Genomic DNA, 72,089 nt, shown 5'->3' with positions numbered 1-72,089 from the left:
CCTACGAGGAAAGGGTACATTTGGATGAACAAAGTTAGAATTAATCAAAATTGGAACTTCCTTACCTTTGTTGGCCGAATTGGATGGTTTATGAGCATTTGGGGCCTGCGGCAAAGGTGTTTCCACCCTTGCTGTGGGAGTGCTTTGCTCCTCTTCTTCAATTATCAAGTCTTAAACCTCGTTGGAATGTGATTTGGAAGGTTGGGGATCAGATCCAACTTGTTTTCCACTTCGCAAACTCATGGCTTTGGCAGATTCGAATCCTCTCTTCGGGTTGACAACGGTTGAACTAGGCAACTTACCTTGCTCTCTGAATTATCCTACAAACTCCGCAATCTGCCCAATTTGCTTCTCCATATGGTCCACCCTTTTATCTTGGTTTTGCATTGCTTTGACTTGATTTTCTTGCCCCTGAGACAAAGTGGTGAGTAACTTAAGAAGTGTGTCATTATCTAAAGATGTACCTGAGGTGTTTTAGGCAGATTATTGTGGAGCTTGTGTGGGTGCGTATGGCTTTGTGTACAAGCCCGGAGGTTGTTTCCTAAAGCCTCCTTGTTGTTGGGGTTGTTGGGGCTCCCTTTACTTGAAGTTTGGATGGTCTCTCCAACCTGGATTGTACGTATTAGAATATAGATCGTTCATTGGCTGGTTTTGGCCTTGAAATCCAATTGCATTGGCGTTTTCCCATCCACCATTTTCAATCAATTGAGGGCACTTTTTAGAGGCATGTCCTTAGATAGAACACACGCCACACACCATTGGTCATTGGATCTTTATTGCTTCGGCCATCTGAGACACAATGAACGTAAGATTAGCTAATTGAGATTGAATATCGGATGTGGAACTTAGCTCATTCACTTGCTATCGTGGGGTGTCCATTTGCCTAATGCCTTCGTATTGTTGTGCATTCAATGCACGGTTTGCAATTAGTGTATTTGCTGCCATAGGTGTTTTGTCCACCAAAGCTTATCCCGCCGAGGCATCTAGCATTTGATGTTCAATTGGTAGAAGGCCTTCATAGAAGTATTGAAGTAGCAACTCTTCTTTCATTTGGTGATATAGACATGAAGCAACAAGAGTTTTAAAACGTTCATAATAAGTTGGAAAAGATTCACCTTGATTTTGTTGGATACCACTAATCCGTTTCCTCAAGAGAATGACTCTTGAAGTAGGGAAAAATTTTCTCCAAGAACACTCGTTTCATACTTTCCCAAGATGTAACTGTCCCAGGTACAAGTTCATACAACCAATCTTTAGCTTTGTCCATTAGAGATAATGGAAAAGCCTTCATCTTCAAGATGCTACCATCAACATTGACAGGGGTCATGCTCGAACAAACCACTTCAAATTCCTTCAAGTGCTTGTTGGGGTCCTCCATAGACAGCCCATGGAACTTCGGAATGTAATGCAACAAACTTGATTTCAATTCGAACTCGTCCGTCTTCCCTTGGGTAGCCATGGGGTATTGGATGCATAGGGGAACGACATTGTCCAATCTCGAAGTGGAAAGCTCTTTGATTGTTCGATTGTTCACTGCCATGTTGGGATCTTCCTCTACAACCTATGCTGTGGGCTCATCTTCTTCTTCAAGTGGATGTTCTTCAAACTCAGGTTTAGGAATATATGGGTTATGATCTTGCTGATTCCTATTCCTTCTCAAAGTCCTCTCAAAATCGTCGTCAAAGTCCAAGATATGTTCACGAACCGGATGAGAACTCAGAGTAAAAAACTAGTACCTAAAACAAGAAAACAAACAAGGTCAGTAACTAACATAAAAACACACGAAAATAAACAAAATAAATAACAAGGGATTAGCAAAGTTGCTAATCCTCGGCAACGGCGCCAAAAATTTGATGTGAATTATATAAACACACAAATTAAACCCTCTTGTCTCAATTGTAGTAAAGAATGTAAGTAGGGATCGTTCTGGACCGGGGATTAGGAGGGCTTGCTAATAACCTCTAGATTGACTTAAAAACATATAAACAAAGTTAAAAACACTAAACTAGACTCAAAGAACTCAAAACAAGCTAAAAACGCTCAAATCTGCCTAAAAACACAAACTGGGCAGATTTGGACTCTAAACACAATTTTTGACGAATTTTGGTTTTTCCTTGACTCAAAACACTTAAAAACACAATCTAAAACATATTCTAACTTGTTAGACACTCTAAAGTAAAGGGGGGGTTTGGTTTTGACGAATTTGGAAACAAAACAAGTAAATTAAAGAACTAATGAAATCTGCACGAATTTGGGTAAAACTATGGATGATAGGCTAGCTAGGAGGTTTTTCTCCACACATGACACACTTGCAAACAAAATGATTTCCAGTTGCTTTTCAATAAACCATGAATTCTCAACGCCCCAGATTAACCGTGAATTGCACTAATTAACCCTCAGATTTTCCTAATTTCATTGAATTGGATGATTGCATACAACAACCCAAAGCATTCCCCACAAGTTCCCTACATGAATTGCATAATAGAGATACAAGCAAGAATCATTAAGTTCTATGAAAATCATAAGCATTGACGAAGCACTTGTAACTATGAATTGCATGAAACTTATGCCAAAAATTTACTTAATGCGATTGTAACTAACAACCTTCACTACTTGTGAATATACGTTCATAACGATTAGGTGAAACTCCCTTATATCCTAGCATCATATTTATGCATGAAAATTAAGCATGCACTCTCAACCAACACACACAAATCAGTTTTAATTCAAACGGATAAGTAAATTGAATTCACAACTTATGAATCACAACTGAAAGTAATCAAATCATATTGCAAGCATGAACATGGTTTCGAATTCCCCCTAGCTAAGAGGGGTTTAGTTCCTCATACTCACAAAGCAAAGATAAACAAATTTAGACATTGAAAACACAAGAAAGAAAACACCTAGACACTCCAGCGATCCAAACTGAACAACAAACACGTCTATGAACTTCCCTCCTTCCTCTTTGTTGCGGCACAAGGTTTAGGGTCAGGTTTTGGGAGTTATGAATGGTGTAGAAGGATGGGATTAAGGCTAGGATAGGTGTATGGTGTGGCAAATGATGTTTTAGATCAGAAACAATGGAGAATGGTGATGGATGGCTGCGGTAGAGAGTGGTGATGAGTTTCTGGCGTGAATTGTGAATATGGGAGGTGGTGGTTCGGCAAAGAATGAAATATGAGTATATATAGGCACATAAAACCCTAGGGAAATCAGGTTAGGACTTGGACTTAGTAGAAAATAAGGATTAGGGCCCAAACAATTAAAATCCAAAGGGGAAAAGGCTTAAAAGGTGCGGCAGATATGTAGGAAAGGGATTGGGCTTCTAGAATGCCTTGCAAGGCAAGGAAAAGGGTTTCTAAAAGGGATAGGTGCGGTAAAGGCTCCTAGGTGCTCTAGAACCTTTGTTTTGTGTCTTCCAATGCTTAGGAACCTTCAAAGTTATTGGAACTTAAGGCCATTTAGGTTTACGAAAGATTAACCCAAAATAGGAAACTTTAGGCTTAACTTTCCTACTTCAAGTACGAAACCTTGTTTGAGTAGGAATCTTCATTCTTTTAGGAATCCCTCTTCAATTAGGAGTCTTACGTTGATTAGGAATCGTTCTTCGATTATAACTCCTTTGTTGATTAGGAATCCTTCTTCAATTAGGACTCCTCCGTTGATTAGGAATCCTCCTTCAATTAGGACTCCTCACATCTTCAAATCTTCAATTTCATCCATTCCTTTTGCTCCAAACACGTGCCATCCATTCCAAGCTCAATTTTGCTCCAAAAGGCTCCAAAATACACTTTTTTGCATACTTTGCCCTTAAAACCTGAAAACACATGAAAGTGGCTTAAAAGACTAACTTAACTAAGAAAACACAACGTAAATGCACAAGAACAAGCTAACTAAGTCGCATAAATATGCTCCTATCAATAAATTACATTTTACCCCCTCAGATTTGTTGAGTTTTAAAGACATACGTCTAAATGGATACCACATTGAAATGAAAAGTGTAGAAAAGGTGGAATATTTATGCATTACCTCCAATGATACCCAGAAGCGTATATTGGAGAAGTTGCTTGGTTTATCAAGTGGATTGTATTATACATACATAATGACAGTTGAGGCATATACTGTCATGAACCAGAAGTTCATTGATTCAAAGGTTTACATGCTTTGGCATGACCGTATGGGTCATCCAGGATCTACCATGATGCGTAGAATCATTACCAACTTTAATGGACATCCATTATTGAGCAGACACATTGATGTCTCAAATGATAACCCTTGCAAGGCTTGTTCCCAAACGAAGTTGGTAATTAGACAATCACAACTAAAGGTTGATAATGAATCCCCATCATTTTTGCAAAGAATTCAAGGGGATATTTATGGACCTATTCAACCACATTGTGGACCATTTAGATATTTTATGGTTTTGGTTGATGCATCTACCCGATGGTCACATGTTTGCCTATTGTCTACTCGAAATGTAGCTTTTGCGAGACTTCTTGCTCAGATAATTAAGTTGCAAGCACAGTTCCCAAATTATCCCATTAAGTCTATTCGACTTGATAAAGCTTGTGAATTTATGTCTCAAACCTTTAATGATTATTGCATGGCACTGGGCATTGATGTTGAACATCCTGTTCCTCATGTCCATACTCAAAATGGTTTAGCAGAGGCATTTATCAAGCGGCTTCAATTAATAACCCGCACTCTGCTCATGAAAATGAAATTGCCAGTCTCTGCATGGGGACATGTCATCTTACATGCAGCATCATTGGTTCGACTGAGACCTATAGCCAACCACTAATACTCATCAATACAACTCGTGTTTGACATCAGCCAAATATTTCACAATTACCAGTTTTTGGTTGCGCTGTTTATGTGCCTATTGCACCGCCACAACGAACTAAAATGGGACCTCAACGTAGACTGAGAATTTATATGGGTTTTGATTCACCATCTATCATTAGATATTTGGAACCTTTGACTGGTGATATGTTTACAGCTCGTTTTGCTGATTGTCATTTTGATGAGACAGTCTTCTTGTCGTTAGGGGGGAGAAAAGACCGTTCCAGAAGAACGGAAAGAGTTGACATGGGTTGTTCCCACCTTATCTCATTTTGATCCACGAAGCACTCAATGTGAAAATGAAGTGAAAAGGATCGTTCATCTTCAAGGTATTGCTAATCAAATGCCAGATGCATTTAATGATGTTTCGAAAGTGACAAAGTCACATATACCAGCTGCAAACGTACTTGCAAGAATTGATGTCCCTGTTGGACAAAATAAAGTGGCAGTGAATGATTCATCCAGTGCACGCCTGAAGCGTGGTAGACCCCCAGGTTCAAAAGATTCAGCCCCTCGAAAGAGAAAGATGAAGGCACAGTTGAACCCAAATGAAATCATTCAAGAAAAGAAAATGAATGATAAATCCACAATTCATGATTCTGTACTTCCACAAAAAGAAAATGTCCTTGATGAGACACATGTCCCTGAAGAGACAGAAGTACATTAAAGCAAAGAAATATCCATAAAGTATGCATGTACTAATGAATTGTGGGATCGAAATGAAATAATCATCGACGACATGTTTGCATTTGCAATAGCCACTGAAATTATATTAAGTGATGATATTGAGCCCTGCTCTGTTGATGAATGCAAACAGAGACAAGATTGGCCTAAGTGGAAAGATGCAATCCATGCATAATTAAATTCCTTGGAAAGATGAAGTGTTTTTGGACCAGTAGTCCAAACCCCGCCTGGTGTGAACCCCATAGGTTACAAATGGGTATTCACAAGGAAACGCAACGAGAAAAACGAGATTGCAAGATATAAGCCACGACTCGTTGCACAAGGTTTTTCACAAAGACCTGGAGTTGATTATGAAGAGACATACTCTCATGTAATGGACGCAATTCCGTTCCGTTACTTAATAAGTTTGGTGATTTCAGAAAAACTTGACATGCGACTTATGGATGTCATCACCGCGTATCTATATGGAGAATTAGATACTGACATATATATAAAAGTCCCAAAAAGACTTAAGTTGCCTGAAACAACTAACAAACCATAAGGTATGTTCTCAATCAAATTAAGGCGATCACTATATGGGCTGAAACAATCTGGGCGATCGTCTCAATGAGTATTTGATTAAAGAAGGATATGCCAACAATGTCATCTGCCCTTGTGTGTTCATTAAGAAATCAAATACTGGATTTACTATAGTGGCAGTATACGTCGATGATATGAATCTAGTTGGAACCCCTGAAGAACTCAATAAAATTGATGAATATCTGAAAAGCGAATTTGAAATGAAAGACCTTGGGAAAAAAAAATATTGTCTCGGCCTGCAGATCAAACATTGTGCTAATGGAATTTTGGTCCATCAATCAACTTACATTGAAAAAATACTAAAGCAATTTGGCATGGACAAGGCTTATCCAATTAGCACCCCAACGGTCGTTCGTTCTTTTGACATTAAGAAAGATCCATTCTGTCCAAAAGGAGATGATGAACTGGTCCTTGGTCCAGAAGTACCATATTTGAGCGCAATAGGTGCTTTATTGTATTTAGCACAATGTACTAGACCAGATATAGCTTTTTCAGTTAACTTGTTAGCCAGGTACAACTCTGCTCCAACAATTCGTCATTGGAAGTGAGTCAAAGATGTTCTACAATACCTTCGTGGGACAACAGATATGGGTCTCTTCTACTCAGACAAGCCCACAAATGAACAGATCCTTGTTGGATACGCAAATGCTGGTTTTTTCTCCGATCCCCATAAAGGCCGCTCACAAAATGGATATGTGTTCACTAATGGAGATACTGCAATTTCATGGTGATCAATGAAGCAAATGTTAGTTGCTACATCTTCCAATCACTCGGAAATAATTGCTATGCATGAAGCAAGTCGTGAATGTTCTTGGTTAAGATCAATGATCCATCACATCCGAAATTCATGTGGTCTACCTTCAAAGACAAACACTCCAACTGTCATCCATGAAGATAATGCAGCATGTGTCGCCCAGATGAAGGAATGATTCATCAAGGGTGATAAGACTAAACACATATCTCCCAGATTTTTCAATGCACATGAGCTTCAGAATGCTAAAGTTATTGAAGTCAGAAAAATCCGTTCTAATGAATATTTAGCAGACTTGTTCACCAAATCTCTACCAAAGTGCACATTTCAGAAGTTGGTGCAGGGAATCGGATTACGTCGGCTTACAAATTTGAAGAATACGGAATCAGGGGGAGATACAATTCAGGGGGAGCATCCATAATACATGCATATTGTACTCTTTTTCCTTCGATTAGGATTTTTCCCACTGGGTTTTTCCTATCAAAGTTTTAACGAGGCAACATAAGCATGCTCAACACCATTCGGGTAAAGTTGTACTCTTTTTCCTTCACTATGGTTTTTTTCCCACTGGGTTTTTCCAAACAAGGTTTTAATGAGGCAACTGATGTTGATATGTGGGCATCCAAGGGGAAGTGTTGTAAATAGTGAGTATGTTTGCCCACATGTGGATAGTAAAGACTCATATGCTAAATAGTAACCCTTTTGTAAGTTTCCATTGAAGTGGCTCTATAAATAGAGCAATTCGATTGTTTAAAGTGAGAGAATATCAAGAAGAGAAAAGGAAGAAATATAATACTCTCAGTATCCCTAGTTTTCTAATCCCTACAATACTTTTGTGGTGGTAGTAAAAAAACTAAACAGTGTGATATTTTGCACCACTTTGTCCTCGCTCTTAGCAAAGGTTATTTCTTTAACTTTTGCCTATTTATAACATGAAAGACGTTTTGAAGTTTAATTGCTACGGGCGAGAACATGCAACTGAGCCAACAGCTGAGGACAATTTCGTCTTAACCCCAAAAACTTTGACAAATAGTTCAACATACACCGTGCTTCCACCCCTTTGAGAAATTTTTCTAGATTCACAATGATATCACCCTTATCTCCCTTAGCCAAGTCTTGCACCGGAGAGGGGTTTGCTAGGAATACCCTTGGTTATCCGAGAGTCAATGTACTTCCCGGCTCACATGATTCAGCGGTTGAGCTTGGATTTCTTCGTTCCGACGGTGTTTGCGGCCTTGATCGTGGCGGGGTCGGTTTTGGTCTGGCGGTCCTTGGGCTTGTGGGAGGGTGAGAGAGGCAGAGAGGTTGATCATGAATTGGTGTAGAGAAACCCAATTATATGATGAATTTCAGTAGAAATACATGATTTCTTTTTTCTTTCTTTCTTTCTTTTTTTGGCTGTTTTGAATGTTTGAATTTTTCTTATATCTACGGGTTTTTGGGAAAGCTCAAAAGACCATTTCATACAATATTATTATCTAGTGTGAGCAGCTTCTAAATTCACATAAGAATTTAATTAGCACAATTAGTGAAAAAAACTAAAATTTGACCATGACTAACTGGAATTTAGACATCAAAGTATATTTATCTAAACAAATTTGTATTTGAAGCGGTGGGCGACAAAAAAAATTTATTATTCAAAATTTTGAAGAGGTGGGCGACAAAAAAAAATTTCTCCTTCAAATGTTAGCTTCCGTTGCTGTCTCTAGTTCTTGTCTTTTGCTCCAATGGCATTACATACCAAGTACTGCGGTTTAGGAACAATTGTTACTAGTTTAGTTTAAGATTGGAAACTAATGAATTCTTAAATTCACCAAGTTTTAGCCAAGAACATCCCGAATTCAAATCAAGATTTTTTGTGTGGATCTGAACGATGCCTTTATAGAATCACAAGGGACAAGAAAACAACGTAGACAAGAAATGAAAGAAAATCGGTGAAACTGTAATCAGAGAAATTAAAGAGAAAAATTCGTATTCTTGAACAATCAGTACCAGATCGCCATGTATCTACCTCCTCAATCCATAGCCTTTCATGAATTGGGAAATTTTTGAAAAACCCAAAAAAAAAAAAAAACAGGGATACCCATACAAGTATTAAAAAAATTACACAAAAAGGCTACAGAGAATTGAATATTTAAATATGGAGAGGAGCCATCGCAGAGCAATTTTGCAGATCCCTTTTTTCCCTCTTTCAGACCATAAAGAAGAAGACATAATTCAAAAGCTATCGCCGGCGGCGAATGAAAATGACGGAGTTTTTTTTTTTTTTTTTTTTATTGTTTATGGGCTCACCGTTTCGGAATATTTGGGAAGTCCAAGTTTTTGGTGTTATGACGAAATTGTCCTCAGCTGTTGGTTCAGTTGCATGTTCTCACCCGTAGCAGTTAAACTTCAAAACAGGAAAGCCACGTGTTTTGTTTTTATTGGCTCGGTACATATACAACGTGGAGTGCCGGGAATCTGCAAAAATTTCTCGCTTGCGAGTAGACCCATTGCGAGGAGAAATTGTTAAAAAATACCTTTGTGAACTGGACTGGACTACACCTTTTCATACTGGACTTGACTATACCTTTGCTACCATTGTGGGTGGACCCTTAACTGGTGGGACCCATTGCCAAGAGAAATTGGACTATACCTGTGCAAGGAGAATTTGAAGAAATGAACTATGGGATATCTTGACTCATCCCAGCCTCGACTTCGCCGTAGCACGATATTGTCCGTTTTAGGCCCCTGCCATGTCCTTATGGTTTTGTTTCTAGGAACTCAGACGAGAACTTCCTAGTGGGTCACCCATCATAGGAATGCTCTCGTCCGAATTCGCTTAACTTCGGAGTTCGAATCCCTAAAAGACCTCGTGCTATATAGAGGTGGGCATGTACATATAAGATACATCACCCTCTCTCCGATGGTCAATGTGGAATATTACATATCTCGCATGGACAAGAACATATTAACACCAAATTAAATAATAAATAATTAGATAAGAACCCCTACCCTTTTTTTTTCTCCTCCTCTTCATGTATGTGGGATGCCTGCCCAGACAAAGAGGAAACAGTATTTAACAAATTTAAAAATAAAAAAAAATTAGATCAGAAAATATAAAATACCAAATTGAACAAATTCATTTCAATATTTAGCACTAAACATCCAATTTCTTTCCTTTTTGCCTATCTACGACATTCATATTGTGTTATTTCCATCTATTGTTAAATTTTTCAACAGCTTTTGTTGCACATCAATAGTCTCTTCTTTTTTTTTCTTTTTTTTCTTTTTTTTTTTTAAATTAGCTTATATTTTGAATTTTTGAAAACTTGTTTTGGGCAATGGGTTTTGGTCTTGTTATTCAGAAGTTCAAATCCTTCTGTCCCAATATTTTGGAAGTAAATATCTGTGTAGATTATGGTGTACAAAACTTTTGTATATAACAATCTACTTAGGCCATCTCCAACCGAAGGGATTTAGGGGGCCGAAAATAGTCCGAAAACTGTCTCCAACCGAGGGCTAGGCCAGAAGTCTTGTGGGCCCATGAAATCTGAAAGGGCCAAAGGGCTGGCCGCATGCAGCCAGCCAGCCAGCTAGCCCGAGCTGGCTTCTATTTTTGTTTAAAACTGTCGGATATAACCGATATGATTAAGAGCAATAATGTCGGTTATAACCGACACGAATAGTAGGTAAAATTTTGAATTTTTTTTTTACAGTTTTATTTACAAAATATTTCCTATAACTTCTATTTTTTTCTATAACTTCCTATAACTTCTATTTTACAAAATTTGTTTCATATTTTTTTTTAATTTTATTTTTTTCCTATAACTTCTATTTTACAAAATTTGTTTCATATTTTTTTTTAAATTCCATTTTTTCCTATAACTTCTATTTCACAAAAATTGTTTCATATTTTTTTAATTCTATTTTTTTCCTATAACTTTTATTTTACCAAATTTGTTTCATATTTATTTTTATATTCTATTTTTTTTTCTTATAACTTATATTTTACAAAATTTGTTTCATATTTTTTTTTAAATTCTATTTTTTTTTCTATAACTTCCTAAGCCATTATACAACATTAAATTAAATTAAGTAACATGAAACAACATTAAACAATATGAAACAACATTAAATACCATTAACCAACATAAAAATTATACAACATAAAAAAAACATTTAACAACATGAAACTTAAACAACATTTTTAAAAACATTTAACAATATAAAACTTAAACGCATACTCCATGCTTCTTTTGGCCCAAAGATGTGCAACAAGGTCCTGTTGTATGTACTTGTTTGTGGCGCGAAAACGTATAATTCTATAGTGCCTCATGTACTCATTTATAGAGATACTACCAGTTCTTGGATTGAAAGGCAAATTAGGCCCATCATACATTTTTGCACCAGCCCTTCTTGACCTATTTAGATCTTCTTGGTCGTCATCGAACTCTCCATCAATATACCCATCTCGCTCATCCTCCACTATCATATGCAAGACATCATGATGGAGTCCAAATTTTCTCAACTCAACCCTCTTGCTGGTTCGCTGATGATCTTCCATCGTGCTTGTAGAATACCGAAAGCTTTCTCAACATCTTTCCGGTATGCCTCTTGGTATAAGGTAAACAACTTTTCCGCGTCATTCCTAGGGTTTGGAAGTGCTTGGATAAGTGTCGCCCACTTTAGGTAGATGTTATCTGCCAAGTAATACCCTATATTGTATTAACGACCGTTGATGTAGTAGTCAAGTTGAGGTGTTTTACCTTTCGTCAGGCGATTAAAGAGGGGTGAACGCCTAAGAACTATGATGTCATTTTGGGATTCAGGGACTCCAAAGAAAGCATGCCAAATCCATGTGGCATATGAGGCAACCACCTTTAACACAACATTTGGGTTTCTTGACCTTCCGTTAAAGCCTCATTGCCATATGGTGGGACAGTTCTTCCAATCCTAATGCATGCAGTCTAATGACCCTATCATGCTCGGAAACCCACGGTCTTCAGCTTTGCGAAGGAGCCGATTCAGATCTTCTTGATTTGGCTCGCGGAGGTACTCATCTTTGTAAACCTAAACAATTGTGTCACAGAATTGTTCAAGAGTATCAAGGCATATAAACTCAGACATACCATGGGTTTCATCCATCGAATTAGCTGAGGAGCCATAGGCCATCATTTGGAGTACAACAGTAACCTTCTGATGAGGTGAGAAACCAGGGTGGCCTGCTCTGTCCAGCTTCTGTCAAAATTATAGATTGACCTGCTTAACATCACGAAGTAAACGCTCGAAGACATAACGCCTCATCCGGAAGCAACGTCTGAAATCTTTTTATGTGTACACCGAGTTGGGGTTGAAGTAGTTGTTCATCAGATTGGCATGTATCATCACTTTGTTTCATGATTTGTAAGAGCGACCAGCTACAGAGCCACCCCATTGAGGTTGTTCCTCAGTTGGCTGACACACCATGGTCGTAGCCATGGTTATTGCTCTATTTTGTTTGTTGTGCCTTACTTGAACTTCTTCATCAGACTCCTCATCTTCTCGTTTCATTTGCGCCCATTTTTCTTCCAATTTGGAATTGGATGAGGACCCCTAGTTGGAATTCGAATAGGATCCAAAGTTGGAATTCATTGCAAACTTGAATTGAAATAGATTGGATTCAAAGTTGTGTGAGTTATAGCCCAATATCCACCCTATTTATAGCAAAAAAAAATAAAAAATTCAAATCCAACGGCTAGCTGACGTCGGCATGATGTCAGCTACCAACGTCATGCTAACGTCACTTAGCCGTTAAATTTGAATTTAAGTTGTAGTTTTTAAATAATATATTATGTTTGGCCCTTTAGCCCTCGGTTGGAGACAATTTTTTGTGACAGAGCTAAAACGAGCTCTATGGCCCTTTCGTCGTCGGTTGGAAATGGAGGCAACTATGGCCCTGTATTGTTCATTAAAATATCAATATCCTAGACATCCAGATGGCTAAAACGAGCCATCTGGCCAGCTCTCGGTTGGAGATGGCCTTAACATTTTTTATTAACGGAAAGATTGGTTCCTTGATTATAGGAATATGTTCTACTTTATATTAGGATCATATCATGGAGATTATGTAGATTGATTTCATGTATGAATTACCTTGTATAGATAGAAAGTGAACTGTTGTAATCCTATATATTAGGCACCATCTTGTATACTGATTATTATGAATGAATAACCAAATTCACAGAACGCTCAATTTCAAGAGTTTTCAATTTAAATTATACTAATATTTCACAATACAATTATTTATATTATTAAAGTATAACCTTCCACATTCTACACAGGTAGTTTATGTCGCTTTGGATCAATAGTAATACCTACATACAAAACAAAAGATTATGAAATAAACCAACGAACGAGATTGAGGGAAAATAATCCAATCCAATAGTTGTTATGAAATGAAATCTTATCTTGTCTGATTTCATAGAAACAAACAAACGGATGAGATTGAGATAAGATAAACCAACAACGGTGCATAAGTGATGCAATCTAACTTTGTCAGAATTTGAATTTTTTTAGGTTGAAAAGTTCATAAATAAAAATTTAAGATAACACGTCCAAAAATCAAGTTAAGAAAAGTTAAGACAAAAATAAATTTACCGCATAATCAAAATTACTATAATAAATATATAACCCCATATAGATCCCGAAAGGTATATAACCCCTTATTGGGATAGATTCTTTTTTAGAGTCCAAAGATTCCTTGGAGCTTTAAATTGGGCTATATCTACCACTTTTCTAGTCTCATATAGTGCCCCTCATTAGAAATGCTCTCACTAACTCATAACCCAGTAAGTGTCTATAAGACAAGTGGTTAAATTTTACAGAATACTGGTGCAACTAAATATTTAAATTAATAAAGTTCAATCTAAGATTTTAGTTAATCTGGAGTAAAACCAAAGTTTCCCTTATTTTATTGTTTAGATTTTGGGCTTGGACCATTAGGATTAGGGGTTATGCTTCTATAAATATAGTTTATAGTTTAGTATGAGAAAAAAGTTGCACAATGTAGTCCTTTAGTTTGTAGCCGTCTCGGCATTCTTGTTTATTTATATGTTGTTGATTGTCACGCCCCAACCCAAGGATTAACGTAAACCATGGTTCAGAACGTGAATCACACCTTAATTATAAGTTTAACTAATATAATTAAGAATGTGACATGAAATAAAAGCATGTATAACTCGCTTGGAATAAAATTAACTGAATAACAGATTCATTATTGAAAGTTTCAGCCAAAATTACAACTTATGAACTACTGAAAGTTCACACAAAAGTAGTTCCTTATTCAAACAAGAGAGCAAAAGCCAACAAGCTCATCTTTTTATTTCTTCTACATAATTACACAACAGACAGCAAGTAGACTTTTAGGTTTCTGGTTCTGTACCTGCAAAATTTCGTTAGGGTGAGCTTAAAACGCTCAGTAGGGACATATACCTTCATTACTAAAATAATAAAGTATAATTAAGATAGCAGAATTAAAACCAAAATCAGAATGGTGCATAAGTATGCAATGCAAATGCCTTAATTATACCCGTTAATCCACATAACTAAACACCCATACCTTGTACGTCCCATTCCGTACTTATACCACTTGATCCCGAGTGTTTAAATATATGAACTAACCCCCATCCCTAAACATCCCTGAACTCCCTTTTTTGTTAGTCATCTTGCCTAAACTCTTCGTCTCCAGTCCCGAATTACCCTTAAAGAATCTGTGCACTGTGGGCTCGCCTGAGACCTGGTACCTACTAAGAGTTTGGCTCAACTACACAAAACTAATAGTCACCACCTTAGATTCCCGAAGTTCTTTCCAACAATCCCACTTTACTCCTACATCATGGACCCAAATTTCATTTCGAACATTCATTATACTCAAATATCCAATAGAAACATGTATATCAAACTTGTATATATACTTAAGTAAGAAATATTTAAATTCATATATATATATATATATATATAGAAGGTTTCCCAGAACCCCCTACCTTGAATTCGATTAATTTTGCTTCTCTGAAGAACCTAATCGGAACGCAAAAATACAACCAAAAACATAAACACAAGTAACACATATTAGAAACCAAACTAAGTGTTCAACCACAAAATTGATATTATCTAAAGAAAGTACATAACTTCTGGAATCTTAAGACTCAAATACTGTCACTCAAATCAAGTAAAAAGGACTAGAAAGGAATCTGGGAAAGAAATTAGGTGTGCTAAAAACAGAACTATGCATCTTCACAGAATCTGCAGAAAAACAGCACTATTGAACCAAGTTTAGACTCATTTTCGAACCTTCAAAACTAAACCAAATCGTGTAATATTACATGGGTTTTGAAGTTCGTGTTATGTACTTTAAAAGCATATAAAGTTTGTAGAAAACGGAGCTCTAAATTGGAAGTTATGCTAAAAGAAAAATGGAGTCTTGAAACTGGAAACCCAGTTTTCTGCTGTTGTTTGGCAGCTCGCGACCCAAATTTAAATAAGGTTTTGATCAACCAAAACTCAATGGAACTGAGTGAAAACAATTGGGTTACAATCATGGACATATATATTTTCAACACAATAAAAGTTTTCTCCAAATGAGCACATAAAGACTTATGAATTAAGAGCAAAATAAGACCACTAGAAACTTGAGTTTTCTCTGAAATTTTCTGCAACTTACATAACAGTACACTTCCAATTCATAAAACCCAAAATATTTCCAAGTAATCCAGAAATCATGTATACAACACCCAAATATAACATGACTCAACATTAACAAGAAATTGACTTTTTGAACCAAACCCTTGATCAAGAAATTTGATCTACACACCCAATCCGAATTACCCAACTCTAATTCAAGTTCAGATTAGTTCATTGTACAGTAGAAAACCCTAATTAAAACTAAGAATTCCAAATATATCTCATGGCAGTTTCAATTCAACTAAGGAAATTAAATTCGAAAAATCTAAATAATCAAGGAACAAGAAGTTTACCCTTCAAATCTCTGAATCCTTCCTTCACAATCACGTTTTCTAACTCTCAATTTCTCTACCCCTTTTCGATTTCTGATGCTTTCCCACTTCTCTGCAACCCCTTTTATAGTTTCTCTAATCCTACTAACTCCTATCAGAGTCCTGATAAAAACCTAGCTTCCTAGGTCGTCCACCTCCTGCTTATGGACCTCTGTGTCTCTTCTCCGTTCACCCTCCGCTGAACACACTCCTTGGTGAAATAGGAGATGAACAACTCTCTATGACACACTCCTTTGATCAATCAAAGGTCGACCTATCACAAGGTGTCCTAATTTCTATCCGATTTTTTTTTGGGTATGAAGAAAGAAGATTTTTTTTTTCCTAAAGGTATGGAAGGCCACCTCCTCCCTGCTTCCTTGTTTCCATCGTACAGAAAGGAAGAGTATGGAAGGATGGTATTTTCCTTTCTTTTGTAGAATAATATTTTTTATTATTATAATTTTATTTTTTTTTAATTTTTTTTAACAATAATAGGAAATCTCATAAATAAAAAAGTATATTATTAAAAGCTATTAAACAAATAAACACTAAGTAGACTAAAATTTTGTATAAAAACAATTATAATCACACTGCACTCTTAATTAAACGAGGGATATTACATTGATGCACAAAACCGGAGGGGTCTTGGAACAATGTAAATCTGACCGTGAATCTGCAAGAAAGTAAATAACACAAGATGTATCGTAGTTCACCCCAATGTTTGGGCTACGTCTACACTGATATTGTATTTCTTTGTTTGTGAGAGGATTGTAAGGGTGAGAGCTTGTGAGGGTGAGGAGGCTCCCCCCTGATTGTGAGGGTGAGGAGGCCCTTTTTACATATTTGCCCCCTTCATTTATTACATAATTACATTTGAGTCCCTTGAGTATTTATACGAGGTTTAAATACGAAGACCCTAAGTATGGTACAAACAGTAGTCCCTCAAGTCTTCAGTCAGGAGAGTCTTTTGGCTGGAGACTTGAAATTCAGTCTATGTGTGGGCCGAAGTAACTAGATGTCGTCTAGGACTAATACTCGATATAAGGCGGTGCTCAATCTGAAATGATGCTCACCTAGAAGTAGCATATGTTGCGAGGCTGCTCGGCTTGTGGCTTATGTTGCCTTGGTTGACTCGGCTTGTGGCGTTGAAGGTGAGGGAGTCCCTTTTATAAAATAAGGGCTCGCTCCTCAGTACATAAATGATGGGCTAAAGTTGATGCTCGCGGCGAGGCGGTTACTCAGTAGGCAACGATGCTCTCTAATGATGGTGAGGAAGTCCCTTTTATAGAATAAATGCTCGCTCCTCAGTACATGAATAATGGGTTAGAAGTGCTGCTCGCGGCGAGGCGGTTGCTTAGCTGGCGATGATGCTCTCTAATGAAGGTGAGGGAGTCCCTTTTATAAAATAAGGGCTCACTCCTCAGTACATGAATAATGGGTGCTTTTTAATGAAAGTGATGGAGTCCCTTTTATAGAATAAGGGCTCGCTCCTCAATACATAAATAATGGGTTAAGTCCCCCAAGTATTTTTCATGAGGCCCAATTGTGGAAGCCCAATATATGGTACATAGTGTAGTTCCCCAAGTCTTCAGTCAATAGAGGCTGTTGGTTGGAGACTTCAAATTCAATCCATGTATGGGCTGAAGTGACGGTTGTTCGGAGGCGATATTTGTATACCCTGCACTGAAGCTTTGTAGGTGAAGCTTTTGCAAGTGAAGCTTTGAAGCTGAAACTTTTGTAAATGAAGCTTTTGAAGCTGGAGCTCTCGAAGCTGGAGCTCTCAAAATTGGAGCTCTGTAAATGAAGCTTTCAAAGTTGATTGACATAAGTGATGCTCATGGATGTTGACATGAGTGATGCTCATGAATGTTGACATGAATGATGGTCATGAATGTTTATGTATGATTGACATGAGTGATGCTCATGAATGTTTATGTATGATTGACATAAGTGATACTCATGTATAATTTTGGAGTACTGGACGTACTTTTGATCACCTAGTTAGTGATAATAGCGGCAGGCTGCCGAATAATTTTTTGTAGTACTAGACGTACTTTTGATCACCTGGTTAGTGATAATAGAGGGCCTGGCTTTTTTGGGCATAAGGGCCTTCGCCCTTCACATAACATTCTAGCCGATTATTTTGGGCTTGCTGTTTTTTTTTTTTTTGTATTGTTTTTATTACCCTCTGATAGGGTTTATACAGATATCTTTGAAAGGTAAGAAAAATAAATCACATCATTCAAAAATAAATCCATCTCTCTGCTTAATGGGTCACGCCCATAATGCCATCACCACTGCAATTATGTCTGTTTTTTTTTATCTTCTTTTGCTTTCTGCTTTTGCTTTTGTTTTTCTGCTTTACTTTTGTTTTTTCTGCTTTTCTCACTGCGTCTCTAATTTCTTGAGTATGGGGTCCTCATTCTCGAGCACATTCTCACCATTTTCGTTGTCGGCGGTGTTATCCTGCTCATTCAGTTTTTCTTTTTCTTTTGGAAAATGGCAGACAATCATTATATCATTAATAAAAATAAAATAAAATAAGGGCAAGCCCAAAATAATGGGATGGAATGTTATGTGGAGGGCGAAGGCCCATATGCCCAAAAGAGCTAGGCCCTCTATTATCACCAACCAGGTGATCAAAAGTACGTCCAGTACTAAAAAAAATTATTCGACAGCGTGCCGCTATTACCACCAATCAGGTGATCAAAAGTACGCCCAGTATTCCAAAATTATTCGGCAGCCTGCCGATATTACCACAAACCAGTTGATCAAAAGTACGCCCAGTACTCCAAAATTATTCGGCAGCCTGCCGCTATTATCACCAACCAGGTGATCAAAAGTACATACAGTACTACAAAAAATTATTCGGCAGCCTGCCGCTATTACCACCAACCAGGTGATCAAAAGTACGCCCAGTACTCCAAAATTATTCGGCAGCTTGCCGCTATTATCACCAACTAGGTAATCAAAAGTACGTCCAGTACTCCAAAATTATACATGAGCATCACTCATGTCAATCATACATAAACATTCATGACCATCATTAAGTCAACATTCATGAGCATCACTCATGTCAACATCCATGAGCATCACTCATGTCAATCAACATAAACATTCATAAGCACCACTCATGTCAATCAGCTTCGAAAGCTTCATTTACCGAGCTCCAGCTTCAAAAACTTCATTTACAAAAGCTCCAGCTTCAAAAGCTTCATTTACAAAAACTCCAGCTTCAAAGCTTCACTTGCAAAAGCTTCACCTACAAAGCTTCAGTGCAGGGTATACAAATACCGCCTCCGAACAACCGCCACTTCGGCCCATACATGGATTGAATTTGAAGTCTCCAGCCAACAACCTCTATTAACTGAAGACTTGGGGGACTAGACTATGTACCATATATTGGGCTTCCGAAACTGGGCCTCATGAAAAATACTTGGTGGACTTAGCCCATTATTTATAGTGTACCATATATAGAGCACCCATTATTCATGTATTGAGGAGCGAACCCTTATTTTATAAAAAAGACTCTTTCACCATCATTAGAGAGCATCGCCGCCTGCTAAGCAACCGCCGCCGCGAGCATCACTCTAACCCATCACTTATGTATTGAGGAGCGAGCCCTTATTCTATTAAAGGGACTCCCTCACCATCATTAGAGAGCATCGCCGCCTGCTGAGCAATCGCCTCGCCGCGAGCATCACTCTAACCCATCACTTATGTATTAAAGAGCGAGCCCTTATTTTATAAAAGGGACTCCCTCGCCATCATTAGAGAGCATCGCCGCCTGCTGAGCAACCGCCTCGCCGCGAGCATCACTCTAACTCATCACTTATGTATTGAGGAGCGAGCCCTTATTCTATAAAAGGGACTCCCTTACCATCATTAGAGAGCATCGTCGCCTGCTGAGCAACTGCCTCACCGCAAGCCTCAACTCTAGCCCATCACTTATGTATTGAGGAGCAAGCCTTTATTTTATAAAAGGGACTCCCTCACCATCATTAGAGAGCATCGCCACCTACTGAGCAACCGCCTCGCCGCGAGCTGCAACTCTAGCCCATCATTTATGGATTGAGGAGCGAGCCCCTATTCTATAAAATGGACCCCCTCACCTTCAACGCCACAAGCCGAGCCAACCAAGGCAACATAAACCACAAGCCGAGCAGCCTCGCAACATGTGCTACTTCTAGTTGAGCATCATTTCACATTAAGCACCGCCTCATATCGAGTATTCAATTCTAGACGACATCTAGTTACTTCGGCCCACACATTGACTGAATTTCAAGTCTCCAGCCAAAAGACTCTCTTGACTGAAGACTTGGGGGACTACTGTTTGTACCATACTTAGGGCCTCCGTATTTAAACCTCGTATAAATACTCGGATGACTCAAATGTAATTATGTAATAAATGAAGGGGCAAATATGTAAAAAGGGGAGGAGCCCTTAGTCTATAAAAGGGCCTCCTCACCCTCACCATTAGGGGGGAGCCTCCTCACCCTCACAATCCTCTCACAAACAGAGAAATACAATATCAGTGTGGAAGTAGCCCAAACATTGGGGTGAACCACGATACATCTTGTGTTCTTTACTTTCTTGCAGACTCATGGTCGGGATTTACGTTGTTCCAAGACCCTTCCGGTTTTGTGCATCAACATATGTCATCATATATACTAGTATGTATTTATAAATGGAAGATAAAATATGTTCGAATATTTTCATAGATGATCGGTAGATTAAGTTTTATTTATTTTCATGTATAACTCTATCACATGTTAAATATATTTTACCAACTTATAGTGTAGGTATCATCTATGATATCATATAATTTTCATTTAACTATTTTTCATGAAAGTTGTTCGATTTTTATATTTAAATATTCAAATTAAAAATTTGGACTTGGATCAAAGTGTAAAATATAATTTTGTCAACTTAGTCTAATCCATCGGAGTTCAAAATTATTTTTTGGCTAAATAGCCAAAATGGTCCCTGAGATTTGCATAACTCATCACTTTGGTCCCTAACATTTCAAATCGATAAAAGTGGTCCCTGAGATGTCCACCATCCATCATTGTGGTCCTTCTATTAAAAACTCCATTAGTGTCCTAAAGCTCTTGGCCGGAAGTTTGAGCAATTTTCAAAGCTTCGTAACTCAATCGTTTCTTAACCAAATTCGACCCATAATATATCAAAATAAAGATAGGAAAGTGTAGAATAAGATTATACCTATTTGGAAACCCAATGGCTGCCGGAGATAGCCTGAAAATAGCCTTAAAGTTGACTAGTCCGAGGGAAAACTGGAAAACTCGCCGGAAACTGGGTAAACTTTAAACATTCATAACTTTTTCAATAATCAACAAAATCAAGTGATTCAGAAAATAAAATCATACTTCTTGACGAGATGAAGAGAATGGCATCTTCTTAGATGGCTAAATTGTCGTGGTTTTGGCTGGAAAATGGCTCGAAAGTGGCTAACTCGAGACCAAGACACCCACGTATGAGCTGTTTTTTGGCCAAAAACGGCGATTTAGCCATAAAAAAGGTACCATTCTCTTCGCCTCATCGAGAAATATGATTTTTGTTTTTGAATCACTTGATTTCGTTGAGTATTGAAGAAGTTATGAACGTTTAAAGTTCACTCAGTTTCCGGCGAGTTTTCAAGTTTTCCTTCGGACCAGTCAACTTTGAGGCTATTTTCTGGCCATTTCCGACAACCATTGGGCTTCCAAATAGGTATAATCATATTCTACACTTTCTTATCTTCATTTTGATATATTATGGGTCGAATTTGGTTAAGAAACGATTGAGTTACGAAGCTTTGAAAATTGCCCAAACTTCCGGCCAAGAGCTCTGGGACACTTAACGATGTTTTTAACGGAAGGACCAAAATGATGGATGGTGGACAATCTCAGGGACCACTTTTATCGATTTGAAATGTTAGGAACCAAAGTGATGAGTTATGCAAATCTCAATGACCATTTTGGCTATTTAGCCTTATTTTTATGAAACAATTAAGTAAGCAACATATTACAACTGTTATAGTACAATTTCATTTATTTAATTGTCTATACCATTAGAAATGCTCCTAATAAGTAAATTTGTATGTCTATATAGCACTGTAAAATTTCTACATTCTTTAGTGCTTTCCACTCCTAAAGCAGGATTTGGATCCATCCCAATCCAAATTATGGGAATTCTAAGGATCCTCACATTCTAGCCGTTTATCGTATATCATGTAATCATAAATTATTTTGAATTTTTTATTTAAATTAAACAAATAGTATCTAACAGAAACTAATCATATGATGTACGATGAACAACCATGATGTAAAAATTCATATTATTCCCACAAAAATGATCCAAAGAGGATCTTCATACCTAAAGCAAAGCCTTTTTTTTTTCTTTTTCTTTTTTTTTCCTTTATGAGGGATACCTAAAGCAAAGCTTATGTCTCAGTCAATTTGTGTCTGACTCCAGTCAAAGAGTAGAATCTGACTTAAACCACCGGCACTTGACCTTTTGTCCCCCAAAATTCAAGAGAGATCGTAAATTTGAAATGTGAAAACTTGCGAAGCATCCGACCAAAACAAAAAAACTTGCCGATCGATCAATTGTTATTAAATTCGAGTCAAAGGTAAAATAATTAAAGTCGTTTTTAAGTATTTAATCATATACATAACTTCCAAGTACTCTATTGTGTTGCAGCTGTTCTCCGCATTGAGTCTGATATGACCTTGATAATTTAAATGTCCTAATCCAATTAATGGATTAATTATGATTAACATATAATAATATTTCATGATGTGGATCGATTAAATACCCTCATTACATGATCCACGTGTTGTCAACTTCCGTGATGTTTTCTCCTCTCTTCGGGCCCACCAGAATCCTCTCCGTATCTTTTTGGTAAGGATTTTAGAAATCCATGAATCATGTCCGTTCATCGTACATTATGCGATTAGTTTTTGTCAATTATTGTTTATGTTTATTTTTAAATAAAAATATTTAAAATAATTTCTGATCGCACGATATACAATAAATAAACACGATTCATGAATCCCCGAAATCCTCACAAAGAAGATCAGGCGAGGATCTGAACTCTCTTCAGGCAAAGGCTATGAAGGTTAAAGTTCGTTTGGTTTGGGTGATTGCAAGGGATTTCGAAAAAATTCATTTCAACAGTGATTCACTTTAGTTTGTAAAAGCGTTGTGGAATCCTTCGATCAACTTTTTAATTGGGCAAGTTGCGAAGGATATCAAAGTGCTAATTCTGGACAGTCACTAAGGTTACTTTTACCCGTATTCGTCGTCAAGGGCAGCGGCTCGCTCACTTCGTTCTTATTGTTAGTCATTTCTGTGAGTTGTTAGAGTCTCCTCCATGTATTATTCTTGATTTTCTTGTTGAGGATTGTTTGTTGTCCTGATCGACTCTCATCTCCCTGTAATGACTTTTCAGAATGAATGAAATTTCTATTGTTTTCCTAAAAAAAATAACTTGGTAAAACGTCATGATAGTTTGACTTTTTATACTAAAAATTTCAAGAGCTATATTTAAATAGAATGACGTTTTCAACCTCTTGTTTGCTGCGACTCAATATGAGTTGTAAATTGACCAAAAAATAAATAATTGAGTTGTAAACCCTTCCATATAAAACCGAAAAATTGAGTTTGATATCGATTTTTGTAGTTTTTAAAAAAATTGAGTTTTACGAATGTAATTTCAATTCTTGAGTTCAACTTAATAAATTCATGAATGAGATTCCTGCACAAACATGAGAGTGCTAGCGTTAGGATTGTAAATTAACAGTTCGAGCTCGCACTGGGTTCGGCTCGTCGAACCTCAGCTCGTGAAAGAATCAAGCCAAGCCTAATTTGATTGGTATTGGTAAAGCTCATAAGCAGCTCAAAATGTTTACAGACAACTCAAAATAGGCTTGACCTCATGTCGGTATTTCAAGCTTGACAATTAATCATATTTGTAATATATAATATATATGTATGTACATTCTCAACTCTAATTAAATTTATTGTAAGAATAATACGTATTGGGAGACTCAAATCCAACTAACTGAATCTAGTTTCTTCTTTCTGTGTTATAAGTGGGAATAGAACTTCAAGTTGCCACTGAAAGAACCCTAAACCACAACAACAAAATAAGGGTTTAGCTAAAGGTATCAAATTGTTCATTGTTCCTGGCGCTAGAATATAATTTTTAGGAGTAAGATAGAGTTATAAATTTTATGCTCTTATTTGTATACTAATGTATATTAAACACTGTATCGTTAGTACATTTTACTGGACACTATAGTGAAATACTTTTTTATTATTGAACACTATATTATAATTAGTTATTACTACGAAACACTATATTAAAACTATTTGATATAATAGAGAGCTCTTAAAAATGTTTGATATAATAGTGAACGCTTGAGCATAAATCTTATCACGACATTGCAAAGTTTTTACACAATCGAACCAACTTACTATAAGAAATCCTTCGAAATAGCTTGAGTTCGGTATTGGGCTCGAATAGTTTAAGCTCGCTCGAGCTTGGCCTGTGTAAGAACCATGCAAACCGAACTCAAGCTCGGAAAAGATTAAACATGCCAAAAATTGAGCACAATGATATTCGGTTCAGCTCGACTTGTTTACAGCTCTAGCTAGCAACCTTTTCACTTCTACTCATGCCACATGTATTCCACAAGAAAAGTAGTGGGATTTTTATAGAATTAAAATTTTAGTTTTTAGTGCTAGTGGAGTACGCGTGACATTTGAAGTAAGAAGGTTGAAATGAGAAGGTAAGTGAGAAGGTTGCTAACATTTCTCGTACAATAAAATGAACAATCATTTGAGAGTGAAATAAGAAAATAATCAATCATGAAAAAAAAGAAGAAAAATCATCTATCAAACTCACACCACTATAACAATAGTGTTATAAGAATGGGTAAATTACATTTTACCCCCTCAGGTTTGGGGTCGATTTTCATTTTTTTTCAATGTCATATATCCGTTAGAAAATCCGTTAAGTGATGATGTGGCAAATATGAGATCCACATTTGCTAACTTGGCTGCCAAATTTGTGCCACGTGGCCAAAAAAAATTCTATGCATTTAAAAACAATAATTTAATCACGATATTAAATACTAAAATAGTTAATTAAAGAAAAGTTAAAAAAAAACAAAACCCTAAAACCCATGTCTTCCCCAACCGCATTCACCCAAATTCCACTTCGCCGCCTTTGTCCATTGCCAAATTCCTCTCCTCTTTAATCTCATCATCCCCATCATCAAAATCCAAAATAAATTGGCTCTGATTATCAAACAATTCAATAGGAACATCGAGGAAAAAATGGTCGCACCGTTGTTACCTACCATACTTGCAATGCGACCATGACCCACATCCACGCGATTGTTCTGCCAAGATCAGTTCTTGATCTGTTGAAGACTTCAAGCCAAGAAACCCGCCCATGGAGTCCAAAACTCATGTACCAATTACCATACCAAACTTTTGGTATGAAAAAATCTATTACCATTATCGTGCCAAACTTTTGGTATACCGAATTTCGGCATGCCAAATAGTTCAGTTGGCATGGTATGATAATGGTAATTACCACTTTGTTTTGGGCCATTCTTTTGGGCCAAACTTGATTTTTTTTCCAACCTAATTCAAGGCCCAAATGTGTTTTGGCCACTCTCTTTGGCTTTCTAAAACTTTTTTATTTAATTATGAGAATTTTATAGAGATTCATTTAAGAAACAAGAAGTAAATAGATGGAAGAATTGCTGAAAGAACCCAATATCCCTAAAAAAAATAGTACAAAGATTCCTAAATCCAACTCTACGTTTTTTAAAATTGTACAAAAATTAACTTGATAGACGAAGTCAGGGAGAACGACATCCCAATTTGATGAAGGAGAAGATGAGATGGACTGCGAAGAGATAGAGAGAGAGAGAGAGTCGCCGAAACGGGAGCAATAGAGATGAAGCCAATGAGTGAAAAGATGAAGAGTCACATCGCAAGAAGGCTTAGATTTTTTTTTTATTGGGAATGTAGAAGTTAGAGGGTGAGATGATTGGATAAATGACTAGGAAAAAAATATAAAGTGCATATATAATGATAATAATACCTTTTTTTTTGGTAAAAGATAATAATACCTAATTAATTATATATATATATATATAAATATAATATTAAGGGGCTTTTAGATTTAAATGCCTCGTTGTTCTATTTGTTAGATTAAACATATGTTCCTTTTAGAATTTTTATTATACATTTTCCTAAATTTTAGGCGCCAAATATATTATAAGTAGCATTTTTTTAATGCAAAATTACACAATTTGTCATATATATAATGCACCAATTAGCTAATAATTATCCAAATCTCCTAGAATCTAGTAGACGTATGTTTTAAAATTCTAAAACATATCAAATTTGATTTATTTATGCTTCTAACGTGATATATATTTATGTTCTTCTTTCACGACCATTCTACAATCTTTTCGTGCCATTTCTTTTCTATCAGTCGATACTCTTCCGTCATTTTTTGTGAGTCATGTTCATTCCCTTTCTATTTTCATTTTAGGCAAACCTCTTGATTTGAGTATTCGTACCATGGTACATTTGGAAAATAGATTCTAGTGGTAGATGATATGGGGTATGTTTTCATTTAGTATTGGTATGTTTCTAACCGATATGTTGATACGTTTTAAATTGGCATGGGTACATTTCATATCAGCATTAGTACATTTCAATTTGGAATGGGTACCTTTTTAGACGATATATTGGTACGTTTCAATTTGGCATCGGTACATTTCTAGACGATATGTTGGTATGTTTCAAGTTGGCATGGGTTCATATCCTATCAGCATTGGTACTTTTCAATTTGGCATCGGTACATTTCAAGTCATATTAGTACATTTCAACATGGCATGTGTACAATTCAAATTAGAAATTAATATATTTAAATTTGGTTTCAATCAATGTTCTAAAACTCGGGCTCGGCGGCCGCCTAGACGGCGCCTAGGCGCTCGACGGCTACCCACCGCCCCGATTATACCAAAATCGTTCAATCAGTTGGCCAGACTATTAAGTGGCGCTTAGAAGGCCGCCTAGCCCTCTCAGGCGCCCTCGACGGTCTCTGGACGGTTCTGCAACTTAAGAATTATCGCTGGAAAGGCTGTGCATCTCCACCGTCATGCTGCGATGTTGTCGTGTTCTTGCGTCTTGTTCCCTCTATGCGTGTGTAGAATAGGAGTCGCATAGAGCATTTGATGAGAAAGAGCTCTGTAAAATTGCAATCTGTAGAGAAGAAGAATGAGGTGCAGAGCTTTGTAAAATTGCAATTAGCATATGAGAAGAATGAGACGGCGCAGAGGTTATGTTGTTGGCTAGGGTTAGAGATAGGATTTCAAGTGCTGACATTCCTTTTAAAATTAGAGAATAAAATATATTTATTTATTTAATATGAAAACAAGGCCCAATCCTTTTTTAAATGAAAAATAAGGCCCAATGATTAAAACATATAAGATTTAGAAAAAGCATTACAAAACCAAGGGAGAAAGAACCCATAATTTTAGATATATACTCATATTTTATAATATAATATATATATATATATATATATATATAACTATAATAAATTAACCTATATGTTATTTTATTTTGTAATTTATGTATCTCAATACAATTTTATATTTTTTTAAATATAAAGAGACACTTATTTATACGATTTTACTTCCGCCTAGTCCGCCTAGGTGTTAGGCCCCAGTCCACCGCCCGATTAACGCCTAGCGTTTTTTAGAACCTTGGTTTCAATTTAAAATTCACATTCATATATCTCATGCCGAATGACATTAATCTCATTCCAACTAATCCCTTTTGTCAATAACTTTTATGCAAATTATATTGTGCTACAATATTTTAAAAGCACTTGTTTTCTGTTGCATACTACACAACCATGCAATCAAACTAGAACTCAACAAGATAAAATGTAGCGTCCATGGTGTTTTCATCATATTGGATTGGCTATCTCCATTTTTTCTGCTGCTGTAAGTTTTTTCCGTGATCCATGAAGTGTTATTATAGAAAAATAAATGTTAAAAATTCAAAAATTAAGAGATAATATTGATGATTTAATAGTTAATATCTATTAATTATCCAACAAAAGGGTTTAGATTCTAACACGCCAAAAAACCTCTATTAACTAAAGGGGTGTGATATCCACACACCTCTTTTTACTTCTCCCACACATTTTTAGTTTTCGGCCATCGGATCGGATGAATTGAAGAAGATCAACGGATGTAAATTAATAAGGGATGTGTGAGAAGTAAAAAAGTGTGTGGATAGCACACCCCTTAACTAAAAAGATTATGTGGGAAATCAACATATAACATTTTTCATTTAGAAAAAAAAAACTAATTAAAATAAATTTAAAAATGCTTAGGTGACCACTAGTCAAAGTGTGTTAATCAAAATTTTAAAAAACACAAATGTTTAATAAATTTTTTTTGTAGAAATGGAGTGGGGCATTCTAATTTTCTCTAATATTAATAGTAATGGTACGGTACGGTACAATATACCACTGGTAATAGTTTTGAATGCCATAACCATACCAAAAATATATGGTACGGTACAAATATTGTACCATTACCAATGGTACAAATTTTTTGACATAACTTTGATATGGTACGGTTGATAATTCGGTTAATATGGTAATTTGGCAAAACATTCCACCCTTACCCATCGTTAGTCATACAAACAAAAGCTGTCGGTGGTAGACATGGGATCGTGTACTAAAAAACGAAAATAAGGAGTTTTCAAAAAAACAAAATAAAACAAAATAAAAATAAAAATAAGGACAAACAAAAGGTTCTTGGTCTTATTTTATTTTTGTTTTTATTTACCAATAAAAGCTCTTGTTCTTTATTCAGTGAATCAAAAGATTCAAAACGATGATATTGGATTGAAACACTAACTTTACATTGGCTTTAGTCGAATCCTTAAACTTTGTCGGTTTTAACAAGAAGTAAATGTTTAACTTATTTTAAGCACAAAAAAGTACTCCAATTAAGTCGTACCACGCGTCATTTTTACTAACAAATAATTTTAATGTTTTTGTTGGCAATTAAAGATGAAAAATAGAATATAATTACAAAGATATTAAAATTCTTGTTTCTTGTGTAAAAAAATGACATGTTTCATTTGAATAAGTGAAAAAGTCTAAAATACAAAATGCAAAGGTTGCTGTATTTCTCTTTAGCTTAACTAGAAAGTTTGAAACAACTGTGAGTTATACTAATTGGTTATGACAATATATTAGATTAGTTAAGAACTGAACAAAATTAAATTGCACTTTTTAGGAAAATGCATGTTTTTATATTCGGGCCACAAGTATGCTGTTAATTTAGAGATTTACAGTGTTTTTGGAACCTGGGGTCCAATCTAAAACCAAACCATCTGCTTTCACATCGAGTAATAATAACGTGAATGATTTAGAAAACCTTGGAAACTGCAAGATTAAAGGAAGGAAAACTAGAAAGAACTAATCATTTCAATGATATATATATATACACATATATATATATATATGGGATGTACGTGACAATTTTTCACACACGTTTTTGGTGGGGCATACTTTATAATGGATTTCAAAGATTCGAACATTTTATCTTTTAAATCTTCTCTCAAATATATCATATCTATTAAAAACATCTAAATCTAAAATATATACCGATGGATTAAAGGTTTATGATTTCTTTATAGAAATGATTTAAGAATGATGTTATAAAAAATAAACATTTCAGACCATTTAAATACATTAAGGAATAGATTCCACAAAAATATGTCAAAATTTGTGTTAAAAAAATGGTATCGCGGATTCATTCATATATGTGTATATATGTGTGCGCACGTGTGTGTATATATAAACATACGTACAATTTTTGTCTCAGTTTACTTCACCGGTCAAACATGCAACACTTCCAGTGCACGCGGAGACCGTATTGATGTACATATCAATTCATGACAAATGTTCAGACAAGATATACTCATTCGCAGCGTTGATTATTTAAACCTAGGATTATGTCAACGTACTTTATTAATAAACAATTTCAGAATAAATTAAGGGTAGAAGTATTGCTCTCGACTCTAGCTTGGCTAATATAGAGGTAATTGGATGCTTAGCATGATCCAGCTGTTTCACTCTAAACAAAGACCTATCGACTGATGTATGCATGGTCTCATTTAGATATATATGCCCTTGAGCTGTTACCAATTAAAACCCACTTCTTGTTAGGACTGATTTCTGTATTAGTCACTAACTAAAAGACGTTAGAAATAAGACACTAAGTGGACCCTAGCTAGCTTCTACCAGATCATTCGTGTGGTATAATATATATATATATATATATATATATATATATATATATATATATATATATATATATATATATATATGGCCAAATGGGTGCGGAAGAAGGGTAACATATGAAGCCGGAAATATCCGATATAAGTATGTGGGAATTCAAAGAACTTGATTAAGATCAATATAAAATTTCTAGGATTAATAACAAGAGCATATATAAACAAAACTAAATTTAAAATAGATTTAGTATTCATAATGAAAATAATGAATTAAACTTAGTGATGGAGCTGATATTCAAGAGAAAATATACTTATTGAAACTCAGATAAAACTTACAAATACTTTGTCTATTGACAATTTAGAAGTTGAACATGGAGCTCGCAGGCATCCTGATCAAAACTTAAAATGAAATTACAAATACTGGAGGTGGAAGATGAAAGAAAGGAGTCTTTGTTTCCGAAAAAACCAGCCTGCCTTCATCAGTCCTCAAGCCTTCAATTATAGGGAGAGGTGAGACGACTCAGATCCGGGAATCCCGCTTCTGCATGTGCTACTGCTGTAAAGGAGCCGAAAGCAGAAGATGCTGTCGGTGACTGTGGCTTTCACGAGGGTGAAAACTGTGGAGGAAGTGATGGATGAATAGTAAAAGTGATTTTACTATTCATGAATAGTGCCATGACTGCTACTGCTGTTTTTACTTGCGGCTGGCTTTGTCTTCATGTGCAGTTATTACAGAATACTCTACTGAATCTAAATACAATGTATGCTACTGAGATAACATTTGTACGAATTTAGGAATTCCTATACATGCTATTACAAGTTTAAAATTCGTATGGGTCTTGAGAATCAGGTGGGAAGATATTTCCCGGTGAGGCTACTGCTTGTTGTGATGAAGCATCCGAAGAGTTGTCGGAGTCCGAACTATCTTCATTTTCTTCTTGTAGTTCCTTCATGAGAATTTTGGCTAGAGCCTTGAGCTTTGATGATTTCTTTTTCTTCGAACTGCTCGAAGATTTGGACGACTTAGTTTGACCCTTGAGAGAGGAAGAAGGACTAATGTCCGATAATGAATCGATTTCTTCCTTGGTAGGTTCAAGTCGGGCTGTTGCTGGAGGAGCTGCTACTGCAGGTACTGGATCAGAACCCATAGGGAAGTCCTTGAGCACGACTTCAATGATCTTCTGGTAGTTGAACTTATCCCACCATTTGATCATTCTCTGTCGGAAGACTTGATTGGATTCAATCTCGTAATTCCAGCGGAGAATCCAAGGGATCTTGTATTTTGCCATGAACAGGGCGAACAAAGGGATTCCTTCATCAAAACGCGTTCTATCGAACTTCTTCTGGAAAGTGCCTGATAAGACTTGCTTGAATTCGTCAGGCATGAGGTCAGAGATAAGGCCATGTTCTGACCACCATCTGGGAAACCATGCAGGAAAATTCAATCTGAAACTTCGATCAAAGGTTATAAACCATGAATGACTAAAATCTTCGGATTGGTGTAGAAAGATGTTAGTCCAGGCTTGAATGTAATCAAAATAGGTATAATGGTTTGAGTGACTGGGAAAGCTACTGCTTTTAAAAGGTTTAGGCTGAAAAAGAGGCACTTGCCATTCTGATTCTAATAAGAATTTATTGATGGTAAGGGAATGATACAGGATTCTGTTTTGATTGCCAGGGGTTTTATCAAAGATGGGTTTTATGGTGATGGAGGAAGTCTCATTGAGAATGGTAGTATAATACTTGAGGGTTTTGTGAAATTCACTTGGCTGAAAGTGGGAATTGGCTGGAAACATCTTCTTGGCTATTACCTCAGGGGTTTTCAGATGTTTGTAGTTGAAAGGGATACTGAAGAGATACTCTTTAGAGGGTTTAATGATGTAGGGAGATGTTTTAGTATAACTTACTGAGGGAGATGGCGATTGCCTGTAAGTGGAGGAGAAAGGATCATACTGGTTTACTAACGCTGTTTGGTAATTTGGTCGGATACTTCCTAGAGTTGAACCTAATGGAGTAAATCTATTGGTAATGGCTAAGGCCGAGGAACCGGGAATAGGTTCCTGTTTTGGTGGTGGTAATGAGGCGGGAAGCCTCCTTTGTTGGCTACTGCCTTGTGGAGAAGCTGTGTTTTTATTAGACATTCTTCCCCTGCAAAAATTCTCTGGTTAGGAAATCTGGAATGCAGTTATGGCTGCCTTTAATGTATTCAATTTCAAAATCAAAGATTGATAATATGGCTTGCCATCGTGCAAAAATCTGTTTTGATGCAATGTTTTGAACATCTTTTTGTAAAACATGTTTTGCAGATTTGCAATCAACTCTAACGAGAAATTTTTGATTTAATAAATCATCTTGAAATTTACTAATGCATAAAACTATAGATAGTATTTCTTTTTTAATAGTACTATAATTAGTTTGAGCAGGATTCCATACACCTGAATGGAAGCGAACAATTTGTTCAGGTGATCCGGAGGAAGTTTGCTGTTTGAGGATACCTCTATAACCAACGTCAGAGGCGTCAGTTTCAACAATCTTAAAAGAGTTGGGAGTTGGAATGCCAAGACAGGGTAAAGTCTTAACATGATTTTTGATCTGTTTGATAATAGAAGTATGAATGGTAGACCAGGCAGGAGGATTCTCCTTAAGGCGATCAAACAAGGGTTTACATTGTTGACGCAAATGAGGATAAAATTCTGAAACATAATTCAAAGATCCTAAGAATCTTTGAAGTTGGGTTTTTTCAGTAATCTGGTCAGGAAACTTATCTGCAAATTGGATGACACGGTCAATTGGTTGGATGGTAGATCTATGGATATAATAACCTAAAAATCTAACCCTAAGTTGAAACAACTTAATCTTAGTGGCTGACACAACCAATCCATTTGATCTAATGATCCTAGCAAACAAGCGTAAATGTTTCCAATGTTCATCTATAGATTTAGAGAAAACAAGAACATCATCAATATAAACAATTGTAAAATGACTATACTGATTAAAAATCTCATTCATAATATTCTGGAATTCAGATGGTGCATTTTTCAAACCAAAAGGCATAACATTCCATTCATAATGGCCGAAAGGCGTTACAAAAGCAGTTTTATATTTGTCAGATTCATGAATTTGAATTTGCCAAAAACCTGATTTCATATCAAACTTTGAGAAAATAGTTGCTTTACTAAGCCTTTTTATTAAATCTCTTTTGTTGGGAATTGGATATCTAATCCATTCCAAAACTTCATTTAAAGGTTTGTAGTTAATAACTAATCGGGGAGATCCCCTTTCAAGTTCTGCACTTTTCTGAACATAAAATGCAGGACACGACCAAGGTGATTTACTTTTCCGGATAATTCCTTTATTAAGAAGGTCTTGTATTTCTGCTTTACAGAAATCCATTACTTCTTGACTCATTTGAATGGGTCTGGCCTTAGTAGGGATTTTTGACTCATTAAATTCCTTGATATAAGGTAATTTAACGATATGTTGTTTACGGTGCCAAAAGGCATTGGGAATATCAGAACATACTTCTTTAACAAGTTGTTCTTCAAATTTAAGGATTTTTTGAGATATAATCTCTTGTTTGAGTTGTTCTTCAGTTCTCTTGTGATGAATATCATCTTTCAAGAATTGAAGGTGTTTAGTCTTATTAGAAATTATATTTAAGGATCGCGAAGTGCTATCCTTCTGAAGATGCCTAAGTTTTTTGAGGTCTGTTTCCAGGCAGAACTCAAAAGTGACTTTCTGTCCTAAGACTTTGGAGGTAATCCTATTATGATGTGTCTTAAAAGGATAAAGGAGTGCTATAAAGGGTAGTCCTAGTATGACAGGGTCAGATAAGTTTTTAATTAGAACAAAAGGTGTTTTGAAACAAACTTTATTTTGGCAAACATGCGCCTTAGGAAGTTCATATTTGATTTCCATTGGAGATTCATTAGCAGCACTAAGGATTTCCTTAGACTTGTGGAAATACCTAGTGGGAATCAGACCTTCTTGAATACAATTCAAGTCTGCTCCGGAATCAATCAATGCAATTGTTTCGAAACGAAAGTCTTCAATTATTATTGTCACTTTAGAATACCATTTTTGGATTCTGATTTTGTGAAGAAGATTCAGAACTAAATGTTCTGAGTGTGTATCATCTTCAGACTCATGGTGACTACTGGAAGAGGAGGAACTGAATAGTTCTTCTCTTGGAGGAGTATTGACTCTATTGAGTTGTGTACGAATTTCATGATTATCCGTTTTTAGAAGTTTAATTTCTTCTTTTATCTGATTAATTTCTTTTTGAAGGTCACTGACCGTAATTTCTTTCTTAGTCTTACTAAACTTTGCTAGTGTAGAACTAAGAGAGATTTGGGGTTTTTGTATTTGAGGTTGGCTGGTGCCTACTTCTTCTTGGGAGACTAAGTTTTTAAGTTTTTTGAGGTAGAACCTTTTGAGTTCAGTATCCTCAACATTGCTTATTAGCTCTAAGAGTAATTCTTCTTGTTTTTCTTGTTTAGTTAGTACTGATATATTTTTACAACAAGCATCAAGACATCCGATCTTGACGTTTGGAGTAGAGTGCTTACTAGAAGCAGATTGATAAGAGGACGATGAGGTAGAACCCCGATCATCTTCTGAAGAATGACTACTGTCAGTATTTTGGAGTTCTAGGGCTTGGATAAGTTGAAGCTTTTCTTCCTCAGAAATCTTCAACTGACTTATGGTTTTCTTAACTTTACACTTATTAGCATAGTGCCCTTCTTTGCCACATTTGTAGCATTTTCCCTTATGACTATTGTCTTTAGAATGGAATTTTCCAGAGGATTTTCTCTTTCCTTTCCATCTTTTCTGTTTGGGGTTTTCATAAAACGGGTTTGGTTTGGCATACTTGCCTTTACGGTAATTGGAGTAATTGGTCCGTGGTTTGGAGATCTTAGACCTATTGAAGGTAGTTGATCTCTTTTTAAGATTAGAGGGAGCAATAGGTGGTAAACCATATTGCTCACAGAAGGTTCCTAATTCATACTTGGCTATTGCCTTATCAGATTGTGCTTGTCTAGATATTTTCATATCTATGCACATTTTCATTCCTTCTTTTTGGATAGTACTTATGATATGTCCATAAGTAAGATCATTATATGGTATAATACCATCTTCGTTAATTAAGGTATTCCTTATTTTGTGGGCAAAAAGGTTTGGTAATCCATTTATAAATTTCTCTTTCCAAAATGATTGATTACTATCATCTCTAAGCATAACTCTTGACATAAAAACATCTTTATACCATCTAAAATCACTCAGGGTTGGGCACCTTAAGTTGCTTAGTTGGTCATGGATTCTAGATGTGATGTTGGAAGGGATTCCTATGAAATGTTGTATGATTGTATAAAGTAAGGTATTGACTGCATCTGGGACACCTCGTCCTAGATGTTCATCGAAGATAGGTATTCCTTCTTCATCCTGTTTCACAGCATTTCTTATTAGATTTCTAGAGTCTTCAGTAAGATGTTTTTCCCACCAGGAATGAAGCATTCCTGTGAATCCAGAGACAAGGATATCAACTATTTGGATTTGACTAAGGTCATGATTGGTGATATAGCTATTTGCTACCATGGAGATGTGCTGGAGTTTGTTTAATAACTCTTGTTCTGATAAACCATCTATATTCCATTCATAGAGTTTATCAGATGAGACGGTGAATTGGGATTGGAAATTCCTTTCTTCAAATTGAAGATCAGGAGGTGTTGGTCTGGGATACCAGTTTTTGGTTAAAGATGTAGGATTAGTCCTTTTGACATTAAGACGTTTTAATTCAAGACTCTGAAAGGCTTGCTCCATTTGATGGATGAAATCAATACTTTCATCTTCTGAATCCGGAATTGAGGAAGGTGTTTCAGAATCATGTGGATTATTAATCACACGAACTGATTTATCCTTTTCCAGCTTATTAAGCATCTGTTCTATCTTAATGGATGTTGAGGTTTTTAAAGAGGGTGACTCTCTAAAGCTAGTTAAAGGTATTTCTTTACTAGGAGTTTTAATGGACAAGTTGTCCACCTTGGTTTCAATCTTATCCAACTGTTTTCCTATAACATGTAGGCTTTGGTTGGTAAAATTGTTTTGTTCAATAACAGGTTTGACACCTGCATCTTCCTTTGGAAGTTTGAACGGTGAGGCTGAGACCTGCGTATTCGCAGTACTAATAAGAATAGTTTCTTGTGGAGGGTGACTAGAGGAAACAATTGACTTGTCTTCCTTAAGCCAATTTTCTTTGGTGATTACCTTTAATTGGTGTTCAGACTCATAGTGTTTTTCTACAAAATCGAAGAAAAATATTTCAAGTCTGTTGGTTTGCATGAAATCTTTCCATGCCTTATGAATTTCTAATTTTTCTTCAGTAGTATATTTACTTCTGAAGATGTTTCGTCTAGGGACATTTTCTAAGGCTTCGATGTCTCTACAGAGTTTCTTTCGATCATACTTAAAAGGTTCTTGTCTGGTTAAAACCAATAGTTGGTGATGAACTGGTTCTGCATCAAAATCAGAAGCAGTTGGGGATGTTTGTTCTTCCTTAGGAGGAATGGATGGGGTATGATAGGTAGGTTGGACTACTTGAGCGTTTGTCTCAAGTGATTGGAGTTTAAAATTTAAAAGGTCATTTATTAATTCTTGTTGGGTGACAGATGAGCTTGTGTCTACTGATTTTAATTTCCTATTGGCTAGGGAATTGATTAATTCTTGGTCTCGACCTTGCCTATCAGTTGGCATAGATCCAGAGAAAGAATTCCTATTGGAAGTAAAGGATTTAAATGATCTATTAGAATCATAGGACTTTCTAGCAGGACGATCAAAATTAATTTTAACCGTACCGTCAAAGTATTGCTCTACATTGTCTAAATTAACTAGACTATTTTGGATGGCTACTGGCCGACTCTCGTATTACAAAACAGTTAGAACCAACCAACCAACTTTGAACGAAAGAGGTTCTAAAAAACGAATGAGAAAAGAGGCAACTAAAGTGCGCTATTCCATCAGATACGTTAAGCAAATAAAAACACATAGTCCTCGATTGCTTAGCCAGACTCTAACTATAAGAAATAAATTATTACAAGTATATTCTGGGTTTATTTCTAAAAACAATGCGTTATAAATACTATTGATATCTAGTAATATATTTTGACCAAGTATTGAAAATGTAGATACTTTATAGGGACACTTTGGATGCGGTCCATATCTATCAATATTCTTTGATTAAAACCTTGTTAGTTTTTAGTTTTTGATTGAGGTCCCTGATATTAATGTAATAATGTAAGTTACTATATTTTTTTAATTAAAAATTAAAAATTGAAAATTTTAATTGTTTATATTAATGAGATTTTAAATAAAACCCATAATTTATGGGATTAAAAATAATAAAATATAAATTATTCTCTCTATTATATTGTGTGTGTGTGTATACATATATGTATGGGTACATTAACCAAAATTAACAAAAAAAGTTATTGTACCAAAACATGGATACATTCTCAAATCAACGAAAAAGAATGTACCCATATAAGTTTAAACATGGATTAAAAAATTTGAATGAATTTTATATTAAAAAAGGGTACATTTTACATATAACAAATTGATATATTTGAGAATGGGTACATTTAAGATTAAAAAAATTGAAAAATTATATGAATGGGTACATTTAAGATTAAAAAATTGAGAATCTTTATATATATAAAAAAAACTAATAGGTACAAACTTAATTTAATTTAATTTTTTATTATTTTGGAAATGTTTGAATTGAAAATTAATTAGAAGTTTAATAGAGGTGTGAGTATTAAACCCTAAATTAATTACTAATTTTTATATTAAAAAAATTATATAATAAACATGTAAATTCATTATCACATTAATGCTAGGGACTTGAATCAAAATTTGAGAACTAATAAGGTGTTAGTCAATGAACAATAAAAACTAGGGACCAGATACTAATTTTTCCTACTTTATATTTTGGTACTCCTCATATGTAGACATGATTCATGGTTGATTTTAAATGGAAAAATAGTATTTTGTTCATTAGATTTTCTACTGTAATTTGGAGTATCTCATACTTCAAGTTTTAGCCGTTAATTTTTGTTTAAAATATAAAAATTAAAATAAATCAGCGTATAGTAGCACTAAACAATTTTTGTTTAATTAAAAAAGGATTAAAATGAAAGCACACAACAAATATTTTGCATCGATCTAGGCTACTCCTGATTTGTGGAATTAGATTATTTAATTCCATACCCTTCAATGAAATCACTTTTCGAAACCCATGAAACACCACATTTATCATTTTTAATGTTAACTATAGTTTAAAGATCACGTGCATACGCACGAAACAGAATTTTTTTTTTTCCTGGTCCAAAACATTCTTTTTTTTTATTAACCAATATGGAATTTTACTTTCTTGACAACAAAAGATTTACATTCTTCCAAGGATCCTGGAATATGATATTATAGTTTGTATTTATTATAAAAAATAGAGACAAGGAGAGGAGAGTCAGGCTGGAGAGAGGAATGAGGGTAAATCAAAATGTATTATATCACCTTTAATTATAAAATTTATATTTAAATTGATTTAGAGTACTAAGGACAGTATAGTTATTTTATTGTCTTTAGTTGACAAAGAGAGTTTTCTTAAAAGTGAGGATCGAACCTGCAACCAAGAAAGGAAAAACAAGTGGGACCTCGTCACATGTACGCCGGTGTGGTGTGAGCCAAAAGCTCTTTGATGCCTAAGTTAGACCTAACTGTAGAAAAATGAATCTTAAGGTATGAGTATCTTGACTAAGGAATATTTATCTTTCACTATGTATGAGCATGCCTTTATATAAAGCCAAACATGAACTTAAATGTGATTCATTAGGTCATGTGTGGCGTTTCTTAAGTGGTTGGTTTGAACTCACATTATCCTGCTCATTTAGCCAACAATGGTTGACTATCAGAGACATGATAAATGGCACCCAATCAAGAATCTCGTTTAGGGATGACACCTTACAACATCGGTGATCATAACCTATGCATGGGCCATGATTGTAGGGACCATTATGTCTGGGTTTATTCATAAAGAATTGGTTCTCCATAAATTAGAATGTTACATCTTTTTGGAGTATGCTCGAAAATAAATTGTCATGGCAACACGTAATTTGTTATTCATGGCAATCCAATGTTGAGTCATTGATGACAGGGGCAAGTGAGTGTAGACATCGAAATTGCGGTGAAATAAATGTTCACCAACGCATTAAAATTTTGACGTGTCAAGGCATACATGGCATATGCCACGTGTCATACAAATTGTACACATGGTGTGTGACTCAACAAAATAAAAAGAAATACCCTTGGAGGATTGCACAAGTTTTTCTTCTCATTTTGGGCAATGACAAGGCAAGCACACTTCAATCCATTGAAGATCAAAACAAGGTTTTCTTCTCATTTTGGGCAATGACAAAGCATGCACATATCAAGTTTAAAATGATATTAAGTGGAAAATTAGACCATAAAATTACCACTTCAAGTTTAAAATTGTATTAAGTGGGAAATTAGGCAATGGTGCTTGGAAAAGAAAAAAATATTTTGTGGTGGTGATTCATTCTCAAAGCCTATAAATAGGCTTCTACATCAAGGTATCATAAACCAATTCACAAATACATTTCTCTACTCCCAAAATGGAAGAGAATACTCCCCACACATCCAAAATCCTTGAAGCTTTGAAACTCTAAAGCTTTCAAGCATCCAACCTCCCAAATTCAAGCAAATCTCGAATGATCAAGAAAGCCCTCTTCGTTCTTCGTCAAATCCTCCTTCAAGATCAAGCCCCAACGACCCTTGAAGAACTTCTACCAATTCAAGATCAAGCATCGACGGCCCTTGAAGAAAGTGTTCACCAAATCCACATAACTGTTCATCCTAAGATCAAGCCCCAATAACCCTTTGGATCAACAACATCACCAAATCCACATAACTGTTCATCCTAAGATCAAGCCCCAACGGCCCTTTGGATCAACATCAACAAATCCACACAACTGTTCATCCTAAGATCAAGCCCCAACGGCCCTTTGGATCAACAACATCAATAAATCCACACAACTGTTCATCCTAAGATCAAGCCCCGACGACCTTTGGATTAACAATCATCCACCTTCAAGATCAAGCCCCAAAGGCCCTTGAAGAACTTCCACCAATTCAAGATCAAGCCCCGACGGCCCTTGAAGAAAGTGTTCATTGTTCATCATCCGTTCATCCCGAAGAATCAAGAAAGCCTTCTTCGTTCTTCGTTCTTCGTTCATCATTCTTCCAAGATCAAGCCCCAACGGCCCTCGGATCAACAATCATCCACCTTCAAGATCAAGCCCCAAAGGCCCTTGAAGAACTTCCACCAATTCAAGATCAAGCCCCGACGGCCCTTGAAGAAAGTGTCCATCGTTCATCATCCGTTCATCCAAGATCAAGCCCCGACGGCCCTTGGATCAACAACATCAACAAATCCACACATCCAACCGTTCTTCAAGATCAAGCCCAAAAGCCCTTGAAGATCCGTTCATCACCGTTATTCAAGATCAAGCCCCAAAGGCCCTTGAAGAACTTCCACCAATTCAAGATCAAGCCCCGACGGCCCTTGAAGAAAGCACCATCGTTCATCATCTGTTTATCCAAGATCAAGCCCCGACAGCCCTTGGATCAATAACATCAACAAATCCACACATCTAACCGTTCTTCAAGATCAAGCCCAAAAGCCCTTGAAGATCCGTTCATCACCGCTATTCAAGATCAAACCTTAACGGCACTTGAAGAAACACTCATCCTCAAGATCAAGCCCCAACAGCTCCTTGAAGAATCCACCTTCAAAGATCAAGCCCACTGCCCCTTGAAGAAACTTCCAACAGTTCATTCAAGATCAAGCCTCGACGGCCCTTGGATCAACGAAACATCCACAAATCAACACCTTACGGAGATCGAATCAGAGGATCAAATTTGAGAGAGATTGTAACCCAAAATCATCAAACACAAATATTATTTTGTGCACGTTGTTCTTGTCTCTTTCATTTCAGGAATTTTCCGTGTTCACAATGAGAACAATTATCACTCGGGCAAGTGACTTAATAGGGAATTAGGAAGGTTTGTTATTGATTAGGATGAATATGAGGAATATCTTAAGTTGTAGGGATGAAATTTAAGAAGTTCCAATCCTACAAATCTTACATCCTAAATTATGTTCCTAGCCATAGGGTGATCGAGTGGATTGTTGAATATTTGCAAATGCCTGTTTATATCATATTCAATAGTAAGTCTTAGACTAAGCATGTAGTGACATGGAATAGACATAAAGGTGCTCATTTATAAGATTGAGTTCACCGAACATTGACCAACCATAGAAGTGTACGAATGGAAGATTACCTATTTGTCAATCATATCATACTTCTGAGTTATAGATGCAACTAGTTCTCAGACCTAAGGCATCACTGATTATCTCATGTTAATGAATATGATCTTTGGTCTCACCTCAAAGCTCTCAAATAATAATAGAGCCTTGAGGTTCGGATCATGTGTTAATATGGAGATAAGTGAAATGCACAATAAGGAATTTGTCACCTTTTAGTTAATGATGAAGCTAGATATGAATTTGATTATCTTTTCTTAAGATTTAAAATGAATAGAGGAAATGATGGGTGAGATTCACTCTTATGTCAGTTAAATTTTTGGATTTTCAAATTGTTATTTGGACGACGTCAGACTTCAGTGATTTGTTTGAAATATGAACCATAGTTCTCAGACCTGAGGCATCACTAGTTATCTCATGTTAATGAATATGATCTTTGATCTCACCTAAAAGCTCTCAAATAATAACAGAACCTTAAAGTGTGAGGTTCGAGATCATGTGTTAATATGGAGATAAGCGAAATACACAATTAGGAGTTTGTCACCTTTTAGTTAATGATGAAGCTAGATATGAATTTGATTATCTTTTCTTAAGATTTAAAATGAATAGAGGAAATGATGGTGAGATTCAATCTTATGTCAGTTAAATTTTTGGATTTTCAAATTGTTCTTTGGACGACGTCAGACTTCAGTGATTTGTTTGAAATCTGATGGTTCATAGGATCACAAACGTAATTCATGGGACTATATATGGATCACAAACGTAACTAATGGGACTATATAGGTTAGTATGTGTGTATTCAACTCAAAATCATGGGAGACTAATAGTAGGTGCGCTATTTTATTCAAATAACATTATTTTTTTTAGGTAAATTATTTTGCATGAATTTTATATATATCAGGCATTTTTTGATATATATGTGTGTGTGTGAAAAAAATTACCTACATTAACATGTAAAATATAATTTTATTGACTCAATTAAGCATGTATAATAACATATATATATTAGACATGTTTTATGTTATAATATATTAGGCAATGAATTTATAACATTAATGTGGATGCAAATTTCTGCCTTCTTCTTCTTAGACAAAATTGCACATACAAAACAATTAACACCTTAGGTCAAGGCCAAGAGCCTCACACGCCCACGATGAATGGGAGATCTTTGGCCGAAGAACCTCTGATGCCAAAGTTAGAATTTAGAGAGACAAATATTTGGAGAGTTTTTTGGAGTTTTGCAAGAGTGTGGAACTTAGTTTTTTAGAAGAAATAGGGTCATATATATAGGGAATGGGGTGTGGCCAGCCTTTAAGTGTGTTTTGGGGTGTTATTTGGTGATTCAATTAGCAATTAATATATTAATTAGGTATAAATATATTAATTGGCTAATTATCATAATAAAAGAAATATTTTGGGAGGTTTTTGGAGGTTATGGAATGAGGGTGGATGAGACAAATTTGAACTTGTTACCTATTTTGGGTACTCCTGATTTGGTTGATAGATGATTCTCCACTGTTCGTGTGTAGGAGACCCGGTATGCCTTGAGGGTAAATTTGTCATCTTCACCCAAAAATCCACGTGTCACTTTGTGATTATTTTTGGCTCCACAATTAATGTTTTTTTTTGTCAAATCATTAATTCTCTTTTACAATCCGCATGGCATTAATTATGTACATCAAACATTCAAATAGGGTTATATGTTAAAATGGTCCATGTATTTTAGTCATTTGGTCAATTTAGTCTCTGTGCTTTCAATTTGGCCAATTTGGTCCTTGTGTTTATCTTCGTTAGCCAATTAAGGACATTTCCATCTAATTTTTGTAATTTTTTTTATAATTTATAATAAACTTATTTATAAACTTATAATTTATTTGATTTAAATATTTAAAATGAAATAAAATTAAAAATTAAAAAAAAATTATTCTCCTCCCAACTCTTTAACCTCCTCCCTAACATTACCCCCTCTCTTTTCTATATGTCACAACCTAAATCATTTTTCAGATTGGAAGTTTTATTTCTTATATGTGTTATTTCTCATTGATTTGCAATTTTATGTAAAGAGAAAGGGTAATTATTTCTCATATGAATTTTTCTTATGAATTTTTTAAAAGAGATTGAATGAAATGTCCTTAATTGGCTAACAAAGAAAAACACAATGACTAAATTAGCCAAGTCGAAAACACAAGGACTAAATTGGCCATATGAGTATGACTATAACACAAGGACCATTTTGATATTTAAGCCAAAAAAAATTCCAATAGGGGTATTTTAGGCATCTGATAAGTTTTAAATGTGTGAAGCCAAACATAATTAATGAATTTGCTGATGTGGAATTTAGTCGAAGGGTTTTATTCAAGTAAAAAACTTAGGGTAAATTACATAGTAGCCCCTTAGGTTTGAGGTCTATTACAATCCCATACAACGTCTTTAAAACATTTCACTTTCATACATCATGTACCATTTTATTTCAAAATAATACATCCGTTAGATTTTCCGTCCATTAATCTGTTAAATGCTGACGTGGCTGCCACATTTGTGCTGATGTGGCTGCCAAATGTGTGCCACGTGGCAAAAATAATAATTTTTTATTTTTTTAAAAAAAAACCTAAATCTTCTAAATTTAAAAAAAATAATAAAATAAAAACCCAAAAGCTGAACAAAACCCCACCCCCGTGAACCCCCCTCAGCCTTCTTCTTCCCCGTTCCCATCTTCCCCTACCCCATACCTGCACCTTTGAAGGAAAAAAAAAAAACCAGAGAACAACCCAGATCCCATACCCCCGCGAAACCCATACCCCATACGACCACCCCCCAACTCAGTTCGTCTTCCCCTTCCTCCTCTCATCTCTTCTCCCTCATCTTCATCTTCTTCCCCCGACTCCCCTACCTGCAACCACCATACCTTGAAGCCTTTCCTCTAGAATTAAATGTTCACCAAATGAGGCTGCGCATCGTCGGATCTGCAAACCAAGAACAAACAAACAAAATTAAAATTCAAAGATTTCAATATTTTGAGGGATTAAAGCAGGGAAAGGGGAATTGGAGTAGAGACTGCTAGTAGGTGTCGAGATTGTCGTCACGGAAAGATGAGACGCCATTGCCGGCCTTGCAGGAGTTGACGCTCCAAGCAGCCTTCTTGCCCATTTCTCTGAGATCGTCGTCGACTACCAGCAGCTGGTTCCCTCCCGTCAACTTCGCATCCTCTTCTCCCTCCGATGACTTCGTCGCCATTGCCTCCTCTTCTATGATTGATTCTTTGAACAAGAATTAGAAGAAAAATAACCCTAATTTGATTGAGTTCCTAAAACCCAAAAAAGCCTAGCTGGATAGCAGAAACCAATCAAATCAAAACCCTAAATCCAAAATCCGTAAAAGTGAAGTGATTGCCTCGGTGAAGAATTTGAATTGTTTCAGGGGTATGAATGAAAAAAAGGAGAAGTTTTAGTGGCGCTGGTTAAATTGGCCGTTTTAATGGGAAGAAAATTGACGGCTCTGCGGGAGCTTGTCGGAGGTGGCTCTGCATGCAGGTCGTGCGGGGAGGGTGTGGGTATGCCGCGGGAGGGGGGGACAAGGTTTCTGGGTGGGGGGAGGTGTTGGGAAGAGCTTGGGGGGACGGTCTGGGAAGGTGGGGAAGGGAGGTGCTGGGGTGCGGGTGCGGGGGTGGGGGCGTGGGAGGTAGGGAAAGGAAGTGAGTTTGCTGGGTTGGAGGTTTCTGCATTTGTTTTGGTTTTTTTTTTTTAATAGAAGATTTAGGTTTTTAAAAAATAATAAAAAATTATTTTTTTTGCCACGTGGCACACATTTGGCAGCCACGTGGCACAAATGTGGCAGTCACGTCAGCGTTTAACAGATCAATGGATGGAAAATGTAACGGTTGTATTATTTTGAAATAAAATAGTACTTGAGGTATGAAAGTGAAATGTTTTAAAGATGTTGTATGAAGTTGTAATAGACCTCAAACATGAGGGGTTACTATGTAATTTACCCAAAAACTTATGTCGGCCTTTATGTAGAGAAAATTAAGTTTTATGAGCTAAAGTCATATTTTCAGAACCTTTATACAAGTTTCTAATTTTTTACATTACACGGAACATGGGCCCTATTGCAAAGAAAAATAAACAAAACAACGAAAGGTTGTATGCTTATCTCAGATTGGCAAAAGCTGATGCTGGTGACCTCTATATGAGAATGGATATTCAGTGGGTCCAGACTACGAATGGATTTCATGCTTCAACCAAAAAAATTGGAAAAAGAAGAAGAAGAATGGATATAGTTCATGCCACCTGGGTTTAAACCGCGTCCTCAACAGTTTACATACTATTTATCGATTAATTACTTGGGTTAACTGCATCAGTCCTCACAGATTTTGGCTTAAAATATTCCTCCAATACTTGTCAATCTTTTGATTCATCATAGATTGCCTGAACTTTCATCTCCAATTTTTTATATTTCAATTTAATTTTAATTATTTTGTTTAGATCCTTCAACAAATAGAAAAGAAGATAATATTGTGAGCATGCACCTGGGCAAGGCAACTGCTTGGAAGCTCACTTCCTTTCATGTTATGCGACCACGTATCTTACAAAAATTACAAGACATTCGCATCTATAAATACCTATCAGCTGGATCACACTTTCACCAACCAAATTTGTTTTATAATCGTTCTACCATTGCTTCAAAGTTTTATTATTCAGCAAACACGCACACCAAATTTAACATTTTTGCTCACATTTCTCTGCATGCATGGGGGATCCCGCCAATTCTAGCAATGCCTATGGCCCTGCCTCTTCGGTCTACAGAGGCGTGCGCAAGAGAAAATGGGGCAAATGGGTGTCGGAAATCCGCGAGCCTGGAACCAAAACCCGAATTTGGTTAGGCAGCTTCGAGACTCCAGAGATGGCGGCCGCAGCGTATGATGTGGCCGCGTTGCATTTCCGGGGTCGCGATGCGAGGCTCAACTTCCCTGAACTTGCCAATAACTTGCCTCGCCCTGCCAGTTCCACCTCTGATGACATACGCATGGCAGCACATGAAGCAGCCTTGATGCTGAGAGGTAGTAGTGGTGGTGGTGGTGGTGCGGTTGAAGGTCATGAGGTTGGGGGCTCCAGCTCAAACGTCGGGCAGGTCAGGGTGAGGCTGTCGCCGAGTCAAATCCAGGCAATTAACGAGTCTCCCTTGGACTCGCCCAAAATGTGGATGCAAATGGCAGAGCCTACGATGTTCTCTAATGACTTTTTTGAGAATCAGTGGGAGGATCTGCAGAATGACTCTCTTTGGGATCCTTAATTAGGTAATTAGCGTTTACGTAATAGTACAATGACAAAATACGAACTATATATACATTAATGTCCTAAAATTATTATTTTTATTATAAAATACATGTGTGCGACGTAGTTAATTTGACTAAAATATATGAGCTATATATTCAAATAAGTCTTTCAAACAGATACAGCTTCATTAAAAAAAAAAAACAGAGATGGGGGCAAGTCTACCAATTAAAAAAGATTGGTAAACTTTGAGCTTAATTTGTTTCGAATTGATTGACAAAATCAGCAGATTAAATAATTTAATTGTGTATGGAAAGAGACATTCTTGGTGATCCAATATTTAAAAATTGGATTGGAGGGACACTGATGATTGATCAAGCATTAGTTCTGGTGTGGTAGTAGGTGAGGTGGAATCGATTGTGTTGTGTGAAGGACCACAAACTCTTTGGCTACTTTTTAAATTAGCTTTAGAAGAGTGTACTCGATCGTGTGATTTCTTTTTCTTGCTCCCATTGTCTTTACATTATTTGTTGTAATGGAAATAATTTGTCATTGAGATTAATGTACGTAACAGTAGTGTGTGGGCAATCACTTATTAATTCTTATTAAGTTATTTGTGTACTATTATTAAACATATGAAGAACTACGCACATGACTATTGCGAAAGAGTTAATCTCGTTTAATCTTTTTTATTTGGAAAAATGGAATATACGAAGAACTATGTGCTAATTTCCATGCCTATTTCTGAGAGATGACAAATATGAAATTGTTGAGAAATGGTAATTAAGTGTGAAATGCATTTTGTTTCCTTTTCCATTGAGTGGTTTATTCAATATATAATGAAAATAAACAACAAAATTGTTTGGACAAACAAAAGTAACACATCTGTCGACACTATTTCTAATAGATGTGAGCTCTACTATATCAATTGTGAGCATCGTCTGTATTAGAGAATGTTTAATAGCATCATCCTGAAATAAAATTCTGTTCAACCTTTCACTATTACTTTTAGAGAAAATCCATTGGTTGACTTATTGGCATGTCAATCTTATGACTGAAAAGACCAAGAAGGACTAATTCAAACCTGATCAGAAGTTGATAACTAACAGAGAATATCAGTGGTTAGTGCTACTTAAAAACTTATCAAGGGTCACACCATTCTTAATCAACGTACATGCATGACAAACTCAGTTGTAAAAATCAAACCTCTTGTGCTTATATCGCTTGGACAGATGCTCTCTCTGTCTCTGTTGCATCGATGAATGTAACTAAGTTACTTGATACTCATTCAGACACCGAACATTCCTCGTACTAAACAGCTTTACCCTCTAATGCCCATGGGTTTAATTCCTACGAAGTTCCTCCTCCAGCAGGGGTGAATGTTAGAGTGTGAGTATGAGTTTGGCATATTGAACCGGTTATAGTATGGAAAAGTCTTGTTGATAAGCTTGGAGTAATCCTATTCTATTTGGGATTACTGGTATTGAGAATCATCTCAGGATTCGGACTTAACCTTGTATTTGGTTTGAAGTCCTTGCTTGTGTTGATATCTTTTGGAACATTGTCTTCTCCTATACTGATTCTAATAGGAGAATTAGTTAGGAAGACATTCGATGTGTATATATATGAACATTAGGCACTGCTCATGCAATCTATCAGCTTATCTCGTACCAAAGACCTATTATTTGGAGAGCAATTGTGTTTTGCTAAAGAGGAGAAGTCTAATAGTTCCAAGGCTGCGATGGCTTCTTCTTCTGCATCGAGTTCTGCAGGTATGCTTCCTCTCCATTCTTGTAGTGTAATATTGTTCTTGTGTTTCGTGATTCAATAGCATATATGTGATCTATGGGCTATGTTGAATATATGTCTTACATGTGGTATCAGAGCCATGGTTGATTATCGCTATTGAGTTCGAAAAATTTGTTCAAGAATTGATGAAGTATTACATGGGTGTTCATCATGAACTGTCGAAACCCAGGAAAAGAACATAAAAAAATAGCTATTTAATTAAAGATGCGAACGACATCGTTTCACTAGAAGAGCCGTTACCCTTTTAAAAACTTTTAAAATGTTTGACCGCTAACAGCCTATGCTCCTCTTTCTTCTTTCTTTGTTTTTCGGTTGTGTTGGTTGGGAAGTTTTCATGCTTCTCATTCTTTGCGAAACAAAACAAATCTTCATCTTTTCCATTGATTCTTATCAAATACTGCAAATCCTTGTGCTTGATTTTGAGAGGTATGTTTTAACAAATTCATATTTTTCAAATATTATATATGTTATATTGAAGATTTGAGTTAGATAGCAAGATTTAGATAATGTAATCTATAAAATCCATAATTGCATACGAATACTGCTGAATCAACTTGAAAGTTTTCAATTGTTCATTAATTACGTTGCTGTTGGAAAATGTTATGAATGGAATGTGATCCTCTAAGCCTTAATGAGTACGATATGGCACTAGACACTCCACAACCTACACCTCTCAATGATAGAAGCACAAAGGCTAAAAAGGTGGAATTTGAAAGATGGACAAGAGCAAACAAGGTTGCACTCTCAAACTTGGAGAGTGGAATGACTGTGACTGTGCGTGGAGGCATCAAAAGGTGTGACTTAGCATCTGATTATCTTAAGGCAATCCAAGGAAAATTCAAGGTGTCACAGAAATCTGAGATTGCACAACATATTACACTTCTCACCACCTACAAGTTTGAAGGAGCAATATCAATCAGGGATCACATAATGAGAATGACTGATGCTGCTAAAAAGCTCAATTCCATGGATGTCAAAATTGGTGAAATGTAGTTGGTTTTCATGATCCAGCAAGCCTTGCCTCAGAAGTATAGTCAACTAAAAGTGTCTTATAACACTCAGGACAAATTTTGGACAGTGGATGAGCTTATAGCTCAATGTGTGCAAGAGGAAAGCCGACAGAAACAAGAGAAGGGCAAGGAAGTTGAAATTGTCAATTTCGTGCAATCTGCTAAAGGGAAGAATTTTCATCCTGGTAAATCTTCTAAATCTAAATATGTTGATAAATCTGTGATACCTGCTAAGAATTCTTTCTCCCCTAGATCTAACAACCTTAATGTGAAAACTAAGAACATTGAAAAAATGAGATGTCACCACTGTAAAACCAAAGGTCATTATAGGAAGGATTGTGAGATTTTCAAAGAATGGTTAAGGGCTAAAGGTAGAACTGATGTCTATGTTTGTGAGGAGTCAAATCTCATTGAAATACATGTCAATTCTTAGTGGTTTGATACTGGTTCAGTAGTCCATATAACTAATTCATTGCATAATTTTGAAAAACAAAAGGAAACTAATAGTTTTAATGTTTATGTTGGGGAAGGAACAAAAGTGCATGTTGAAGCTATTGGGGTAGTTAAACTCAAATTAGACATTGGTTTCATAATGCAATTGGATGATTTCTGCATCAAAATTAGTTAAACAAAAGTACGTTTTCATTGGTGATGAAACTTGCATTAAGTTTTTCAAAAGGGGTTCATTAATAGGTAAAGCTTTTTTGAATGACAACTTATGGAAGTTACAATGCACAATAGAGAAAAATCTTCTGCATATTTTGAACATTACTACCAAAAGAATGCATGGTTCTAAAAACTCTTTTATGCTTTGGCATAAAAGATTGGGACACATTTCAAAAGATAGGATTTCTCAGTTGTCAAGGCTAAATTTGATTCTTGCTGTTGATTTCAAAAATACATCCAAGTGTGTTGACTGTTTAAAAGGAAAAATGACAAATGTTAGGAAGTTAGATGCTAAAAGAAGTCAAAACCTACTAGAAATCATACACGCTGATGTTTGTGGACCCTTTCCAGTTAAAACCATTTGTGATAATTCATATTTTGTGAGTTTCATTGATGACTTCTCTAGACATAGCCATGCTTTCCTTATAAGTGAAAAATCTGCAGTTCTTAACTGTTTTAAGGTTTTTAAGTGTGAAGTTGAAAAACAATTAAACTTGGTAATTAAGATTGTTAGATCAGTTAAAGGAAGGGAATACTTTGGCAAGTACACAGAAGTATGTCAACAGAATGGGCCTTTTGCTAGTTTTCTTGAGCAACAAGGCATTGTGGCCCAATACACAACACCAGCTACACCACAACAGAATGGGGTAGCAGAAAGAAGGAACATGACCTTGATAAGGATGGTAAGAAGCACGATTTCGAGATCAAAATTACCTAGTTTCCTTTGGGGTAAAAGTAACATCCCACATCGGCTAGGGGTGGATCCTCTAAGCCTTATATGTATATTCTCATCTCTACCTAGCATGAGGCCTTTTGAGAGCTCACTGACTTCGGGTTCTATCGGAACTCCGAAGTTAAGCGAGTTCGCGCGAGAGCAATCCCAAGATGGGTGACCCACTGGGAAGTTCTCATGTGAGTTCCCATAAACAAAACCGTGATGGCGTGGTCGGGGCCCAAAGGGGACAATATTGTGCTACAATGGAGTCGAGCCCGGGATGTGGTGGGTGCTCGGGCCAGGATGTGACAATTTAGTATCATAGTCAATCCTTGGCCGGATGTGTGCCAATGAGGATGTCGGGCCCCTAAGGGGGTGGATTGTAACATCCTACATCGGCCAGGGGTGGATCCTCTAAGCCTTATATGTATATTTCCATTTCTACCTAGCACAAGGCCTTTTAGAAGCTCACTGGCTTCAGGTTCCATCAGAACTCCGAAGTTAAGCGAGTTCATGCGAGAGCAATCCCATGATAGGTGATGCACTAGGAAGGCTCAAAGCGGACAATATCGTGCTACGACGAAGTTGAGCTCGAGATGTGGTGGGGGCCCGGGCCAGGATGTGACAATTTGGTATCAAAGCCAATCCTTGGCCGGATGTGTGCCAACGAGGACGTCGGGCCCCTAAGGGGGATGGATTGTAACATCCCACATCGGTCAGGGATGGATCTTCTAAGCCTTATATGTATATTCCCATCTCTACTGAGCACGAGGCCTTTTGGGAGCTCACTAGCTTCAGGTTCCATCGGAACTCCAAAGTTAAGCGAGTTCGCGCGAGAGCAATCCCATGATGGGTGACCCACTAGGAAGGCCCAAAGCGGATAACATCATACTACGGCGGAGTCGAGCCCGGGATGTGGTGAGGGTCCGAGCTAGGATATGACAATTTGGTATCAAAGCCAATCCCTGGCCGAATGTGTGCCAACGAGGACGTCGGGCCTTTAAGGGGGGTGGATTGTAACATCCCACATCGACCAGGGGTGGATCCTCTAAGCCTTATATGTATATTCCCATCTCTACCTAGCACGAGACCTTTTGGGAGCTCACTGGCTTCAGGTTCCATCAGAACTCCGAAGTTAAGCGAGTTCACGCGAGAGCAATCCCATGATGGGTGGCCCACTGGGAAGTTCTTGTGTGAGTTCCCAAAAAAAAAACCGTGATGACGTGGTCGGGGCCCAAAACGGACAATATCATGCTACAGCGGAGTTGAGCCCGGGATATGGTAGGGGCCTGGGCCGGGATGTGACAGTGAATCACTGAAGACTACCAATTACATTCTGAATAGAGTACCTTCCAAAATTGTGCCTAAAACACCCTTTGAATTGTGGGCTGGAAGAAGACCTAGTTTTAATCATTTCCATGTTTAGGGATGTAAGGCTGAAGCCAGATTCTACAACCTTAATGAGAGAAAACTCGATTCCAGGACCAATTCTTGTTTCTTCAATGGGTATTCTGATAAGTCAAAAGGCTTCAAATTTTATTGTCCTCAGGCACAAACTTGAATCCAAGAAACTCACAATGCAACATTCCTTGAGCAAGATGATGTTTCTGATTTGGTCCAAGATAGTTTCAATATTGAAGAAATAGATCAGCAACATAACAGTTCATCACAGCTAGATTATGGATGTGTTCCAATATTACCTAATCTACCAGTATCCAATAATGACTCAGATCATGAGGTGGATGAGGTTGTGACTTCATTGGCAGCTTCTGAAGCAGTTATTCAAAATAATGATCAACCTATACAAGATGAAGAGCAACAAGTTCAAGAACCAGACCATACACTACTTCAGCCAACATTGAGAAAATCTGGTAGAACTAGGAAGCCGGTTATTTCACAAGATTATGTGTATTTACAAGAGACAGAGTTTGATCTGGGAGATATTAATAACCCTATAACCTATACTCAAGCAATGCAAAGTGCACAAATGGTTCTTTGGCAGAAAGCAATGGAAGAAGAGCTGGATTCAATGTGCAGGAACAAGGTTTGGACTTTTGTAACTCCATCTTTAACAATTAAACCTATAGGTTGTAAGTGGGTTTATAAAACCAAAAGGGGTGCTATAGGGAGAATTGAGAGATACAAAGTAAGATTAGTTGCCAAGGGTTTCCCTTAAGGGGAAGGCATTGACTTCAATGATACATTTTCCCTAGTTTCTTCCAAGGATTCCATGAGAGTGATCATGGCTTTAACAGCACATTATGATCTGGAATTGCATCAAATGGATGTCAAGACTGCATTTTTGAATGGAGAATTGCAGGAAGATATCTACATGGTTCAACCTACTGGATTTCTTGAAATGAGGAAGGAAAGTATGGTGTGTAAGCTTAATAAGTCAATCTATAGACTTAAACAAGCTTCAAGACAATGGTTTCTTAAGTTTGATCAATTAATGACAGCACGTGGCTTTGTTGAGAATAAAATGGATGATTGCATCTACCTCAAGTTCAAAGGATCGAAATTCATTTTTCTGATTCTATATGTTGATGACATTGTTCTTGCAAGTTCTGATATTCAGTTATTGAAGGAAACAAAAGTTGTTCTTAGTGCTAATTTCGAAATGAAAGATCTCGGAGAGGCTCATTATGTTTTAGGAATTGAAATTGTGAGAGACATGAACAAAAAGCTTCTTGGTTTGTCACAAAGAGGCTACATTGATCGGGTACTTAACAGGTTTAATATGGAAAATTACAACAAGGCTGATTTTCCAGTAAACAAGGGTGATAATTTCTATAAAGAATGGAAAATTGCAACAAGGCTAATTTTCCAGTAAACAAGGGTGATAAGTTCTGTAAAGAACAATGTCCTAAAAGTGAACATGCGATTAAACTAATGAAGATGAAGCCCTATGCTTCATTGGTTGATAGTCTTATGTATGCCAATGTATGTACTAGACCTGACTTAGCCTTTATTGTTGGTTTGTTGGGAAGATTTCAAGCAAATCCAGGTGAGGCTCATTGGGTTTCTGTGAAGAAGGTTTTGAGGTATTTACAGAGAACAAAGGGACATATGTTGGTATATGGCAGAGATGATACACTGGAAATAACAGGCTATACAAACTCGGATCTTGCAAGGGATGTAGATGAGAGGAAGTCAACTGGTGGCTATATTTTCATGTTGGGTGGATGGGTTATTTCATGGAAAAGTGCTAAACAAACAATTGTATCTACTTCAATAATGGAAACAGAGTTTGTAGCATGTTTTAAAGGTATGAAACAAGCTGTTTGGCTAAGGAATTATGTCATTAAGATGAAGATTGTAGAATCTATGAAAATACCTGTCAAGATGTTTTGTGATAATAGTGCAGCTGTGTTCTTCTCGAAGAATAACAAAAGAACCTCAGCTTCTAGATTGATGGATGTGAAGTTCCTTAAAGTCAGAGAAGTTGTAAAGAAAGGCGAAATTGAGATACTTTTTCTATCAACTAATCTGATGATAGTAGATCCCCTGACCAAGGCACTTCCAAATAATATATTCAAAGGCCATGTTGTCAAGATCTTTTGATCGATGGGAGTGATTAAGCTATTGAAGATTTGGGATTGCTGACGATGTTTCTTATGTTATGGTTTTTGAAAAAGTAGCAGTTCTGAGAAGATAAGTTATTTTATGGTTTTTAATAAGCTGGTTTAGTCTTGTTAGTCAGTTCTCCAGCTTAATTTATTTTGGTTTTCTTTAGTTATTCAATTTTTCCTTTTGAGGTGATTAATTGTTTCAAGAAGACATGGTTTTATGAATGATAGTTTATTTGCTAGAAAATCGATTTGTGATTTTGTTGAAGCATCTTTTAAGCTTTCATTTTTCTGTTCTTTTGTGAGAATAGTTGGTTGATGATATTCATTACTAATAGCTAGAGTCTTGACTTTGTTGTGTTGAGATAGGCTTAAATGAGTGGGAGTAATGCTTTTGGACATTACTGGAAATTTTTGTTCACATGATTGCAGAATGCAAATTGAGTATGTTATGGTTCTTGAATTAGTTCTGTGATGTGCAGATGAGATTCTAGAGCTCCATGCTTTGAGATGCATAGGTATAGTTGAATGTGAGTTCAAGTTTTGATTAACTTAGACTTAGTGATCACTTCCATATTTTGAAGGACTGGTTGTCATTTCACATACTCAAGTGGGAGAATGTTAGAGTGTGAGTATGAGTTTGACACATTGAGCCAGTTATAGTATGGAAAAGTCTTGTTGATAAGCTTGGAGTAATCCTATTCTATTTGGGATTACTATCGAGAATTATCTTAGGATTCGGACTTAACCTTGTCTTTGGTTTGAAGTCTTTGCTTATGTTGAAATCTTGTGGAAGATTGTCTGCTATACTGATTCTAATAGGAGAATAAGTTAGGAAGACATTCAATGAGTATATATATGAACATTAGGCACTTCTCTTACAATCTATCTGCGTATCTCGTACCAAAGACCTATTATTTGGAGAGCAATTATGTTTTGCTAAAGAGGAGAAGGCTAATAGTTCCAAGGCTGCGATGGCTTCTTCTTCTGCATCGAGTTCTGCAAGTATGCTTCATCTTTGTTCTTGTATTGTAATATTGTTCTTGTGTTTCGTGATTCAATAGCATATATGTGATCTATTGGCTATGTTGAATATATGTCTTACAGTGAAATCGTTAGGGATGTTAGAAGTCTTGCCCTTCATCATGTCAGCTAAAGTTTGGCAGGTCAAATTTATCCACCAGGCTCTTGATTTTTAGTTCCACCTGCTTCATGAAGCACTCCTCCCACTTCTTTCTCTCCGTCTCGTTGTTCTCAGCTTTTTACTTTCTCCAATACTAGAGGACCTTGGGGAAGACGTCACCAGCTACGCTGTCCAAATGTTTTGCATCCATGGAACGGTTGTAAACTGCCATGTCCTCAATGAGTTATGATTGCATGGCCACCACCATCCACGTCAAACAGATGGTCGTCCGAGCTCCAGGGTTATCGTCTCCTTGTCAACTTTGACAACTGAAGAACAAGCTCTGCTCGTCAGGGACATTATTGCTTTGGCTTCAACCTTTGAGAATGTGGGAGATTTTTTTGCTTTCCAAAGTCTGAGGCTTTTTGGTTGATTTGGGTTTCAATGGTTGGTTGAAAGTTGAAACTTAATTGGGGACACAATTGGTGTGCTTTATGATATCGAACTCGCTATCTACGAGATTCGAACCTTACACGTCTTACTTATAAGTAAAAAGAAATATCATTAAACCATAGTGCAAGTGTAGAAAAAGTTTGTCACTTATGTTTACATTAAAACGAACTACAAGAGTCACTCAGTAATGCGGTCTGGTGGTATTCCTCTTCACTTGGAAGTGAGAGGTCTTAGGTTCGAATCTCATGGATGGCGAATTCGATACCAAATTAGGTTTCCTATTGTGTGGTTAAGCTGAACTCCCCCTCCCTTTAATGTAAAAATATCAATGTATTCCACACAAAAAAAAAAATCTGCAAGAAGTACCTGATTATAATGGTATCTTTCACCACCTTACTCTATCTCAACAATTTGATTAGTGTATTTAATTGGAAGTTTGAGATATTTTATATTTTTTAATAAATCTATGGGTATTCAATTAGTATTTTAAGTTATGCTCTAAAATTTAAAGTGTATTGAATCAGTACTTAAGTTAGTTTATTAAAATTCTAAAAAAATCCAAGTGTATTCAATTAAAATTCTGAAAATATGATTTTAGCCCTTCCAACTCAATTTTCTTCATATAAAACCCTACATAACTTTTTTACTCAAAGAAAACCCAATGACTAGGATCCACATAAGCAAATTCATTAATTTCATATTACTTCACACATTTTACATTTTTCACATGCCTAAAATACCCCTATTACATATTTGATGTAGAGAATTAATTGTAAAGAGAGAGTAAATGATTTTGCAACAAGAAAAAAAAAGACATTAATGTTAAAAATTTATTGCATATTAATTTTTTAGAAATGCTTTGAATTTTCATAAAACTATTCGATTCAGTTTTTTGCACCCTACTCTTGAATACTTTTGAATTTATCCTTTTTTTTATTAATATATTAGAACATTGTATTTCATTATCTACATGCACATTAATTTACCTACAACAATTATACCATGGGTGTAATATAATATCTCTTTTTTACAATGATGCAAAATAATGTTTATACCAACAACAAAGTGTGCCTAACATATGTATTAATACATGGAAAATAATTTACCTATATTAAGAAGAAATGTAGTTCGATGCATAGTATTAACAATAATAAAACGTGCCTAACATATGTATTAATACATGGAAAATAATTTACCTATATTAAGAAGAAATGTAGTTCGATGCATAGTATTAACAATAATAAAACGTGCCTAACATATCTAACAATACATGGAAAATAATTTACCTACAAGTTAGATAAATGTTATTTGGTTGGGTGTAGTATAAATGTTTTTAATAATTGGAAAAATTAAATATAACTAGGTGTAGTGCAATTTTTTTATATAATTAGAACAAATTAATTTACCTACCTACTATTTGAAATGTTCATTTCTAATGATGCAAAATGTTCATTACCTAACTACAAATTAATTTTCAATAATTTACCTACTACAATTATACCATGGGTGTAATGTAATATCTTTCTTTACAATGATACAAAATATTGTATGTACCAACAACAAAACGTGCCTAACATAAGTACTTGTACATGGAAAATAAATTACCTATAACAAAAGAAATGCAGTTTGATGTATAAATCAACAATATTATGTTCCACTCATGTTTATACAACAACACGTGTCTAACATATATAACAATACATAGAAAATAATTTACCTAAAAGTTAGAGGAATGTTATTTGATTCAAAACATATAATATACGTGTAGTATTTTTCTTTTTAAATAATTGGAACAAACTAATTTATCTACCAATTAATATGGGTAAAATTGCTACAAAATATATCACGAAAAAAAAAAATTACTTTTCTAGTTTGACATGGATATGGTTAATGCAAACACTTTTTACATTTTATTTCACTTTTTCTACTACTTTTAATTTGGCATAAATTTAGGAATTTGAAAAGGGACCATAAAGTATGAGTGGCATAAGTGTAAATAAATTGTATTAATAGGTCAATAGTATTCCCATATATTTGCAAATTTTAAATTTGGGCTTAAACTGGATCTTTAAAGATAGATGTGTTTTTATCTAAAAATAATGAGTTGTAAGGGCCGAAATCTAAAGCACCCTTAAAATTTTAAAGAAGTTTATAACATTTCAAGTAAATTAAATTAGGAATTGATTTCAAAGTATTTTTAAAAAGTTGAAGAATTCTAGGAACTTTGAGAAATTTCGTAGCATATTTTAAGTATTCGCAGATCTCACATATTCTCTTGAGATTTTGAGAGGATTAAATCAAAATTTTACATGAAATTTCTACAAACACTTAAACTCCATCAAAACTAGGATAATAAACAACTAATCAAATTAGGATTTAGTTTGCCACTACAGTCTAGTGATGTTCATCTTTACTTATAAGTGAGAGGTCTTAAGTTCAATTCTCGCAACAGGCGAATTTGAACCACAATATTGCTAGTCCATTATGAGAATTTGCCTACTCTCTCACATCCTTAGTGTAGACAGTATCGTTTGTTCATAAAGTAAAAAGTTAGGATTTGGTTTTGATACTTTTCTTGGAAAGAAAAACCAACGCTTTCCTTCTCATTTTTGTACAGGGCACCACTCCAAAGCCTTTTTGGATTTGTTTCCTCCGGCCAGCCCAATTCTCTCCACGAGCCCGGCTTTCTTCGTGCTTTTCTTGTAATTTTTCTTTCGAAATCCACGTTTAACTCCTAGCTATAATTCTACAAAACTTATCAAAATAATCATTTTAATCCAAAAACATAACAAAATAATAGGGTAAAAAGGTAAACTGAACCCACAAAATAACAATATATCAATTGTCAATATGTTAGTTGAGGATGGTCTTAATATGTAAACTTAGGTGCGAGATGCTATTTTCCATACCAGTTGAAATCTATGGCACAACTTTATCAAGACCCAAATAAATACAACTTAGTCATAAATCTCTTTAAATAATGAATATCGTACTCATTTCCTTGATGAGCAAGAAGCCTATCACCCACTCCTTTATGGGGGAGCTAACATCATCGCCACTGCTACTGTCAGAGGCTTCTTTCATCAGAAATCTAGCAACTCCGTTCTGTCTTAAGCAACTTCCTGCAAATAGGAGATAGAGCAGCAACAACAACAACAAAGCCTTGACCCACTAAATGAGGTCGGCTATATGAATCATAGAACGTCATTGCACTCGGTTCTGTCACGTCTTCCATTAGAGCAAGAGAGAAAATTCCAACACAATGAACACATCGACAAAGAAACGAAAAACTGCTGCTTCTTAGCACCTCATTACAGAAGATACATCTTCCATTTTCAGAAGTTCCTTCGAATTACTTGTACATCTAGTAATACAGTGGACAAATTCTAATTTACATCATCTGAACAACTTGTATGGTCGAAATCACACGATACTAACCTACGTTGAGGTAACAGTAAACGCTCAGGATGTGATCTCTAGAGCACAAAATTAGACACCTAGAACTGTTCGATACTTTCAATACCCTCTGCCTTGCAAGTTGTCTTATAATGTCCAGTTTGGTTACACCGGCTACAATGGACAGTATGTTTCTCGCGATTCAGGTCCTCTACACAAATTCGTTTCTTTTCCGGTCGTCCTGGCTGTCTACGAAACTTGGGAGGTCGCACAACCTGGATATCGTCATCCATAGAAGACTCATCTGTCTTTCTCCATTCAATTTTTCCTGGGATAGGGTATATCTCCTGCGCATATGCTTCGCGGTAACTTGCAACTGTAAAAACTTTCTGTGTAAAGGCGTGTACGTCTTTTTGACAGGAGATGAGGGCAGCCACAGCATGGGAACATGGTATCCCATATAGTTGCCAATCACGGCAGGAACAACAATGGGTGCCAATATTCACAATGTCTGATCGATCTGGTGAAAGAACCTCAAATTCTACTTGATCAGACCGAAGGACCTGATATGTGGATGCATGGCTGATGGCTTCTATGATACGCTTCTCAGCAGACGGAGAAAGTACAGAAACCCACGAATTACTCTTCAAACGCCGTTCTTCAAACTCAGCCATCAATCTAATATGAATTGTCTCAATCACTTGGATTATGGGTAGCTCACGAGCTTCAAGAATCCATCTATTAAACTCCTCAATATTTGATGAGAGATGGCCATAACGTGTTCCTTCAAAATAAACCAATGCCCAGCGGGAAGGATGAAATTGTTGTAGCCATTTTGCAGCTTCCGGAGATGCCTCCTCTATTTCAACCATCTTTTCTTTAAAGCCAATAGTGGTAGTGGCATATGCAGCATTCCATAGAAGATGAACAAGCCTTGAGTTCTTGAACTCTTTTCCAATGCTTTCACTCAAGTGGCGCATGCAAAAAGCATTTAATGAATTTGGGAACTTCCTTCTTATTGCATCTGCAATTCCCTTATGTCCATCAGATAAAAATGTGAGCTCCGGCATATTCTCACTGTTCATCTCTAGTGCCTTATGCAACTCTGACAGGAACCACATCCAGCTTTCATCATTTTCTACATCAACAACGCCATATGCAAGTGGAAATAATCCACCATCCGCATCAAACGAAGTTGCAGAGAGTAAAGTACCGAGATATTTACTTTTTAGCTGAACTCCGCCAAGCCCAATGATAGGCAAGCAACCATTCAGAAATCCATAAATGGACGCATGAAAGGACACAAACAACCGGTGGAAACGGTGATCTATACCAGTGGTAAATACCTCTGCAATGCTTCCAGGGTTGGTCTTCTTTATTTGTTCGCAGTATGATGGAAGAAGGCAATACCCTTCCTCAGAAGAACCATAAATTGCGGCAAGTCCTCTTTCTTTTGCACGCCAAGCTTGCTTATACGGTATAGTAATCCCATATTGCTTATGGATGTCGTGCAATATATCCTTTGGTTTGTAATTGATGTTACCCCGCAGGCGTTCTTCTATAAAACTGACAATCCAATCAACGGAAGCCTGATGGTGCCCATTGTGTGCATTTCTCCCACAAGTGTGCGTCCCTTCAAGGCTTCTTATTGTAAAGGTTGGGGCATTAGGAAGCTTCACAGCCCGGATACGCCATGGACAGCCATCTGTTGCACACTTTGCAAAGTAGCGGATAAGGTCACTTTTTATGATGCGAAGCTCAAAGTGTTGTGCAATTGCAGCTTCTTTAATTGCATTCCTAAAGGCCTTGACATCAGGGAACTCTTGACCGACAACAAATGTATGGTCCTCCATGTGGCAAACAAAAGCAATCAGAAGCACAATTCTTCAACGTAATCATCAACTGTTCCAATGATTTGCTTCCTGGAAAGCGAAAAAATCTTTGAAGAACATCATTTTGTTGCATCTGACTGGAAACCCCCGGATATACATTCTCATAGCAACAAGTCTGCAAGAAGCCAGTTCCCCTATCAGTAAATTAGAAGAAACACATTGATTAGCCACTTCTCATGCTCTAACTGATTCTTAAAATTTCTTTGGTGCTCTTCACCCATTGAAAACTCAGCAAGGCTTCTTTCTAAGAACTATATAACCTCTCGTTCTTCTCAAATTAAAAGAGAAAACAAATCAATATAAAAAAAGTACATTTTTCTTGATGGGTAGTGGGTACAAAAGATACATTATAATAAACAACTAAGGTACTAATGGCAACATTTTAAGAGAACAAAAGGCCGCTGAATTTACAAACTTTACCTACATATAGCTATTAATAGTAAAACTTCAGAGTAAAATACATAAACGTTCTAAATCAGGAAACAATCCAAGAACAATAGTTTAAATATGTACACTAATGTCAACAAGCTAATCACTTTTGCTATATAATCAAGGTACCAGAGCATGTTTGTTAATTATTGAATACTTTTATTGTGTTTAAAGTTTAAGTTCCAAAACACATCATGGAAACATAACAAAATTCAGTCCCCTCTGTCTGTTGGGGGGTTGCCAGATGTGATAAGACATATATACACATCATCCTAAACAAAATCAAAATGAAACACGGTAAACCTGATCAACAATTACAGACAAACTTCTAAATTACCCCCATAAAAAATATGAATCGACGAAAACGAAACTCCATGTTAAAAGATATTGTACATAATTTGTACTTCCAGTGTCTAAAAGAACAATAAAAACTGAAATACATGTACATGACACCTTAAACTTTGTGAAATTATTATCATCACTATTCTACTTGCATGGAACGTGGAGCATGGAGCATGGAGGGGACCATATTTATAAAATCACATTATAAACAACAATTAATTCTTTCAATTTACTAGGAAACAAAATTATAAAACTCAGAACTCTACATCTGCTTTACAAACTTACAATTAAGAAGACAAATTAAAAACATTGGTAAAATTGTAGATTTGATCTGAATTTTATTTTCACTGTTTTAAAAGAAAATGCCAGGATGTTGCGCATTGATGAAAAACCATATGCTCTCGTTACTAGAGGGTATGGCATCCTTACTTGCATAAGACACCATATTGGTAACATCATATTGAGAGAAACCAACAATCACTCTTTTGGAATTTGTTGAATTATAAACTAATATAAAAACTCCATTCTGTACACGTCTCTCCTATACCATAATGGCTACAAAGGCATATGAAAGAAGCTAACTAAAACTTTCCGAGAACAAGAGCTGGGATATTGCAGAAGTTAATTAGAGAATCAAGCAAGCATAAAAAAATGCAAACATTAATCGAGAACTATGTATTAGTGCAGAGAATATAAGTAACATTCATGCAAGTTATCCCTATAATGCAAAGTGAGGGCATAGGTGAAGGAAATTACCGTGGAGAACCGTGGTAGTTATTGTACTTTATTGGCTTCTCAGACTTTCTCTTGCAAGTCCTTAACCTGGTCGAAAACCTTTTGCATTAATGCAGGGAACACTAATTATAACGCATATGTTAATTCCAACTAAAACTAATGCAGAACAATGCAAACAAATGCCCTGTAACATGACAATAAATCGACCATCCAAACAAATCCCGAAAACAAACCAAACCCGCATCAGAATTCGCATTGAACGATAGACAAACCAATCAAAATCACAAGATTTCATAGAAACCCAAACAAAATTAGGCAGAATCGAGACAACCCAATATCAGAGACAATTCAAATTCTCAGAATGTAGAGAAGCAAGCTGAAAAGAGAAGCGTCTGAAAGATGTCAACGACTATTCGGCTTTGATGTTCTTCTTCTGAAAGGGTTCCATGAGAAATCAAATTCTATAGAAATTCCGAACTCAAATTTGTGTTAAGCAAAACCTAGAACCTCATTTTCCCTATTCTTCCCAATACTATTTATCAACAGATAAACAAACAAATCCAAGAAAAATTGGAGTCAAAGTTCTATGACGGCTGCTTACCCTGTGATGGTATTCCTTCCGCCGCTAACAGCGTCTCGGTTTGCCTCTTCCGGCGGAGATGAGAGTTCAAGTGAGGCTGAGAGAGGGATATACAGGACAGGAGAAAGAAGCCTGCTTTCCCAAACGAAGAACACAGCCCACGTCATCCGATCCAACCTGAAAGAAAACTAGTCTTTGGCAGACCAAAGTACCCTTACGTAATTCAAACCCAAAACGACGTCGTAAGGCTCTTCGCCGAAGTGCAAGGGTAACTGTAGTGAGGGCAAGGTTGTCAAATCAAGCCCCCTGAAATGTCAATTCATGAAATTAGCTCCTCCAAATTCCAAAATTGTGTGCTTCTAATGCAAGGGGGTCCCACTTGGCATTATTTGTACGGTGGTATTTACATTTACAAAATTTTAGATTCGGCAAGTTCGTACTTAATTTGTTTTTGGGAATTTTTTTTTTAAAATAGCCCCTTTTCCCAAAAAAAAAAAAACAATTCTAAAAAATTCCATTTTGTAAAACACAAGCTGCAATGGCAACTACATCAACTCACAAATATTCATTTTTTATTTAAATAGAACACAAATTTTTATCAGTGTCTCTATTTCCTAGTTTCTAGTGGCACCAATGACACTATAAGAGCAACTTCACATATGCTTATTGCCTTGAGGATTGGCAACTCAATTCACTCTCTCCCCTCCCCAAAACACTCAGCCCACTTGGGCAATTGGACCTAAGGCGAGCCCGATGAAGAACTCAGACAATAATCACCTAACCCAGCGTCCACTAGCAGAGCCAAAAATTTACAACGATGGGGTCAGGAGTATACTGTCGTGGCTTGCGCTCCATAATTCATGTCTAGTATCACAAGTTGCCGGCCAATTCGACGCCCTAGATAGGGCAGGCCGAAAATGCGAGTTTGACAATCTGGAGGCTTCCAGGTGGTAAATTCACAGTGGTGGAGAGATTTAGCAGGGGGAGAAGAGGCGTTGAGAGAGAGTTGTTGGTGATGTATACGGAGATGGACGACGAATTTGTTGTGCTAAAAACAGTACCATAACCAATTGGAAACGAACTCAAGCAAACCCACAGGTAAATTCACAGTGGTGGAGAGATTTAGCAGGGGGAGAAGAGGCGCTGAGAGAGAGTTGTTGGTGATGTATACGGAGATGGACGACGAATTTGTTGTGCTAAAAACAGTACCATAACCAATTGGAAACGAACTCAAGCAAACCCACAGGAAATATACTAAATAAAATGCAAAAACAAAGACACTGAAATTTTAATGAGATTTTTCCACAATTAATGTACTCAAAGCTAGGACAACAACTACAACTTTGATGAAGTGATGGCTAACAAGTGGAGCAGCAGCACCTTCTTCTTCTTGTTTGGGACTGTCGGCACCGGAAAGGCTCTAGGCCTTTCAATTTTTCTTTGCCTTTTACTGTTAGCCGAAAAGACCCTACAATTTGGCACAAGGTTATTGGGGTTGCACCCACCTTGGCTCCGCTACTGCCAGCGCCTTGTAAGGCTGAAAGTAGTGCTTGTAACCCATCCATAACAATGGAAGTTAAGTTGGGGATACAAACCTGAAAGTAGTGCTTGTAACCCATCCATAACAGTGGAGAGACTACTAATAAGAGGACCCATAACAATGGCGGTATGATAAAAGAGATGTGCAAACAACAGTCATTTCCGCCACGGCAAGAACCATTACAGCACAGACCGTCACTTTAGCAGCCTGAGGATTCCCAGCTCCCAACTCATTTGAAACTGAAGCACGAGTACTACAAAGTTGGCAAAGAGTATTCTTTGAAAACTATGTAGCTACAAATCGAAAGTTTTCTGTGTCTTATCAGGATCAGGTTAAGAGGATACCTTGATGTGGCTCCAAAAGCATATGGTATGAAGTAGTTTTTGTCTAAAAGATATGTGAGTATATATGTGAAAGAAAATAATGAGAAAATGATGCTAACTACACAATACATGGGTTTTGTGTTTTTATTTTGTTTTCAGTTTGAGAGCTATTGGTTCCTCTTTAGTGTTATTTTTCTCTTAAGTTTCTTCATAGGAGGAGTTCATGTACTATTAGGGTGCGTTTGGTACATGGGACGGGACGGGACGGAACGGGACGAGGCGTTCCGTCCCGCGTTTGGTGCGCCAAAAATGGGTGGAACGGGCTGTTCCACAGGACAGATTTTGGGTGTTTTTGCGTCCCATCTGCCCCCCTGGAACGGGTTTGTTCCACGTCTGTGGAACACAATGTTTTACCATTTTAAGACAAATATACCCCATGTCTTTTTCAAAAATTACACCTTCGTTCCGTCCCGTCCCGTCCCGTTCCGTCCCGTCTGCGTACCAAACGCACCCTTATGGAATGCCAATAATATAACTTTTAGTGTTTTGTATACAATATTGGTGTTTACTATTTTGTCCTTCTAATATTAAAGCATAGTTTCTTTTTGTTTTTTAGACAAACGATAAGATAAATTCAACTCAACTATAGGGAGGGGAGAGAGTTTGAACTCGGGACACAGTAGATTGAAGAGGAAGACCCTATCCGTCACTTTGAAAATATGGTTTCTTAGTCATGTCATTTAACTAAGGGTGTTTTATTTATTTATTTTTTAATTTAACCATAAGACATTCTCCCTTAATATCATAGGTTAACTGTCACAGCCCGTCCCGGAATTTTAATTCCGAGGACGTGAAAAGATGAAAATGCCCTTAAACGGGACTAAGGGGCGAAAATTTAACAATTGGTTTTACTTAAAGTTCCTAAGTTATTTGGTTTTAGGAACTTAAGCTAGGCTTAAGTTTGGATTTTTATGTTGGAATTTTTGAAATTGGGATTGGGTTGGACACGTGGGATCCCCACACCTCAAAACCCTCCCCATAACCCGTAACATTGTCTCTCTCTCTCTCCTCCCTCACGAAACTCTCAGTTCTCTCTCCCTCTCCTTCGAACTCACACGGACCACCACAAAACCACCCTAAATCTATACCAACGACGAATCTAAGACCACCATTGGAACCCTGAAGACTTCACGAGCACGATGGTATCCATTTCAGGTAAGTTCTACTTCGGGAAACCCTAGTTTTTAAGGTCCCGTGTTTATGTACTGTTCATGATCTTTTAAATGGTTATGTTTTAGGCTAAAACAAGATCACAGCGAGCTTTAGAAAGTCCCAAGGAAGCTCGGAGTACTTCGTTTGAAGGATTTGGACGTCGGGATCACGTGGTTCCATTTTGGCCGAATTTCTTGGGAATTTTCCAGTGATATTTCTTGATTTTTAGAGCCTTAAAGTAGTGTATTGTGATTCTACATGTTTGGGGCTTCAATTTGATATATTATACGAAGAAAATGGGTGAAAAACGAAGGAGAACAAGGCATTTGAAAAATGCCCAGAATCCGACCACCGAAGAAAAACCAGTCCGGCGAACTCGTGAGGAAGAAGGTGCGCGTGGGCGCGCGTGGACCCGTGCCTTCCTTGGCGCGTGGGGGCGCGTGCTACAGTAAAAAATTATTTTAAAAATATGTTGACGTCCGTGACGTCGAGTAGATCACTGTGGTATATTCATATACCCAAATTGAGCACCGTATGAGAAAGTTATTAAGGATTGTTGGTTAGGTGTTCGAATAACGTTTTATAGTTTTCGCATTAGGTGAAAATGTGAATTGATGATCCGACCGTTGGATGGTAATGAAATTTTAGGATGTTATCCTAGAGATATATTGTGGACCTCTAGAAGTTATGGATTTAAAATCTGAGTGGCAGATCTTCCGGATCGATCTACGTAGTGACGTATTTTATATAAGTTATATATTCTATCGATATGAATTCTGAGGTTGGATTTGATTACTGTTCTAGGCGGCGATCGTCATGACGCCTTGACGTATTGTGCTAGGGAGTTGTAGGGCGAACTCCAGGTGAGTGGGCAGTTTTGTTTTCCGTATATATATATACTTGACGTTTTCCCAGAAATTGAAATTTAATGAAAGTATGCTTTAAATGCAATGTATAAAATTATATGAAAAGTATATTGAAATGTGAATTGAGATGCCATGCATAAAAGTATATGAAAAGTATATAGAAATGTGAATCGAATTGCCATGCATGAAATGATATGAAAAGTATATAGAAATGTGAATCGAATTGCCATGCATGAAATGATATGAAAAGTATGAATTGAGATATGATGCATATGAATGAATGGTGCGGCGGACGCACAGGTGAGTATCAGGTGAGTATTTAATTACTGTTATGATGATGTTGATGTATATTGAGCTCAAATCCTGCACCATGGTTTAGTGCTTATAGTATTCACCGCATCGCACGCTCGCCTTGGATCCAAGTAGATGCTGGTCGCACAGTCCACGCGGAGTGGGTGCGACGGGCCAGTCGTAGAGTGTTAGTGAGATTTCGACTGGTGGGTGACCTTAGATTATGTGCACAGATGATTGATGAGAAAGCACTAGAGCGTAACTTGTGTGCAGAAGGCCGTACAGGTCACAGAGGTGACTCCGGCAGAGTGAGAGTGATAGATTTTGAGCTCTAGGTTCAACCGTACAGGGCTATTAGAGGGCCTCCGGTTGATTTCTTTCTTGCACCTGATATGATTATTGTTGATGCATCCATACTTAACTGTTGAATTAGACATGGCATGGCATGATTGATAAAGAAAAATGTTGAGATAGTAAAAATGAAGTTTTGAGAATATATATGTATATTTATATTTTACATTTCTGGGAAAGTATACAAGTTTTACGGAGAGGGGTTACAACGTTTTGAGAAATGTTTGGTTTTGGAAAAGAATTGTTTTACTGACCCACTCAATTTTGGTTTTGCGCCCCTCCAGGTTCAAGAATCACAAAGGTGTGGTGACTACGAGGAATTCGACGGTGTTCTGACAGATTGGACAAAATTAGGACTCACATTCGGGTGTATCAACTTATAAATTGTATCTTAAAGCTTCCGTACTGTGCAAATGGTTACGTCACTCTCACGTGACGGCTAGCATGCCCTCCTTCGGGACGGGGTGTGTCATTAACAATCTCACACCCTAGCTCTCAATATCTCCCCCACCGATAACAATCTCTCCAAGTGTTTTCTTTGTAATTTTCATACAAAGAAGAAAACCCTAACGTTCTATTTATATGTATAGGCTTTAATTACATCAAGGAATCCCTCATGAACAAATAAACCTCACTAAAAAGGCTTTAAAATGCCGAATAAAATAGGTAACGAGCAAAGCCGATTGGCCGCTCAAGGCTGCAACTTCCATTATGTGCGCTTCTTGTTCCTGCTAGTTGTTGTTGAAGAAGTTAGAGGTTATACCATAAAAGCAATTGGTAATATGGAGAATAACCCAACCTCTTATAAGTCCTTGCAAGGTCCTTCCTCTCACCAATGTGGGATTCATTCTCAACAAGCTCCCTCACATGTGGCAAAGTTTCAAGCCTAACACGTGGACAACACAAACGGGGTGACGTGGAGCACGTTGGCCATTGGGCTCCACACATGGACAACTTGTTCTGAGACCATAAAAAAATTGAGGTTCCACCATAAACCAATTGACCATATTGGGAACAGCCCAAACAGGTCACTCAGTTGGCCGCCCATACCAGATGTTTCCATTCCACCTTGATAGTGATCCGATAATTCACAACATAAAGAGCGTCGTCACAATTTAAATTGAAAAATAACACCTATATTGTCATTACTTTATCGTGGGATTTAGGACCTTGAAAGTTTCTCCTCAAAATCTAGTGTAATTTTCAAACTTCTTTCTTCACAAGTTTGTTTTGTAAGTTTGAGTTCGCTCAGTGCATAGAAATGGACTGGATTTGATAGTTCACTAGAATCAAGGCAAGTGAAAGAAGAAATGAATAAATTTTGTTTAAGTTGCATGTAGAAGATGAATTACTCATGAGTTATGAATGAAATTTATAACTTCAACATCCACAATATTGTAGGTTATCATCGATACTATATAATTTATCACCTTTAATTCCTATAAATTATATATAAAAAAATTAAAAAAAATCATTCATCTCTACTTTCATTTCTTATCTTAGTATACTTTAAATCAAGTTCAAATCTTTTGCATCCAAAATCTTCTGTGACCTCTTTGTAACCTCTCATTTGTTGATATCTAGCCATTTATTTAAGCTCCACTTAACTGTATTAATTAACTCTTCAACTTATCTCCTCAATAAAAAAATGAAAAACTAAAGATAAATTAAGTCAAAATGACACATGTTATTCACATATATAAGTCACAGAGAGACCACATAAAGTTTTGAGTGCAAAAGATTTAAATTCCTTTAAATTATATGATTTATCTAATTCAATGGAATTCTAATTAACACCAGATCAAGAACCAGAAGTAACACTATAGTTAGTTATTCCATCTTTTTCATGAACTGAAAGTTTTCATTGAAAAATGTAACTTGAAAAAAAAAATTCATGGCCAAAGGGCAAAGATACCAAGGCAGCAAACACTTAGTATATTGTATTATTTATTTATTTTTGTTCTATATTTGGCTACACTATTAGTGTTCAATTTTATAATAAATAATCTAATTAAGTATTACTAGGGATCCCAAATGGACCAATGCTGCATATCTTCGTAGTCCATTGACTCGACATCACCTTCATAGTACTTGTTTGGACTGGAATTATCAGTGTCCCACAGGTCTCCCCCTAACGACGACGGAGCCTCATGGCCATGAGCCCTGCACATGTACTGCATCCACATCTTTGGCGAGTCCAACGGCGACTCATTAATCGCCTGGATTTGACTCGGAGACAGTCCCACCGTCACTGGCGCTGAGCTCAAACCCCTCGACGAGTCACCCGCCTCCTCCTTTGGAAATGCCTCCATTGGCAGCTGCTGTCGTCTAACCCTCAATGCAGCCTCTTGAGCCGCTAGTTGCACGTCCATTGCGCTTGAACTGGCCGGCCTCGGAAGACTATCAGCCATTTCAGGAAAATTAAGCGCCGCCCCACACCCTTTGAGGTGCAATGCCGCTGCATCATAGGCCGCAGCTGCCATTTCTGGCGCCTCGTAGCTTCCTAGCCATATTCTGGTTTTCTTTCCTGGTTCGCGGATTTCGGACACCCATTTGCCCCATTTTCGCTTGCGAACTCCTTTGTATCTTGCCGGAGAGACGCGGCAGTCTGCAGCCTGGGGTTCCATTAATGAAGGGGTTTAATTAATTTCTCGGTTTTGTGATCAGTAAGTGTTTGTTGTTTGATTAACAATTATGTGTGCAGTTATGTCTCCTTTATATATATATATATACGTATCCAGGTATGATCGTGCGGTGATTATTAAAGCATTAGAGGGGAGGGGGTGGTGGAGTGAGTTTCCGAGTAGTTACACGTAAGTGGGAAGATGCTGGCAAGTGGCAATTGATGCATGTGCATAATTTCCATAGCAATCAAATAATGCCACGTGATTATGTTCACACAGCCATAGTTTACTTACTGTTTGTACTTGTATAAGTGCAAATATGTTTCATGTCATTGTCTAGGACTGGTTCTTTACACCAAGGAAATGGTATAGTGCACAAATCTTTGTGAACGTAAATAAATAAGATATGGATAATTATACCACTTAGTATATACTCTAGTAGTATTTCTTTTTATTTGTAAGTAAGAAATTTTAGGTTTAAATATCGTAAATAACGAGTTCGATACCAATTTTTTCATCTACTATTTAGTGTAAATATATTGTTGTGTAAAAAAAAAAAACAAATCCTATAATCAAACCAAAGTGAAATACATACAATAACTAGAGCCCCTAACTAATACCGTTGAAAATTATGAATGAAAAATATAAATAACCCATTAATGCAGGAAATTATATAATTAACTAATGAGCAAAATGTAACTGTTATCTTTAGAGGGTAAATTAGGAATGAAAAATCAGTTCAAACTTTGACCTCAAAAAAAGAAAGTTTGCTTATGTGGAATGTTGGTCAAAGGGTATAATCTAAAAATGGATAATTTTTAGGCTTTCTTTTAAATATGTTAGCACTCAGGTTAAAATCGACCTTTCCATATAATTATGTCCTTAATCTCTAATCCTTTCTTCTCTTCCTCTCCAAAACAGTAGAAGTCACATATATAGTAGACATTTATTAACCAACCAGCTAGCTAATTAACAAGAAATAAACTAATATGCTTGATAATTAATATTAAAATCTCGCAATCTTTCTCTTTGTTCTTCAGTTGTTTCACGACAAAGAAGAAGATGCATTGTTAGAAAGATGGAAATTTGCTCTGCTTGATTTGTTTTTTTAACTTAAATTCTAGATAAAAATTGTTTTCCTTCAAATCCAATTGGTAATGTAAGTTCAACCCAATCAACTTTTGAATGGCCACCGAAAATATTTGCCTAAAAGTTAACCCTAATTGAATTGTGTCCGTACGTCCATGCACCCGTACCTTATTTCTCATCTTAG

General features: G+C 36.5%; 3 protein-coding genes and 1 long non-coding RNA gene across 7 annotated transcripts; 1 reads left to right on the top strand and 3 right to left on the bottom strand.

Moving 5' to 3' along the window:
• Positions 1 to 14,055: 14,055 nt before the first annotated feature.
• On the bottom strand, positions 14,056 to 16,170 carry LOC114821842 (uncharacterized). Its single transcript, XR_003769684.2, has 3 exons — positions 15,850 to 16,170; positions 14,860 to 14,893; positions 14,056 to 14,258 (listed from the first exon to the last, which is right to left on the bottom strand). It is a non-coding gene; the product is annotated as an uncharacterized lncRNA (long non-coding RNA).
• Positions 16,171 to 46,062: 29,892 nt separating this feature from the next.
• On the top strand, positions 46,063 to 47,556 carry LOC103402124 (ethylene-responsive transcription factor ERF021). Its single transcript, XM_008340863.4, has one exon. It carries the CDS (start codon positions 46,367 to 46,369, stop codon positions 46,907 to 46,909), a length of 543 nt encoding a protein of 180 aa, XP_008339085.2. The 5' UTR covers positions 46,063 to 46,366; the 3' UTR covers positions 46,910 to 47,556.
• An 11,956-nt stretch (positions 47,557 to 59,512) lies between these two features.
• LOC103402125 (uncharacterized) lies at positions 59,513 to 63,788 on the bottom strand. 4 transcript variants are annotated; one of them, XM_008340865.4, is made up of 3 exons: positions 63,631 to 63,788; positions 63,051 to 63,116; positions 59,513 to 61,657 (listed from the first exon to the last, which is right to left on the bottom strand). In XM_008340865.4, the coding sequence occupies exon 3, from the start codon at positions 61,482 to 61,484 to the stop codon at positions 59,733 to 59,735; it is 1,752 nt and encodes a 583-aa protein (XP_008339087.1). In that variant the 5' UTR covers positions 61,485 to 61,657; positions 63,051 to 63,116; positions 63,631 to 63,788; the 3' UTR covers positions 59,513 to 59,732. The 4 variants fall into 4 exon arrangements, with proteins under 4 accessions (XP_008339087.1, XP_008339086.1, XP_070669865.1 ...); XM_008340864.4 differs by having other exon boundaries at positions 59,513 to 61,638; XM_070813764.1 differs by having other exon boundaries at positions 63,051 to 63,128; positions 63,631 to 63,768.
• A 6,295-nt stretch (positions 63,789 to 70,083) lies between these two features.
• LOC103431731 (ethylene-responsive transcription factor ERF022) lies at positions 70,084 to 70,892 on the bottom strand. Its single transcript, XM_008369904.4, has one exon. The coding sequence runs from the start codon at positions 70,817 to 70,819 to the stop codon at positions 70,214 to 70,216; it is 606 nt and encodes a 201-aa protein (XP_008368126.2). The 5' UTR covers positions 70,820 to 70,892; the 3' UTR covers positions 70,084 to 70,213.
• Positions 70,893 to 72,089: the final 1,197 nt, after the last annotated feature.

This window comes from Malus domestica, chromosome 15, assembly GCF_042453785.1.
Source record: "Malus domestica chromosome 15, GDT2T_hap1".
NCBI lineage: Eukaryota > Viridiplantae > Streptophyta > Magnoliopsida > Rosales > Rosaceae > Malus > Malus domestica.
The sequence above is the reverse complement of the archived record's forward strand: the minus strand, read 5'-3'. Positions and strand labels throughout refer to the sequence as shown.

Coding starts and splice junctions, on each gene's coding strand:
- LOC103431731 (XM_008369904.4), bottom strand. CDS start 70,819: ATGGAACCCCAGGCTGCAGACTGCCGCGTCTCTCCGGCAAGATACAAA.
- LOC103402124 (XM_008340863.4), top strand. CDS start 46,367: ATGGGGGATCCCGCCAATTCTAGCAATGCCTATGGCCCTGCCTCTTCG.
- LOC103402125 (XM_008340865.4), bottom strand. CDS start 61,484: ATGGAGGACCATACATTTGTTGTCGGTCAAGAGTTCCCTGATGTCAAG.